This window comes from Lampetra planeri, chromosome 11 (genome assembly GCF_965212315.1).
Source record: "Lampetra planeri chromosome 11, kcLamPlan1.2.h2, whole genome shotgun sequence".
NCBI lineage: Eukaryota > Metazoa > Chordata > Hyperoartia > Petromyzontiformes > Petromyzontidae > Lampetra > Lampetra planeri.
In genome coordinates this window covers 9,916,191-9,988,279 of record NC_136117.1, presented here as the reverse complement: position 1 = coordinate 9,988,279, position 72,089 = coordinate 9,916,191, and the positions used below count along the sequence as shown (strand labels likewise).

The 72,089-nt window shown below is 43.6% G+C and overlaps 1 protein-coding gene across 1 annotated transcript; it reads right to left on the bottom strand.

Annotated features, from left to right (window-relative positions):
- Positions 1 to 28,208: 28,208 nt before the first annotated feature.
- LOC144721290 (voltage-dependent calcium channel subunit alpha-2/delta-2-like) lies at positions 28,209 to 35,142 on the bottom strand. Its single transcript, XM_078598791.1, has 3 exons — positions 34,816 to 35,142; positions 30,994 to 31,075; positions 28,209 to 28,445 (listed from the first exon to the last, which is right to left on the bottom strand). Exons 1-3 carry the CDS (start codon positions 34,911 to 34,913, stop codon positions 28,269 to 28,271), a joined length of 357 nt encoding a protein of 118 aa, XP_078454917.1. The 5' UTR covers positions 34,914 to 35,142; the 3' UTR covers positions 28,209 to 28,268.
- Positions 35,143 to 72,089: the final 36,947 nt, after the last annotated feature.

The following is a 72,089-nucleotide window of genomic DNA, read 5'->3' as shown; positions in this document are numbered from 1 at the left end:
TTCGCTTAACTTGTGCGGTCAGCACTCTTTTGCTGAAACTGCATCGTGTGTGACATTTTTTGGAATTCTTGAGACAATGTTTTCTTTCTTTGCTGCTTCCACCCATCGATGGGATGTGTTAATTGACCATACTGGAGTGTCAGTGAAAAGGCTATCAACAACACGCTGGAGTGCTCATGATGCTGCAGTTAAGCCAATGAAAGAAAAGTTCGATAAGTTTGTGGCAGCGATTGAAGCTCTTTGTGATCCACGTGAAAGTTTGTACACAAGAGCAGCAGCACAAGGTCTTTTGCCTGCTGTCTGTGATTTCACTTTTCTGTGCTACCTGTACTTCTGGTGTGATGTACTTAAGGAAGTTAATCTTACACAGCAGTACCTGCAGACTAAGCGCTTAACTCTCGACAAGGTGATGACAAAGCTCGAGGCGCTAAGACTTTTTCTGCACGAGGAGCGCAGTCACCGAGTGGAGCATGCAGTTGAAGAGGCGCTTTTAAAATCAGACGAATATGGAATTGCAATAGAGAGAAGAGGCAGGTTCAAGAAGAGGATGGCAGGGGAGCAGGCAAGCGATGCTGGACTCACTCTGCAAGAAAAAATTAAGAGGGCGATGCTTGAGTGCATTGATCGCTTTCATTCTGAACTCCAGATCAGATCAAGAGCCATCAAGGAAGTAGCAGCCATGGTTGAGGCTGTTCAAGCGAAGAGTCTCATATCTGCCACTGAAGAAGAGTAAAAGGTGTCCATTCCAAAATTGACCACTTTCTATGATGAGGTATCCTAGAGTGAGCTTTTAATAGAAATACCAAGGCTGAGAAGGCACCTGAAAGCAGCAGAGATTGATCTGGAAGAAGCCAGAGATTGGGCAACATTAGACGTTTTGACATTCATAGCTGACTGGAACTTCGTAGAATCTCTCCCAACCTTTAACTAACCCTACAATTATTTCTGACGATCGGTGTGTCTGTGGCTTCATGTGAGAGGAGCTTTTCAAAGCTGAAATTTATAAAGAACTATTTGCGATCTACCATGGGACAGTCAAAGTTTTGTGATCTTGCGATATTATCAATTTAAAGTGAGTTGGCGAAAGGCATTTCGATGAAGTGATTCAGAAGTTTGCAGCTTTGAAGGCCAGCAATGGAAAGTTCTGATTTAGTCGAGGTGTTCACTAAGTGCTGAAATGCTTGTGTATTTGTTCCTGTTGATTTTTTTGGTATTATTTCATTTACGGGTATATTTCCACATGCATTTGTCTACAACTTCTACATTATTTTTGATTATGCAAACCTAATCCATTAATGTATCTCACGTAACGATAAAGTTTAATGTTAAAATTAACAAATTTGATGTAGTTTTTTAAGTTTTTACTTCGAATTCTATTGTTTTCTTACCGAATTTTCACTTTAATCACATGAAACTATGTAAATAGATTTAGGCTGTGCGTATGATATTATAATTTACAGGTATCATTTGAATTTTGATAGTTGTTTATGTCACTGCTATTTCCATTACATTCAGTAATATACGGCAATTACGATGATAAGGATTCTGTATGGTTTGGCACGGGAGGAGGTCCATGGGGGGTGACACCACGAGTTACCGCACTGGGTGACACCAACCCTAGTAACGCCACTGTGGTGCGGTACATTGTTGAAGTCTCGGTTGATGGGTGGGTGGTTGTCATTGACAAGAAAACGTGTCAACTCTCTTGTGGTTTGCATGTCTCTGCAGCGATTTGGTGGCGAAATGTTTACCAGAACAAGGAGCCAGGGAATTGGTGTCAGTTTCAGTGTGCCAGTTATGATGCCCATCACGTTCGTCGATTTGTGCATCTAGCAGATTTGTGTATGAGCTCCTGGACGACGCTGGATCAGTGATAGGGTGGGAGCTCGCAGGACATCAGCTGATGCGCCCCAAGTCTTTCCTACAGATCACGTGTGGCTTGAAGGTCAGATTTCTTTCCATAATAAACCCGAGACATCTTGGAGTGGGGGTCGTAGTGCATTGGGCTACAACAGGACACGTGGATTTGCTCCGTGATTGTCTAGGTGGAAAGTGCTTATGGTGGTGTTGGGGGATTTGGTCGAAGTCTCCAGCGACAGAAATATACCTCTGATAATATTAAAATCAGCTGAGCGTTGGTAATGTTCTCGAGGTCTGTGCTCTGTCCAGCAAGGACTGTGTCATCTGCATACATGCACCTGTGGGGCGATGTACATGGCAGGTCGCTTATATACACAATGTGTTAAATCGTGACGGTGCTAGTGCCATGCCTTGAGGGAGGCCGTTGTTTATAATTATCTTGTGGCTGTTTACCAGCGAGGTATATACCAGAAAGTACGGTTGCCGAGCGTTGTGTCGATTAAGTGTGCAGCAGATCAGCTTTTTGATGATTTTGGTTATGTAGGCAGTAGATGAGAAAAATCGTTGCTGTGCTCGTTTTATGTGGACAGTGGAGAGCAGCTTCTATGAGGGTGGTGACGGCACTAATCTAATGATGGAAACTACAGCCAGTTCTAAATCTGGATCGCATTTAGGGGTAGATCATGGGGGAAGAGTCTGGCAAGAATGTTCCGTACGTAACCAACCGTGCTAACGAGAGGAGCATGGCACGTTTCTTCAGCTTGGAGTTGGAGGAGAAGAGGGATATTGGCCTCTAGCTGGAGGGTGAGTCTTGGGGCTTTCCGGCTTTCAGAACGGCGATGACTTTGGCTTCCATTATTTTCGGGATAATGTCTGTTCTGTGTATGACAGTGAAGAGGTGTTCAAGCCATTGCTGTCCATATAGTCCCAGGGTTCTTTAGAAACTCAGGACACAAGGTCACCAATATCCTGAGTTGAGTCTGTGTGAAGCTGATGACGGTCGCTTGTGTTGCGATCGAAACGTCGTAGGTTAAAAGAAAATAGCAAAAAACACATGTTTTTTAACCTATCTACGTGACTTTACCGAAAGACACAACGAATGTGTGAAGCTCCGATAATCTTAATAAAATCTAAGCAATCCTGACTCAAAAAAATATAACTCAAATATATTATAATTATAATTGTTAATTTTATTCATATAATTTAAATTAGTCACAATTTTCCACAGCAAGTATCGATATTAGATTTGTCATTTGGAGCGAAAGTCACATCATCAGGCACAATTCCCTCTGTTAAGAAGTGGAGCTGGGCATGTGATCCTAAAAACCAAGTCGTCACTCGATTACATCAAATTGCGCGTCTGTGATACTTCCTACGTTAATAGTTGTTAAATACTATGGTTAGCTGTGGTGCATTGCGTCGGGAGGAAATATAGTTAAATGGGTTGTGTTAATGTGTGGATTGGTATGGGGCCTATTTGAGTGCGCATATGGTGGGGCCTTCTAAGATGGGTTGTGTAGCTTTGTGGGCAAATCTGATAATTTTTTATGCCTCAACAATGATGTGCAATAAAATTAATTATTTATGGTGAATTGGTCATTCAAAAGTCACAGGCGATGTATAATTGCTAACTTGTAATTAATGGCTCATATGCGACGCATAGTATGGAAATTCATGGCTAATTGGATTAAATATGATAATGCGTGTTGTTATGATTTTGCTTTATATGGAATTTGGCTTGTTAATGCTCGTAGAAGTAATGGTTATGGGAATAACTATGTTGATTGTTGAGTGATGCGAGACGGTGGCGCACGTAAGTCATTTTTGGTCAGCGGTATCAGTAGCGTGCACGCATAATTGGGGATGTCTCTAGGCGGTTTCATTAAAATCGTGCACGGCAGAGCAGCGGGCGGCGCTGGGCAGGGAGTGGCGCTGGGCATGCGGTCCTGAAATCGTGCCTCGGTTTAACCATGGTGCAGGCATCCGTTTGGTACGCAAACAACGGCATCGCCGAGGTTCAACGACGGCTCTTGGATCGATCACTTTCTCTCTCTCTCTGTGCGGCGCCGTGGCGAGTAACAGCAAGCTCCAAAGTTGTATTCACTGGCTCCGTGTCGTCTCGGGGTAAGATCGCAGCCATAAAGTTGAGATGAAACAGTCGCAATGGTATCAAATTTGAAAATACTTTCAAGTCATCCCATTTGGGTGAAGCCACGTAGCAACATCGCCCCCTACTGTGAAACTACTGCAGACTCGGACCGGCCGCATCGTGCGCATTCAGATGCGCTTCCGCGGCCATCTGGAACGTTCTTCCTTCCGATGTTAGGAAGTCACTAGAGCTCTGCACTTTTACATCCAATTTGAAAACTCATTTCTTTAGAGATGCTCTTTGTGTTTAGTTTGTTGTCCTTCCCCCACACCTTCGATTAGCACGGTTGGCTACGTACGGTGTGAAAGAAGTTCAACGCATACATGCACATTGCACACTACAATCGCCTGCAAAACAACGATTTTCAGGATAGCCATACGCGATACGAATGGTGCGAGTATATTAATGATTTTGTAGTGACATCGGGGATGTCACTGTATGGTGCCGGCCCGGTAGGGCCGTCGCGTGCGATGCATTGTCATCGCGTACACTCCGTGGTGGGTGTAGTACCAGCCCTAGCGGGGCTTGGTGAGCGCTGGGGTAGCGCAGGCACGACGCATGGCGTGCAGTGCGGTCTCCCACGAGCGGGAGTGGGTCAGCCCAGGGGCAAGGTTGCCCCAGGCCATGGCATTCTGGTTGACCCTGCAGACATGTGATCTGGAGTGTCCACAGAGAGGCCCCCAGGTGGGAGGACTAGGGGGTGATCACGTGTCCAGGGAGAGCTCTCGAGACGGAGCTAGAAGGCTCGAGAAGGTGAGCGGGGCCAGGGGCGGAGCGGCCCTGACCCGTGGGGGGATATAAGGCGGGTCCCTGAGAGGGACCGGGGTCGCTGCATTCTACAAGCCGGAAGCTCTACGTCTCAAGCTGGAAGCTCTACGTCCTACGAAGCAACCACGTGGTTGCGGACCCGAGTGAGGGCCCGACCCTTTGTAGCAGTAACTCCTCTCTATAGGGTAGTTAGCTGGGTGGTCACGACCCTAGGCTGTATCTGGTGAAGGGGCAGTTACCCCTTTGTGTTACGTGTTACAAATAAAAGTGTTGCCTCTAAAAGGAACAACGTCTGCGACTCAGTTGGACTCACTGCAATTTTATAACATGAATGGCAGCTTATTGTGCCGGTCAAGATGACCTCACTATTACTGCACGTATTTGTTACATCCCTGTGTGATAGCCACAGCGAAGTTCAGGCAATGACTCCAGCTGAAAGAGGCAATGCAACACCTAGAAGAAAAAGTGCGGACCAGATATAAATGGTCACACACATATATATATAAAGTGTCTTCAACCTTAAAACATAACAGGGATGTCACCATGCTTTTACAAGACCGAGTAGGCAGAGACTTGGCCAACATAGGCCCACTTGCTGCACAAATGGCAGCAGCAGGCATGATGGCTATACTCCGGGCCTGTTTGGTCACTGGATATTTCTCAAGGTCGCTGGGAGACTGAGTAGATAATAGGTGTATACCGGATCTGGTGTGTCGGTAGCAGGTGCAGAAATATGTTCTGGGTCGCCAACCCAGACAGATGCGAATGAAATCAAGGCCTGGTTTTATTGTAGTGATGAGTGCTAAAGACGGAACTGGTATGCATGTATCTTGCTGTCCTCCTGTGGTGTAGCCACCTGGAAGCTATGCGCTGAATACATGTGTAATGACAGTAGAGTCTACCGGCGGTGTGAGTGGACTAGTGGCCACGGGAGTTAATGACAGGGGAGTCAGCCTACAGTGGGAATGGACTAGTGGGCACTGGAGGTAATGACAGGGGAGTCAGCCTGCAGTACAAAGGAACTAGTGATCATTGGAGGTAATGACAGGGGAGTCAGCTTGCAGTACGAAGGGACTAGTGGCCACAGGAAGTAATGACAAGGGTGTCAGCTGCAGTACGAAGGGACTGATGGCTACGGAAATGATCGAGAATAGGAGCGTGGTCAGGTGATGGAAGAAGACGGTAAAGTCTGTCGGTGGAGTGAGCATCCAGAGCCAGCGAGAAGGTTCGGGAAGAGGGGTGTGGCCTCGGACCGTATATAAGGGAGACTCGGGGCTGTTGCAGTGGGGTTTCCACCTATTCGAGTGAACGTGTCTCATCAATAAATAAACCATTTCAAGACAAGCGTGTCAAGTCATTATACATGCAAGGATGGGGATGTCCTCTAGACATGTAAAGCGTGCTGGTATTCCTGCTATATTTTGCTGTTAAGACACTTTACTGTGTATATATTATTATTTATTTCCTGCATTTTTTTGTGGCCGTTGAATAGACCCATTCAGCAAGACTAAGTGCTCAAATTGTGATTTTTACTTATTGAAAATAAATATAATTAATGTGCTAAGAGAATTAAATTGTGCTCAAAAGGTTCTGTTCTAAAATTATGCATTGAGTCAAATGGTCAGAACATCAAATTATGAACTAAATGGGTGTCATAATGGCTTGGTGAGCATCCTTAGGATTACAGATCACAGCCAAACAGAAATACACATATAAACAAAGATAAACACAGTGTAGAAACATTTCTAACAATAATTACATGAATTTAGAAAAAAAACATTACCTTTCAAGATTATTTACTCGTTGTTTTTAAAATATGGCATGAAAATATTTGTAAAAAAAATACAGAAATAATTTTATTGCTAATTTTTATGAAATTATTATACAAGGTTTGCTTTCTTGAAAAAACTAAACATCTTTATGCCATTTTCTTTATATCCCTCCGCTATTCTTCCGGAGATGATGTGACCTAGGCATTTAAATAAACGATGTATCACACATTTAACACGTTATATACTTAACACGTTATATACTTAATGTATTGTCCATTCAAATGTTCAACAAACAACCTTGACCTGCTGTAGTGGAAAGCAAGGACGATGCGTACAGTTTTTAGCCGTACCTTTTTCCCCCCTTTGCCCCACATTGAGCTGTCAACGTGAGCTATGCAATCTTCAAGTGCACACTAATCCCTGCCGCCATATAGCCCCCTGGCAACTAAGCATAGATGGCTGTGCTGAAAAAATACAGCTTCACCATTGCATGCACAACTTGCAACAACAAGTATTCTGCCGTTGTCTGGTCAAATATCAACACACTAATAAACTAGCCTTTTGTCCGTCCAAGGACGGGTGTATTGCAGTAAATCTGAAACTTGCAAGCGAAAAGCAGACCACGACGTCATATTCATTGCATCTATTCGTGTGCAATTTGTAAGGGCGCTGTGACACAGACCTATTTCATGTCTCAACAACAGCGTTACAAGGATCACGTGACGTGAGGGTTCTGCCATTGTAGTGAGGGTTGTGAGTTGACGCCGAGGAGGGGGGAGGAGGCGCCTCGGCCCCCATGTGGAGTGACGTCACCTGCTCATGATTATTAATGGAGGGGGGGGGGGGTTCTACATGTGGAGTGACGTCAGCCGCTAATTATTATGAATAGGGGGGGGGGGGGTGTCCATTTGGAGGACGTCACCTTATGATTATTAATGAGGGGGGCTGTTGGATGTGGAGTTACATCACCTGCTCATGATTATCAATGAGGGGGGAGGGTGCTCCATGTGGAGTGACGTCACTTGCTCATGATTACTAATGAGGGGGGGGTCCATGTGGAGGACGTAACCTGTTCATGATTATGAATGAGAATGAGGGGGGCTGGTCGACGTGGAGTGACGTCACGCACGGGACACACAGACATTCTTGGCTCATGATAGTAGGTAATAATAATTGGGGGGGTCCATGTGGAGGACGTCACCTGTTCATGATTATTAATTAGGGGGGCTGGTCGACGTGGAGTGACGTCACGCGCGGGACACACAGACATTCTTGGCTCATGATAGTAGGTAATAATAATGGGGGGGGGTCCATTTGGAGGACGTCACCTGTTCATGATTATTAATTAGGGGGGCTGGTCGATGTGGAGTGACGTCACGAGCGTTAAGGACATTCTAGGGTGATTATAGTAGATGTAACAAGGCGTTTTCCAATACATAGACAACTCATACTTTCCCTCAGTTTAAATCACCACATTTCACACCGCATGGTACCAATATACACCAATTGCAACACTTGCCCAATCCGTTGTGCAGCTCACAAAGCAATCCCGACGGCGCATTTCAACTGCGTTCGTAATCTTTTGTCAGAATATTGTTGTGATCTTGGAGAAATCCTATGAGCTATGAAGCTCTTTATCACAGATGTCCAGCTGCTCACTTTTCCGCTTCATATTGACTTGTGACAATACGTCCACTCGTGCACGACTAAGCGGACACCAGACAATCTCATAAGGCGTGCCAGTTGGTGAGCACGAGGTTAAGGTCATCTCACATTAGCCCAACCGCTTGGCAACATTGTGCATTAGGTACGTGAGATATAGTAATGGGTATTAGGCACCCAATGGTGCGTTGTTTAATCGCTTAAAATAGATTATTCTTACAAGTGACATATGGTGTGTGGAAAATCGATTATTTCCATTAAATGCAATTTAATGGAGAAATAATATGCGAATGTTACAATGTATGGGATAAAAAAAATTCAACAATTAGTATTTTTTGTTGACAATTTTTTTTTTATGGAATTGCTATCCCGTAATTCATAAAAATACTGGGGGGGATTGTTAAACGCATTTTATCATATATTTTATATTTAGCATGCATATTGCATTTTTATTTACACATTTTAACAGTGTAAAGATGCTGTATGTTGTTTTATATATACCAATATCTTATTTCCACGCCGTAACGTACGCCAGGTTAACCGAGCACTCCCTCGACACACAATTACTGAACATTATCGTATTAATGCTAAAGATAAGTGTGAAGTTGTCGTCATTTTAAACTGGAGTGCAGTTATGTTACGTTCACAACTTATCCAATTAAGGTTAGTAATACTTTACACTGCTACTGGAGCAAGACGCGTCACCGCAGGGGGCAGGAGCACGCTGCTTTGCTGTAATGATTATGTCACTGGACTTGCAAATCCGGAAGTGGTCAATTAGATCTCCCCCCCCACCCCACAAGAATAACCGAACAGGAGCGGTGGTGGTTATTCAGACGCTGTCTTATCGACAGACCTGTTGTTCACCTGAGGACGGCTGCTTGCGTTGTGGCCGAAACGTCGTGAGAATTATTTTATTATGTTTTATTTTTATTATTTTATTACTTCCCTTCTACGTGACTTTACCGAAAGAACCAAGAATATGTCCTTTTTGTGTCTGTAATTTGTCGTGACATCATCCATTCTGGCGTCCACCCACTGCATCTTCACTTGTATACACTTTTTTTATCCTTCACTAATGCTCACTTTTGTAATCCTGTCCTTTTTTTCTGATTACCCTGAAGTCAAAAGTTGCCTTTCCATAGTCGGACCTCAATCGCAAATATAAATATATACAAAATGTGTTCCACGTAGCACACTCCGATCTTATTCAATGCATCCTTTGTTTAAATACGTGGACAGCTAGGCTAGTAGCTAATCATAAGCAAATACACATTTGCGATGAACAGAAAGTGAAAACTAATTTCTCAAATCAATTCGTGTGCAGTTGCGAGATGGGACTAAACGGTGAGTGATGGCGATGGGCTTAGAGAAGCCTTTATCCAGCAGTAGATTGATGACGCCTGATGATGATGATTAAATGCTCTGGAGAGGCTGGAGATGTGTCCATGTAGTGCTCGTGTGAAATGTCAGACAGGTTCGACAGAAAGGCATTATTTGTGTCACTGGAAGTGGCTTGAAATCGTCAATTTATTTGCCTCTCAGTGAAAACCTTAGCCGGAAAAAAAATATATTTATAGCATCTGGTGCTGTTCGGCTCGCATCAATCTCTTGTGTCTTAATTTTCCTTTCTTTCGTTAGATTTTTGTTCAGAGAGAATGACAGCGAGCGTAATTAAAATGTCATTTCATTTTATTTATATGGAGAAACACAACCTGCGAAGGCTGTTTGTAAGTGTGAAGCTGTCTAAAAGTGTTCTGTGATGTGCTCTTTTTTTATAATATGACAGAATTTCAATTGATTCACTCAGATGTATATTTAAAAAGGAAAAAAAAGAATAATTGGTAGAAATTTCACCATTGGGGAAAAATTGAAGCGTGAAATACAATAATATTAATAGAAAACCCCTTTGAAACTACTGGAGGCTACCATTAATCCATTCGTGACGATTGAAATTTGGTAACTTTAATATCTGGCTTTGCATCTGCAAATAGCTCAAGTTTAGTATTTATTTACAAACACTGCTGGTGTTGCTTTCATGTCTATGTTTAAAGGATAGCGAGTACATTGAGCGCTGCCTTCCTATAAATGTGATACTTGACTGTGGTTTGCTAAGCACACAGATGGTTTTGTTATGGAGTGTTAGTTGCCCATCTGTCAATGCCCAGAGAAACCAGACATTTGAGGTGAGAATTTTTTAAATCAAGTTCACAAGGTCTGGCAGACAAGGTGTATTCAAAGACAATTCTTCCTACAGGTTGCAATTAGTATCAAAGTGTAATTTCTGCTCACTTCCTTTCCTCTCCTCCAACGGCGACGACGAACGGAACACCGCAATAGCTCCACGACTAAAACGTCGGCGTGCAGCAAGATCCACATCTACTGTCGCATCCAGCCAAAATGTAATTCATCCTTACGTTCGGTCGTACTAAAAGCCCCTCCGCAATACATTCAATTACCCTTTCAGTGTTGCTCGTTTGTTTGACAAGGTGTCAAACAAATCAACTCGCTCTTGCATTTCTGGCCATGCATTGCCTTAATGCCACTGTAATTAGGAACGCAAACAGGGGACGCGCTGTGGCTATTTTTTTGCCCAGGCGCTAAGCACCCTGCCCACCCGCACCATCCATTCATTACACACGACATCCCATTCCCATCCCCGTGGCCTTATTATTAAACGCCACATGACACGGCAGAATGAAAGAGAAACCTGCGAACTCTGAAACAGACCTAGTCTATTGGACGGGAATAATGAAGGCGTCTGTAAACGGTATTAATCGATTATACACAATGTCAAGACCTTCACGTTTAACTACGGAGACTTGGTAGCGATGTGTTGTTGGTGTGAAACAACACTAAGGATTGATGATGTTCACGTTGTTTCTGATTTAAAGGGAAATGTTTAAATGTAATGTTTGACAATAAAAAACAGCAATTCATCCCGGTAACGGAAAGTGTGTTACTATAAACATGAAAATGCAGTTTTATTGCCGTACGGTGCGTCCGTTTAGAAAAGAGAGAATATGAAACATAGTGGTTTACAAAATGGGACCTTTTTGCGAGTATCAAAGTATGAAAAAATAAGAACAAGTCTGACCCTTTCCGGCAATAAAACAGGTGTTAAGATGTTCAAACATGAAATGGAAACCTTTTGCAAGGAATCAATTTAGTGCATTGTCTTTGTACTGTTCACCTGTAGGTGTTCTCTGGTCTGACACTCGTGGTGGGACTAGGCCCTACAGAAGACGGGCTGGTGCAGGCCAATCAGTTTCACGTACAATGCATATATAATTATCAGAGCATGTTTGTTTGCATGTTCACTATAAGTACCGTCTGTGGTTAATGCGAACTTGATTCCTTGCAAAAGGTTTGTGTTTGGTGTTTTAACATCTTAACACCTGTTTTTTTTTGCTAGAAAGGGTTACACCTATTCTGATATATTTTTTTATAGTGGTTTACCTTGTCAAAATCACAGTGTTGTCCTCAAGAGTACAACGCAATACGATCGTTTGACATTTTGGGATTATATAACAAATGTGCAATGCAATTTTATGTAACGTCACGGAAAGTTTTGGTAAATTTCACTTTAACACTCAGACGGAGGCCAGGCATATATTTTTATTCCTGTGAGCAGATGGAAGAGTCTCATCACTAGCTAAATTGGAAGCATTTTATTTCACCAAAAAGAGATGATTGGGCTGTATGAATGAGCCCTGGTAGCTCGGCAATGCACGATCAAGGGATTGTGAACCGGAGGGCATGCTGGGTTGCATCACTCCATTCGGGAGTGTACATCAAAGGCATTAACCCAGAATAGGAGGTGATGGACGGAATTTGAGGTGGGGCCTCGTAGCTGTGTTGGTGTGTACTCCGAACTCATTTGTCCACCTCCGCAATGAATAACACCGACAACCCTCAATACGTTTCAACCTTTGTCAATTAACTCCTGGATAAAGGCGTCCCTATGGCATGCCGGTTGATCAAACTTCGCCACACTGGTCAGTTGGTGAAGGGACGGAGGGGTGGTGAGGGCAGGGGCATAAGCAAATTAGAAATTCAGATATCACCACTCAGCCTTGACCGAGACTCAAGCTCAGATCACATGGTTTATGGCATTGTGATGTGCTAAGTAATGAGCCACACCTATTCTCCCTACCACTGCCATCAATATACATCAAATTGTAGCAGCACATCTAATTGATGTGTTTTTGAGTGATAATATACAGTAAGCCAGCGTGTTAAATTGACAAATGAGAGAGCTAAAACAGCACAATTGCGAAAACCTACATACGTTGTAACGAAGCAAGTCAGGCCAAGTAGCCTCTGTCATGCCCAATCGATCCATCTTGTTAAAAAGCAATACACATCAAATGTAATCCAATGAATGTGAATTCAAATTAGTAATCAATTACTACTTATTAAATGTTTAAACTAAAATAAAATCCAGATTGCAAGTCAATTGTATTACGCCTTCATTTTCTTGGAACCCTAGAGGGAATTCATTACTTTGGACCTTTATGCCTAAGGGCAAGATAGAGATTTTGTTTTCCATTGGGAGATAAAAAGTCTGAGCCCACTTGGCTTGGAGGAATACAGTGAATAAGGTGTATTGCCAAAGTGAACTGTGGTCTGCCTGCAGCAATTTTATGACCCTCTCAAGTCAAAACCGTTAACTTTCCATTTGCAGCCAGAGGGCTGTCGAAGAAGGAAATAAGAAAGGTGTTGAAAGAGGAGAGTAGATGCGATGGTAGAGTGGTCACGGGTGGTATACAGATAGGTCTTGTTATCAATTTCTCATGATGATAAATTAGTATTTGGCAATGTCGTTTTGTTATTGCTTGTCAACACATCTCACATCCTAAATATACATCATTGTGTTTTTATGTTACATTCAAACTAGGACTGTGCTTTTCATGAGATGCTGTAGCTTAGTTATACAAGAATACAGGATACTAATTCATTAGTGATGAACACGTCAATAATTGATTCAACCAACACTCATTGTTTCACTCAACACTGCATATTTTCCAATGTTTCTCACACAAGTCATCTGGCTCAAACAACAGACCATAATACAGCTTTTGCACTGTAAAATACCAAACTGCTATGACGCCCACATGGAAAATTGCTCACATTGTACTTTAAAAAAGCTTTCTTGCAATCTTGCCAAAAGGGCATGGTGGCTGTGAGTGAGTAGATATCAAAAGCAATAGTGTATGTATTTTCCCAGGGCTGAATGGCAAACAGGTAGAAGCCAACAGGGCAGTGTGGAGGAAACTGAACTGGCAGATAATAACCTTTGGCCCTTTTCCATTCGGACGACGTACGTGTACTTTATCGTTACATATCCAGGTCGGAAGACATGTCCAGGCTCCCACAAGGCCATGCAGGAGGGCATGTGGCACAGTTTGGCGCCAGCTATCATAGGGTGTGGTCGTGTCGCTACAGTTCTCTGCGGTGAGGACAGTGTCTTTGAAAACGCTATGCCTCTCCAAATAAAATGAACGCGAACTACTTGCGCATTCCGAGATTCAGCAGTGAAGGGATCCACCCTGTAACTTGCAGACATCTTGGTATGGAAAACGGTTAATCATACAAAATCTGCGGCAATTAATAGTGTTTAAATTATATCTTAGCTCCTTTTAAAATTGTGGAAGACTATTATTTTCTAAATTTAATTTGTTAAATAAAAAAACTACGTAAATTTATGTTTCATTGCATTGGACGAGCTGATTGTGTTTTAAATTATATGACACTGTATTTCAAATTAAAGTTTACTTTGGCTTTAATTGGTATACTTTGAACAGGTGAGAAAATAAATCATGAATTTTTCTTCTGATAAAAAGTTCACGAAGAAACATGGAGAGATGCAAGCTTGAGAATCACACTGACAGCAAGATCGACTTAAAGGAGTGTAAATAGACTTCTTCTTCTTAGGTTTTTTCGGTAAAGTCACGTAGAAAGTAAAATAAAATAAAAACAAAAATCACGACGTTTCGGAGGCAACACAAGTCTCCGTCATCAGGTGGGACCGTCACAGCCAGATTAGCTGTATCAAGTGAGGCAATGATTCAAGATGTAATCCCTTAAAAGCGAGTTGAGGGGGGAGGGAGAGGGAGGGGGGAGCTCATCAGACTATGGTAGCCAATGAAAGGAACGTATCGGGAGGGAGGGGGGGCGAGGCCAAAAGGGTGGGCGATGGACGTGGAAGCGCTTGTGCGCAAGCGGCCAATTACTGCACACGCCAACACAATGGAGCGATTGTGCGCAAGCGGCCAGCCACTGCACCCGCCAACACAATGGGCAGAGAGGAGGAGGGGAGGTCTAATACACATGATAGACAAAAGAACGAAAATGATGATGGGTACAAACTTAGGGGGAGCTCATCAGACTATGGTAGCCAATGAATGGAAGGTATCGGGAGGGAGGGGGGGGCGGGGGGGGGGCGAGGCCAAAAGGGTGGGCGACGGACGTGGAAGGGCTTGTGCGCAAGCGGCCAATTACTGCACACGCCAACACAATGGAGAGAGAGGGGGAGGGGGGTCTGATACACATGATAAACAAAAGAACGAAAATGCCCATGTTTATACCAGTGCTGGCTGAACAATGAAGAGAGTACTGTTAAAATAACTGGGGATGTTAACACTCGGTAAAGTACAGTAAAATAGTGCCTGTCAGATAAAATGGTCCAAAAAATTTGTGATTAAGAACTGATTCTTCTGCCGTGGCCGATCATTGCTACAACTCGGTGGGCTCTCGTGAAATTGTCTTTTCCGAGACCAAGGTTCTCTGCAAACCTCCCGGCTACCATCAAAGGTTTGTACACGAAGCCATACAAATATACAAACACAGACATAATTTCAACCGTGATGATGGGTACAAACTTAGTAATCATTGGAAAGATGTTATCAACCACGCAAAAAAGACTTAATCACAAATTTTTTGGACCATCTTATCTGACAGGCACTATTTTACTGTACTTTACCGAGTGTTAACATCCCCAGTTATTTTAACAGTACTCTCTTCATTGTTCAGCCAGCATTGGTATAAACATGGGCATTTTCGTTCTTTTGTCTATCATGTGTATCAGACCCCCCTCCCCCTCTCTCTCCATTGTGTTGGCGTGTGCAGTAATTGGCCGCTTGCGCACAAGCGCTTCCACGTCCGTCGCCCACCCTTTTGGCCTCGCCCCCCCCCCCGCCCCCCCCCCTCCCTCCCGATACGTTCCATTCATTGGCTACCATAGTCTGATGAGCTCCCCCTAAGTTTGTACCCATCATCATTTTCGTTCTTTTGTCTATCATGTGTATTAGACCTCCCCTCCTCCTCTCTGCCCATTGTGTTGGCGGGTGCAGTGGCTGGCCGCTTGCGCACAATCGCTCCATTGTGTTGGCGTGTGCAGTAATTGGCCGCTTGCACACAAGCGCTTCCACGTCCATCGCCCACCCTTTTGGCCTCGCCCCCCCCTCCCTCCCGATACGTTCCTTTCATTGGCTACCATAGTCTGATGAGCTCCCCCCTCCCTCTCCCTCCCCCCTCAACTCGCTTTTAAGGGATTACATCTTGAATCATTGCCTCACTTGATACAGCTAATCTGGCTGTGACGGTCCCACCTGATGACGGAGACTTGTGTTGCCTCCGAAACGTCGTGATTTTTGTTTTTATTTTATTTTACTTTCTACGTGACTTTACCGAAAAAACCTAAGAAGATGATTCCTTGCAGTCACGAAAGCTTCAAATCTAGAAGTAAATAGACTTGGGTATGACACCTGACTTGAAGGAATGATGGAGCCAACCACGCGAATCCCAAGGTGCGGGGGAAGGACAAGAAATGAAACACAAAAATAAATTCTAAAGAAATGTGTTTAAAATCTAGGTTTAAAAGTGCATACAGTAGCTCCAGTGGCTTCCTAATATTGAAAGGAAGAGCGTTCCAGACGGCCGCAGAAGCGCATCTGAAAGTGTGTAATGCGGTGACCGTCTTTATTCGATGGTTACCCAAAAGCTGCTGCGGGGATGACCGGAGTTTGTGTGACGGTTTATCCTCCTTGATGAGAAAATTATGATTTGAAGTTTTCGTGACTGCAGGGATCCATACTCTTTGGTTATTTCGGTAAAGTCACGTCGGTAGAAAATGAATTTTATTATTTTATACCTACGTGACTTTACCGAAAGAACCAAAGAGTTTGAGAAAATGATGGACAGGACTGGTGATGGAATGGCAGCCGAAGGAGAGAATATGTCCGAGATTAAGTGATAAAAGCAGCTAATGTGCAGAAGTGAGATGGATTGTGGCACCACAGGACCAAGAGAGATGGAGATTGCATGGGTAGACCTTCATCTAGAAGTGGATAAATAATGGTTGTTGGTGACAATTCTCTTCTGCTAGAGAGGTCTATTTTAGTGTTCTAAGCCAAGTACATGAGGATGATAATGAATTTTAAAATGCAATTGAGGGTACTTTTCAACAGTGGAAGTTGGATGATAATACCACCGCACAATAGACCATTCGTGTAATTAACCATGTCACAGGGTATTCAATTTCAACTTTGCGGGAAACAGTACGCTTTGTGAATTCCCTGCTGAAACTGCCAACAGCCGCAATAATGAAACAGTTACCTCCACACAAAGTGACCCGGCGGTGAGAGTTGCTGACCACAAGGGTACCCAGCCGGTAAAATGCAATACATTTAAATAATGCCACATGCGGCAAATTCAGGTCACAAAGGAATATGTGGATTGCCTTGTTATAACTTCTTTTTTTAAACAATAAGCATTTAAATAACGGGACATTCATACCTCCCTGATCTCCCTCCCCCCGCCCCCTACAATAAAATCGAGCACACATTTACTTTGTGAGGGATTTCTCTGGTGCAGTCCCTGCAAAGCAAGTAGCTTGTTGGACAAAATTAATTAAGGGCTGCTCAAAAAACAATTGTTAATTGTTTTTGTGTTTCAATAAGTATGCATATAAATGAGAGATTCACAAAAAAATGTGGGACTGAGGAGCCCTGGGGTATAGATTACACGACGCTTCTTGCCTCTGCAGACTTCCTGTCACTGTGTGGGACTCTGAATTATTTCACCTTTTGACGACCCCAAATGATGCTTGTGGACAAAACAGTGGTACATTAGTGGTTAGCATGGTGCGTTATGAAATTGTCAATTTGAGTTTGATTCAGGGGCACGGCTAACATTAGTGGCACATGATATCAAAACTGGTGATGGCCCATCCCTCCTTCACTAACCTGCACTGGCCAGAATGGTGAAGTATGTTCAGGAAACCTACATGTCTGAGATGTAGGTGGATGAACAACGGATGGATTTTAAAAAATATATATATCTAATTTCACATGTTGATCGTGGATTAATTTCTCACTGAATCATTTCTGGAGTGCTGGTAGACTGGGATTTGGCATGTGACTAACAGCCACAGCCATAGTGAGAAGATATTATCGATGTGGTGTGTTGGGTGCTGAAATATTTTCTAGAGTTCGGCCCTGGACAGCTGTAGCTGAAATTTAAGTCTTAATGTAAAAACTATGGTTTAAAATCTCAGGCATAAATGATATAATAGTTTTAAGATGAAGAAAAAGGCCCAGTTGGATAGAATACGTATCGAAAATCTTGACCGACTGATATGAATTAAAATGAAGTTCTGCAAGGGCTACACAGCTGAAATTTGTATTCTAGGCACATAATGATGCAATGTTTCAGTAATTAAAACGTAGTTACTCCCACAATGCGTGTAAGCATAAATTCTTTTCCATTAATATATGTTGTTGGTAGGAGCCGTGGGACAGTGGTTAGCGTCAGACACCGTGAACCTGGCGGCCTCAATGCGATTCATGGTCATGGGTAACCTCAGCGGCAAGTGATGCCTGAACTGGTCCTGGAATGCACCCCTTCACCCTACACAGGCTGACCAGCATGGTGAAGTATGGTCAAACAACTATGACCAACACGGAATGGGTGGCCTTCATCCAGCAGTGGATTGATAAAGGGCTATACTGTTCACTGTTACATTTCAGTACAGTATGATTCCAATATGTCTTAATTTTAGAACTAATAATAATTCCAATATGTGTTTATGTAATTTGTTTACATTGCCCATTTACCAACTAGAAGCGCTACATTCAGCACGATAATATCCAATCATTACTCTGAATTGTGGAAGTTCATTAATTCGCAAGGGAGGTCAGTCAATGATTATACCTTGGAAAATCTGAAAAACTATTTTTACAATTTGGGCCCTCCAAAAATGATGGCCTAGAGGTCTATTGGTTTTACTCATAGGCCAGGATCAACCTGAAGTTACAACCTGCTTTACGTCTTGTACAAAATACTTACAAATATATACGATCAGTTTAACACGTAGGCTTTCGCGACCAATATCATCCATAATATATATGGCCTCTATCGTAAGTGAGTCAAGCAAATCGCTTCCCGGGGAGGGTGACGCTAGAGCCGGTATAAAGCTGGCCGACCCTATTATCGGTGACTATTAACACATCTGCGCCTGACGATGATGAAGGATGAGACATTTACTTGTGTTTTCCCCCTTGGGAGCAAAGTTAACCTTCACTGAAATTGTCACCGCGGGCATAGGTGGCACGGAACAGTAAGTGGCATTTAAATAGTCGGACGAGTCGATGCATGCCGAGGAGGAAGTGTCATGGAATAGATGTAGAGGGGCACTGGACGAACCATTTATCTTTTTTTTACTTCTTTGATACTCGCTCCCTATTTATAGCATGGCGGTCTGGGTGACGGACCTTCCTTCTTCCCCTTTCTTCTGTGCCGTGCCCCATTGCCAGGCGCGATGGAAGCCAAGACCGTGGCCTCAGGGGTCATGCTTGACGGCGTGTGTCCGGCAGAGTCTGGGACAGCTGCCGGCTTGTCGTCGCACTATTGAGAAAGTCGTCATCGTCAGGACCAAAGGGAAGAAGAGGCCATTGCAATCGGGGCGTGCAGGCTGCCGTCAAGCTGAGAGAGCGGGCGCGCTTTGGCCGCAGTGTAGATGTATCGAAGCCAAGAATAACCGCCGTGGCGGAAATACGGATAAGGTTAGAAAAGGAAAGGAGAGTATGGATGTTGTAGCACAATAGTGAAGTGAAATAATACTGCGGCGGTGGCCAAGCAATCGAGAGGGCATTGGTTAGAACTCTTGGCGTGGCAGTTGAAATAGCAGACACGTTCTTAACCCCCCCCTCCCTACCTATTTATACTGCTCTCCACTCAGCAGTATAAGTGGCTTATACTGCAGCAAGTCGAGGAGGGTTGTTACTTCTACCTCTTTTAGAATGTGTGGCGAGAGAGTAGGCCAGAGGTCGCAATCGGGTACCCGATACCCGTACCCTACCCGATACCCGGCTACCCGTACCCGGCCGGGTACGGGTACCCGTTTGCGATCCTGGTGCGGCCGGGTACGGGTACGGCTAGGCCGTGAGTCACTGGTGAGTAACTGTTTGTCACTCATTTCCCAATGTCTTGTCTCTTCTCACAATGAAAATTCCTAGAATCAATCCACCCGCGCCTGCAACATGGCTTCATCCCAAAGGTCGCAATCAGGTACCCGATACCCTACCCATACCCGGCCGAGTACGGGTACGGGTAAGGAATCAAAACCCGTTTGCGACCTCTGGAGTAGGCCCACTACCCTCTCTAGAAGGGGTTCTCTATGGTTTCCCATCAGTGGCATTAACATTGCAGGGCTGTACCTTTGCCTTCTACAGAGCTGTAAAGGCGACAAGGAGCCCTGCTTCAGACAGTTGGCCATGCTTTCACATGAGGATAAACTGGAGAGATTCGAGATAGGCCGTGAATCGGAGGGAAAAAGCAGTGAAATTCTGGACAGATCGGCGGTCAGTGTCACACACACCCTACTGCCCTTTGCAGGGCACTCGCTGTTCAGGCAAGTAGCCATGTCTTGTGCAATGTAAGCACAATCCACCGAATCCCACCTCAAAACTCGGCTGGTTTGTAGCCATGTGCCTCCTTACCCAGCGGCCAGTTATCTGCAATTGCTGGCTGGTGTGTAGAATGTAAGTGCAGTGTTGGAGCAAAAGAAAAAAAGGGGGGGGGGGGGGTCTGACAGATACAAGTGTGATTGAGAATACCATTAGGAACGCTGGACAAAGCAAAGTGGATCGGATGATTGTCGGAAAATTAATGCGATAGTTTGGGTACGTGCTGCAGATGGAGCAATGCGATAGGAGGTTGTAGATTGGGCACCTCCAGAGGGGGAGGCAAGCAGAGGGGACGAAAGGACAATGAATGATGTTGAAGGCAGAGAGTGGAAGGCCCTGAAGAGATACCAGATTACGTGGGAAGAGGCGAGATAAGAAAGAAATTGAGACGTGGCAGGCTGCTTTCGTGACGGTTGACACCTACAGCTTAACTTCCATCAGTAAATAAAAACGCATCATAAATAAGTGCCTAAACATCTTTCAAATATATTAATTGAAAGGATATGTGCGTTTGATTGCACTTTTAAATATTATACTTGTTTTTGTGTATACATAAGACGGTCTAAAAAGAGAGACCTTTTAAAAATGTTAAAGTGTTTCATTCAAACCTTTTGGAAAAGGCATGTCCCTTTTGCCATTAAAACAGACCTCATGGGGTGAGCACTGTGGCACGCTTTGAGCCTTGACAGATAAAACCTGACAATAATGCTCTCCTTCACTCTCGCAAGTCACATAGCCTCGGCTTCGAATTCTACACAAATTCGCCAAGCGTTAATCACACTTGAGCTTTTCAGCCAAAGGCATGCCTTGCCCTCCTGTCACAACCAGTAAGCCAAACACAACTAGATAATTACTTTTCCCAGAATATTTCGCCAAAGGACACCTGAAGTGATGAATTTTTGAAGATTTCCACCCCCCCCCCTTCAAGCCTTAGAAGGCGTGTTTGCAGGATTAGCTTGTACGCTTTATATGGAAGTTTATTTTTTTATATTTCAGCAGTTGCGAAAATAATAATATTCATTATTAAACCTAAACATTTTCTCCTTCGCCATCCCACCATTTTCAAATGTATCGTGAAAATTGGATGAAGTCTTTTCTATGCGATGAATAAACATTTTTCAGTTTTTAGTGCATAATAACTGCCATACTACAGAGAAGGCATCTTCTTCACGATTTAAGACAAACTGGCATGGCGTGGATGCGATGATCTCGATAAATTATTACGTTATTTTAGTTTTCAAACGATAGCAAACGTTGAAAGCGAAAGCATACGCCAGTCATTATGCAGATAACCTTGATCTTTTGAGCAGAAAATCGATTATGAATAAATATAATATGTACATGGACAACGGATTTGTAAATTGGCTGTTGGATGAGGGCATCCCCACACTGTACAAGTAGTAAGGGTTATTTGATCATACCTCACCAAGCTGGTCACTGCAGGCTTGTGAAATTGTGGGCGATCGGAAGTGGAGTGTTTAGCGCTTACGGCCAATACTTCACGATTATCTGAACCGGTGCAGGACCTCCCCTTGGTCGACTCAGCCTCAAATGAGTAGATAGCGAGGTAAACATCGCCACGAGGGAGACAAAGGCGATCGGGTGTGGTGCTGGCCACCCACTCCCTCGTGTGGCGTGCCGGCTTTCAAGGGTGCTCGCAAACAGTACTTGCCCTAACAGTCTGTTAAGCCTATATGGGCGAATCTTTGTTTTTGATTAAAGGAGTGAGGGTACAACAACGGATCTAGCTGCACTGCCCACAATGACAACTGCACCTGTTCTAAGGGTGATGGTCATCCATCCAAGCACCGTCTGAGTTGAATCTTGCTTAGCTTCAGAGATCTGATGGGATTGGGTGCATTCTGGGTGATTTGGTCATATACAACGTGCATTAGAAGTAATCCGCTAATGTAGTGGACACGCATTAAAATTGTTTTTATTATATTTGTCCACGATATAATTTCTTTCACACATTGCTGAGTTACAAGCTTATCAGGAAAACACATTGACCAATAAAACATTATCCAGAATCCAGCAGCGTTTTCCATGCAAGTATAATTCATGTTGTACTTACAAGCTGTTAAAAAAACTGGAGGCAGTTTCTATATATTGAAAAACACGAGCTCTTAATATGTTTTACATTTGTGGCATATATCTATTAAATACATACACATGGTGGTCGTGTGTATCGCACTGTGCTTTGATGCAGTGTGTGAAGAATACACAGCCTGGTTGCATTCACATGATCATTAAAATTCAGTAACATTCCTAGAGACCCAGATATAGCCTAAGGCATCTTTTTCTTCATTATGTATTAATTTGCACACATTTAGCACAACCAAGACAGACTGCGCAAGAACAGCCCATAAACCACATTACCGGTCTCATTCAACGATGCGGGTTCAACCCCAACGAAGCTTGGAAAGCTGAAGGGCGTTCAAAAGAACTCACAAACACTTCACGAGAGACCCAACGCAGAAGATACCAGGGTTTGATATTCCACGAAGTTCATCGTCCACCCTAAACCGCATCTGCACAAACCATGACAGACGTAGATACTACCTGATGCACAAATGGAAAATTAAAAACTCTCCGGTGTGCGACTGTGGTCATCCAGAACAGACCGTACAGCATGTAACGACGCAATGACCGATCCGCAAATACGGTGGAGACATCGCAGCGACGCACTACGCTGCTCCTGACGCGGTTATCTGGCTTGACCACCTGCATGTGAAATTGTACTTGGTGTTGCTCTGCATCCACATCAGCAGCCGTACGGAAGAAGACGACGATGGGTCTCCCAAGTGCTGAACAAGATCGAATGAGAAGACGAGACTGTGATGATAGTAAACGCACAAATGGAGATGGAGCAACAGAGGGCTTATAGTGCTGATGGCAGCAGTGATGGGCAGGAGGAAGCAGGCTGCGACATGAAACTACTAAAATGTTAGTATTGGCCACTGACTTCCAGCTGGCCGGCTGTGTGGGGCCTACACACCACATTACACAAGCACGACTTGAGCAAGACGTTAAACCTCCCAAGCACAGAAATTGACAAATACAGTGACAGAGAATGGCCCCTAAAGTGCTGCAAACAGGGTTACCAATTCAATATCTGCGAATCCATAAATCAAGATAACTGGCCTTATGCTCACACTGGGCTGCATTTTAGGACATCACAGTTTAAGCAAATGTCGTGTTCAATAATGCTTTTTTTTATAATTGTCATTGTTGAATGTGTGAGCAGGTTATTTCAAATATTAGTTTTTTCCACAAATACATCAAAACAGCAACACAAATGTAATATCAATTACAGGCAAATGATGAATGTAAGTTTGTTCCTATCGATTGCAATTTTAGAATAACATAAAACACGATGTATTCATTGAAATGAGTGTTATTCATTTGTTCATTGAAATTTCTTAAACTAATATTGTACACTCTCTATTCATCATTTTGTAGCTATTCAGGTCAGCTTTTAGAATTTCCAGTACAATTGTGAAATATTTCACCGAAAGAATCTGCTACTCTACTCATTTACATGAAAACTAATCACACGTTTATTTTTAAAACATGCGATTTCGACAATGGCATGGTATATAGGCCCCTTATAAGACGTAATGGATGTTGAACTTTAAAATCAACTGCGGCGATTTGTTTTATTTCTCCCACAAACGGACAAGGAGGGAATTCTTGGCAGAGCGAGTATGGAAATAAGATAGGATTTGCTCCGGATGAAAATCCAGGATTACAGTTTTATCAGCAAGCTGCATAAGGTCCTTTCTGCTTAGAGGTAAGTGGAAAAATATGAAGCCAATTTACAGCATATGACATGCAGCCAGCTTGTAAATATGCAGAGATGAGCTGCTATTGTTGGCACAGGTTTTAGTCGAAAACCAGTTATGCTTACTATAGCATCATGTGGATGCCACGAATTAAGACACAAAATAATATAACTTGTGCTTATTGTATATATATCTAAGTTTACATGTATCACCGATCACCTTTAGTTTGCTTTCTTGTTCTTTCCTGGATATATGTTAACGTAAAATGTTCATTTTCTTTCGGGTCTCAATTCACGCTGGCTTCAGGAAGCTCAATGAGATCCTACAGCTGGGGTTGCACACACAGAACTGACTTTTCTTCAGACGGACCGGCAGGTAGGTGATGAAGGCATGCGATAGAGTGTGCACTTGGTATTCCTTTACCCAGTCTTTATTCCGAGGAAGCTGATTGCCAATGTCAGTATCTTCACTGTCCGGAACAGATTTGTGGGGTTTGAGGGACACCTTCCTTGTTCTGCCTAATGTGTGCATGTGTCTTCTGTTTATTATGTGGTAATTGGCTTTTGCTGAGCGTACAGTGAGGAACGGATGCATGGATGTTTAGCACTGAACAAATATGCTGCCGCAAACCTGACCATTCTTCAAATGCGTGTCAGTGGAAAATCAAACGTGTGCATTGTGGTATTTGACCAGATTCAAATGAGCGACAACAGAATTGTGGTTATTTCAGTAAAGGGGAATATTAGGCGTATAAAAAAATACGAAAGCAATAAATCCTCAAGAAAGATAAAGGTTTGGTGAGAAATGTCTTTCTCACACCAGTGCTGGCAGAAGCGCGCTAACTCGAGGGAGCTCTAGAGAGCCCCCTCTAGAGAGTATTTGGCCTCCTCTTCCACACTGGTGAGATATCTTGGAAGAGAATATAATATCAAAGCTGTGAATAACGTAAACAACTGCACCATTGCACGCTACATCGAGCGCTGTTCATTGCCGAATGTCAAAAATGAAAAGTAAAATGTAGGTATGAAAATGCCAACATCGTAACCGTTAACCGCATGGACACCGATACACAGTTGGAATTGCTTTATACAATTATGGCTAAACAGTCAAGGAGCAATGATTCACCACTCTCCCCCTAACCGCCAATCCCAACCCTGACAGATTAAAATCATGAGAATCAATTTTAATCAATGAATCGATTCATCATCATTTGCCTTTTAAACAGGCATTAGGATTAACTTATGACACCAACTTACAAAAAAAATACGGATGCATTTGTAGGAGTAACATTGGATGAAAACGTTGCCTACAAGTGTTACATACCCTTGAGCCACAGCACTCAAGGACATCACGCAGGAGACAAATGAACACACCTTAAAACCGCAACATCAATCAGCGCCACGGCTGCATCTTACATCCTTCGTGAAGCGACGACGCTCATTTCGAGTTAAACTAAAGTGCAGAAGTTGCCATGAGAAAGACAAAAAAATCCTGCCATATATTGTCTTGCTGAAAATAACTGCATTGGAACTCATATTCTCGGTTCTTTCGGTAAAGTCACGTAGAAGGGAAATAATAAAATAATAAAAATAAAACATAATAAAATGCATTGGAACTGTAAAGCGGATGAAAACAACAATTCACTGTCCATTACACCGTATGTAAAAATATGTATATATTTAAGGCAGACTAAAAAAATTGCAGACTAAAAACCACTTGTCACCGCCTAATTGTTTTGTTAATTGTTTTCCCCCAGTCCATTTTGCAAGACAGCAGGTCTGATTGGGAAAAAATATTCCCGACGTTAGGTCAGCTCACGTGGGAAGTTAATGGTCATAACCAAAAGCTGCTCGAAGTGGCATTGAAGCCAAGCTGACCCAGGCAGAAAGCCTCTAAAAAGGCTGCAGAAGCAATTAGTCGTGAACAGAATATTTTTTAAGGTTTCGCAATTTTTGTTGAGTGTCTGGGGAAAAAAAAAACTTGATGCATCCTTTTCCTGGAGCAGTTAATATTTGGTGATTGCTGGAGCAGTATCTCTAGTGTATTGAATACCTGTTGGTTGCTGTATTCACCAATGAAGAACAAATTACCCCCTCCCCCCGACCCCAGAATCCCATTAAAGTCACACATAGCTCTTATGGAATAATACATAGCAAACATGGCTTTACTAAATGCATTTCAATGAAAACACGTCATTGAACTGTACGCTAAATGCTGATATTTATAAGCTACGTGCCTACTTGAGCTCCCTGGAGCTTATGCATTAAATTTGAATCTCAGCAGTATCATCTATAGTAATTTCACACGTGTCTTTAACTGTGCACCACAGAGAAGACAATGGATTAAAACATAATTAATTTCATGTTTATGTGCTTATTATACCTGAGAATACTATTAAGGGTGTGCCAAGACAAGGACATGATTGCAGAGTAGACTTATTTGGCTTCTTGCAGCCAAATAGGGTACAATTATTTACCTTTTCAAATTAACCAATTCAAATAAGACATTGCTCCTCAGTGAATATTATAAAATATATATTTTAAAATAAATTACTGAAAGATGTTTACATAATAACATTTTCATAATATTGTGTTATTAAAATATTAAGATGTGAGATCTCAAAAGAGATCTATCTATGCCTTTCATCAAATTACTCAAAACATTTTCAAGTCTCAGAAGATAGGCAAGGGTTTTTTTGGCCTGGTTATTACTTGTGTAGTGACTCACTTCGGAGACACTAAGGGTTGGTGGCACTTTATTTAACGCACACTATACACCCTACGTTGGTACACACTCTTCTATATCTCGTTTATACACAACACTACGTGGGTTGCTAGCCTATAGACAACACGAGCCATCTAACACTGACGGCGCTGAACCGAGACAGCCAACCACCGTCTAGCAGCGCAATATCGAGTGAAGACGACAGCGACGATGGCGACGAGAAGACAGTGACGACAGTGACGATCTTCTTGGTTCTTTCGGTAAAGTCACGTAGAAGGGATATAATAAAATAATAAAAATAAAACATAATAAAATAATTCTCACGACGTTTCGGCCACAACGCAAGCAGCCGTCCTCAGGTGAAGAACAGGTCTGTCGATAAGACAGTCTGGGTACCCAAACCTGTTCTTAACCTGAGGACGGCTGCTTGCGTTGTGGCCGAAACGTCGTGAGAATTATTTAATTATGTTTTATTTTTATTATTGTATTATTTCCATTCTACGTGACTTTACCGAAAGAACAAAGAAGATGAATCCCTGCAGTCACGAAAGGTTTAAATCGAGACAGTGACGATCTTCAACAGCACGATTGGGATCTTACTCCAAACGACAGCCCTGAGGTCCCCTCCAGGGGCCCCTCTTATACTGTCACGTGGCCTGGCTCCGCCCCCGGCCACGCCCCCTTTCTAGAACCTACCAGCGGGTTCCTGGCATGCCCGGTCCGTGACCTTTCCCCCCTAGATCCCCCTCTGGTGTATCACGTGGCCTGCTGACGTCAGGGCTGCCGTAAGCCGCAGATCCCCTTCCCCGCCAGCAGCAAGCGCTATGCTACTACATCGCGAATTCTATGTCACTACACTTGTATGGGTGACCATCAAGGGCCTCACCAGGTGTTGGCAGGCGTGGAGCTGCGAAGTGACCACGAGATGAGAGTGTTGATTGTCGCCAGTCCATTTTGTACGGGTTTTTCTTGGTTCTCTGATTTTACTCCCAGATGTCATGAACAGTATTGGTCAAACATTCCAATCCGATATTCTCGTAAAGACAGAGTATTGATACTCAGTGGGTTTTTTTGTACAGAAATTGGCAAAATTAGTATTATTATCTCCACTATCATTTACACAGGGTACCGAAATCACAATAGTATATTGGAAACAATATATTTAACACAGTATATCGCAGTGTTTTGGTGTCAAGCAGTAGCACAGCGGTTAGCCCGTTGTTCTATGAACCTGGTGATCTAAATCTAATACCCAACCATGGATAAGGCGCTGGAAAGGGCACACGATATCAGAACCAATCCTGGACCATCCATTCACAAACATGCAATGAGCTGCGTGCTGCAGTACGGGCAACCAAACTCCCATAATCAACACGGGCGAATTGTGGAGACTTTAATCCAGCAGTGGATTGGCAAAGTATATTACATTACTATTTTATTTAGCGTATACAGTACAGGGCTTTCTTAATTCAACAGGAAAAAAACACATAACCCCATAAGTTGAATTTATCTTTAATTCGATTTCGGTAGAGCAAATAAAGCAGTTAATCGACGGAAACATGCATTGTAGTGAAGTGATCTAATTTTGTATGCAATCAGATGGGACCTTGCAGGAAAAATGAGGGCATGTCACACTCACCTCCAGAGCCTTCACTTTCTTGTCGAGGACTTTCTCAATCTCGCCGGTCACCGACTCCACCAGATGCTGTGCATCGTTCCTCCGCACCTCAAACAGATGCTTGTGCTCCGTGTACAGCTGCAAATGGCAGATAAAATTAGCCATCGACCAGCACTGCACAGCAATCCCGGTTCGGTGCCAAAAATTCAACACTGGAATCGCTTGCACTGCACTGTGACCAACTGGACAGAGGTAGCCCCACCAACAATAGCGGCTAATAATTTTTGTTTCGAGGCAGCAAAGGAAAACTGTAGGTGAAATATCTGTTGAGCAGAGCAGAAATGCAGCAGGGCAATGGAAGTAATTACGGTCTATGTGTTTCTTGCATCGTGTTATTTTAACCAGGCAACTAGATACGGCTGAAATGTTTGTTCTTTGAATTAACTGCCCATGTAAAAAAAATTTAAATAAATAATACCGTTTTGGAATAAAAAAAATTGTAACTCCTTGTGTTATTAAACAGTTGATTTGTGTATTTTTCTAAACACATTATTTCCGTCAGACGTGGCTTATTTCACAGAGGCAGTTTAGCAGGGCTATTGTTTTCATGTATAATGTCAAAATATTATTGCCAGACAATGATTAAAGTGTGCCTAATAAATACAAAACAAACTCAACATATGTAAAAATGATTATTGAAATACAGTGCAATGATAGTACTTTGGTGTCTAGCTTTGAACATTTCCAATGCCAAATTGTTTGTTAATAATGCTCATATAAATAATAATGGAGCATTACTGTGAGTAAAGTAAATATTAAAAACATTGTATTTGAAATTAAATGTATGTAGAAATTACATTTTGAAAGTGAAGGCGCTCATAATTTCAGTGCACATTGAATATGTATAGTACGATTTAAGATCATACATCTGAGATGAGAACCACTTACACATTTCCGACAGTTTTTTTAGGCGCATCTAAAACGTGAAAGGAAGGGTCTATTTTTTTGGATAATTTTTTCCGGTTACGTACAATTTCTTACAATTCAGTGTAGTTCGAAGGCATTCCGAAGTCCTTTTGTCAATGTCGCCTACACAAGTCTCCACTGATTACTCGCAGCCTTCACGCTGTACACCCCCTTATCATGACTGCACAAATGATTGCACACCAATCATGGCAATTGGTGAGAGGGAACTTTGAAAGAAAGTCAGAACATGTGTGGCAGCACAGACAAATTACAGATGATGCCACTAAAAGTATTTCTTTTTGGGCGCCATGAAGAGTTAATTAATTTCAAAAAAATGTGTGGGAGCAGTTAAGAATGGATGTCAAGCTTATTCATATTGACATGATGTATTTAAGTCCTCCTTTAGAAAGTAGGGCTTAGTTGGGGATGATGGCGATTGATAAGTTAGACAGTTACATTGTAGTGTGCATTATTGAAATTAATATGCTAGGCATGGATATCCTTCTCCCAAATCATCTTCAGCTAGCCTCTCCAGAGATCCGTGATATTTGCTTTCGTAATTCACGAACGCTTGTTTTAATTAGAGAAATGTCATTTTAAACATAATTTCACTCGTAAATAAGCATTTATGTAACGTAAAGAAACGAGTATGCACACGTATATCGTACAATATACTGCACAACACAGTGTTACAAGTACTGACATTTGTTTTGTTTTAGATAAATCAATGATATATTAGGCAATTAAAATGGACATACCATTTTTCTATAGTCTGTACAATTGCACAGTAGAGTTAAGATAACTTGTAATGATTCAACAGTGACCCGAATCCTCTGTCTCCCCACACATGCAAATGTTTAAAAAAAAAAACTCCCTCATCACAAAGAAGCCTAAACTTATAGAGATGAATCACCAAACCTCCACCGACAACGACGGAGCCTGTTCAAGTATCAAGACGCATGTGCACAGGCAAGCATGGCCCACAATACGTGAGTTGTCATCACGAGGAGGACAACTGCTGGAGTGTACCATTCGAAGTTGAACCCTGCAGAGGGGTCATCAGTGGAATTCAATTAGACTGGTATTAGATTCAATTAGACGGGTATTAGACTGGCATCAATTAGACTGGTATTAGACTGGCATCAATTAGACTGGTATTAGACTGGTATCATTTCGACTTGTATTAGACTGGTTTCAATTAGACTGGCATTAAACTGGTATTAGCATAGTCTCAATTATACTGGCATTAAACTGGTATACGATTGGTATCAAATGGTCATGAAAAATGCCCCCATCCCCTTCCCCCTCTCCCTCTCTACCCTCCTCCTTACTGCACACAAAGATCCCCATTCAAGCCTAAACAGACTGTTGGGACAAGTGCTGTTTGCGAGCACCTACGAAGACCTGCACGGTACACGAGGGGTGGCCAGCACCACGCCTGGCCGCCTATCTCTCCCTCGTGGCGATGTTTACACATCACACTAGATTTGAGGCTGAGTCGACCTAGAGTAGGTTCAAATAATCCTAACTCGTGTTGGCCGTGTGCTGGAATCGAACTCGGGTCGCCGAGTTCATAGCGCTGCGTCGCTAACCACTACGCCACCGCACACACGCATGGGGAGTGCACACACACACAGAGTACACACACACATGGGGAGTGCACACACACAGAGAGCACACACACACATAGCACACACACAGGGAGGACACACGCACGTACCTGCTTGAGTTGGTCGACCCCGCTGGCTTGACGCACGACGCGCTCCAGTTCCCGGTCCAGCCTCCCCGCCCATTGCTTAATTCTGCAGCATTCCGAAGCAACAACATCCACGTGCCGTTATTTATCACCGCAGGTCGCCTTAATCTGCATTAGCGTACAGCTCAGTCCCAAACTCCTTTCCCACTACCCCTCCGACCGGGCGCAAAGCTACCGTCAATCAACCAGCTCCTACCCTCAACCAACCCAACCCACCCCTAACCCCTAACCCGCCGTGCCAGGGCAACCTCATTCCCCTCTACCCCTCCGACAGGGCGCAAAGCTACCGTCAATCAACCAGCTCCTACCCTCAACCCACCCAACCCAACCCACCCAGGGCAGGAATAACCTCCACAGGAACAAAAAAAAACGTGGGTCTCCTGACCGCAAACAAAAAAATACTTGTCCAAGGCCATGTGGTTTTTTTTGGGGGGGGAGGAGGGGGGAAGAGGGGGGGGAAATAAATAATGCCCTAATGTAGACATTAAGATGAGTGTGACGATTTAAACGCGGTCGTAAACTATGCAGCACACTCAGCCGTGGCAGGGTGACGGAGCGCATTGTGAGACACGCCTGGGTCTCTGCACGTGCTGCAGTCTCCCTGTTACTGTCGCGAGCGAATTGAGTAGGTGGCAATTACTAAAAAAAGTGCTGTCCGCATTGTAATGGACAGAGCTCGTGCTGCAATATTAATATTGGATTTTATAAATAAAAAAACGTTCGCGCGCGCCGATGAATTATTTAGACAGAACAACACTGGCATTTGTTTATTTTCTTTCTTCTTGAAAAGGGACTGGGGAAGAAGTGTCAACGGGTCTGAGTGGTATTCAAATTAGTAACTCGACATACACAGCGGGAAGATCCCAGGTCTCCTTTGCGAAGGTGACACGGAATATCAATGACAAATCGTTGTATTAACACACGCAAAAAACACCTGGGAAGTGTCAAATGTCGTGATTTAATTTAGTTGTTTTCATTTATTTTATTTTTTACCTACGTGACTTTACCAAAAAAAAACAAGGAGTTAGTGTCAAATGGTCTAATAAGCAGTATTGCAGATAAATGAAAAACTGTCCATACAAAACTGCAATGCATCTCGCTCTCCCTGGCAAATCCACAAGGCATCTCAATGACGCGTGATGCTATTGAGCAGCAACGGGGAACGTGCCAACTGTTTTTATTACGAATACAAACAAAACTCTGCTCATACACAACTACAAATACCCTTCTCAAGCATCGCCCCCACCCTCCCCCGCCAAAGCCACAAACACAAACCCTACGCTACGTGTCATGTAATAAGGGGTAATCACAAACATAAATAAGAAGGGGCGGTAAAGTAATGTCACAGCACAGATTCGGGTGAGTGATGCAGTCGAACGGGTGGCAGTGGCGCGCTGCACTGGCGCGATGCGGGTGTGTGCGCTGACGTGGGGAGCGGTGGTGCAGCGGTTAGCGCTGCTGCGCTACGAACCCGGCGACCCGAGTTCGATTCCTGTTTACGGCCAACACCAGTGACGATTATCTGAACCGGTCCTGGGACCGCCACTAGGGAGACAAAGACGGCCGGGCGTGGTGTTGGCCACCAGCCCCCTCGTGCGCCGTGCCGGTCTTCATAGGTGCTCGCTAACAGCACTTACCCCAACAGTCTGTTAAGGCTGGACGGGGGGATTTTTGTATTTATGCTGATGTGAGCCCTTCCGTGCGCATTGCCGACATTCATAGGCGCTCGCTAACAGCACTTTGCCCCAACAGTCTGTTAAGGCTAGACGGGGGGGGGAGTCTTTATCTTTGCTGGGCACCCTGTCGCCGTACAGTAGATAGCAAACGGGTCAATGTCCCGGGGCTAATGAGAACATTACAATTTGAACCAACCCGAACGTCCTTGTCAATCCCGCATCATCGCATCATCATCATCGTACTCGTCGTCGTGTCTGCTGTGGTAAGCGTCAGGCCGCATGGGCAGAGTCGGGCGCGCAATTTCGGTGGCTATCTCAAGGCAATGCTAAATTGGGTGCGCGCTTTGTATTATTGTCTATCACGTTCGTTTTGCGCCGTGAACAACTATCGCGTTGGTGGCCCGTTTACATACAGGTGACCGCGGTGTTCACACTTTACAAACCACCGAGCACCTATTCTTTGGGTCTTTCGGTAAAGTCACGTAGATAGGTTGAAAGAAAATATGTTTTTTGTAATTTTCTTTTAACCCATCTACGTGACTTTACCGAAAGACCCAAAGAATATTAATTCATGCAGTCACGACAGCGTTAAGTCACCGAGCACGTCTCGCGTAAATAAAAGGAGCCTTGTTTGGAGACGAAATTAAGCTGACTCACTTCGAGCCTGCGTCATATTTGTTTGCGTTGGTGGTGGGTCCAAGCGCGTACACACACACAGGGTTCAAGCGCGTAAACACACACACAGGTTCCAAGCGCACACACACACAGGGTCCAAGCGCACACACACTTGCTGACGTACTCCGTCTTATTCGCGCGACGCTCATTGCCGTGGCTTGCAGGGAGCCAGTTCGCACGACGTCCTATGCTTATCACAAGACTCCCCATTGTTGTAGAGAGAGAGAGAGAGAGCGAGCGTGTCCATACTCCGGCAAAGGCGCTTCGGAGTTATGGCGTGGCGCTAGCTGCGACGCGGCGCTGCTGCGCGCAATACGAGGAGAAAGAAACCCTTCGGGAGTGAGTGACATTTTGCCGACGTATTTCTTGCTATCCCCAAGTAAACATTTGTGTTGACTCATGTTCGTTGTAATTTCCGTTTTACATCGCAAACCCCACCCCCTCCCCGCAACAATTCTTGGCGACCCGCTTTGTGTTCCGATCTCGCCAAGTGTCTGTCTACTCATTGCAATGATAACTTTTAACAATTCCGTAAACAATGTTATCGAATGCATCTTGGATTAGATTGAGGGCCAAGGTCGTTTTTTTAGCGAAACAAAACACTCACAGTATCGATAAACGTACCGAGAAATTCGAAACGATTTAACTTAAACCCATCCACGAAATAACACGCGCATCTATTTGAGGCAACCCGTTCACGAATTAAGGCACACATCTACACAACATGCAGACGGCGGGCAATATGTGACGTGTCATTCTCTTTTTTGAATGAGTAGCACATTTTAAAAACTCGCTCTTTACCATTGCATCGGTTACGACCGATACGTAGCAGCGGCGCGTGGTTAAATAAAAAATACGAAGTCTCTATCGAACTCGCAAAAACGGCGTGCATAAGCAATGCGCCAGCGGTCAAGTTTCCTTTCCGCACCCTCAGCTCGCACGCACACTGTTGCGCAGAAGCGCAGCATACCACAAATGCAGGGCACGTCATGTGAGCACAAACACATTACATCAACGGGCCACATGTTATCGGCCATGCACTCACAGTGAAATGCAACAGCGTTGATATTTGTTCATGTCAAACGCACACAAGGAGGTATTTGGAGCAGTCTGAAATGCGCCGCTAGGCATTAAGACGACCAGGTACGGGCATGCGGAGAATGTAACAGACAAGCGCTGGGACGTCCATGAAGAAGATTCGGTCCTCTTGGGGAAACAGAGTGCGCGGATGATAGCGCGGGTCAAGTTATAGTTTAGACAAGAGATGGATTGAGCGGTCACTAAACGATGGATTAAATGTACGCATCGATGCGATGGATGGATGAATGAGGGCGACGGACCCGGCCAGCGCGCGCGCGCGCGAGACCCGCACGCTGGGAGTTTCTTCCCCGAGTCGAAAGAGCAAGAGTACTGGGGTGGGGGGGGTGTTACTCACGTCCACGGATGCGGGAAGACGTCGGCGCGTACCAGGCTCATCATGGCCAGCGCAAGTGAGACGAAGGCGCTGCCTCTCGGACACACCGCCGTCGCCATATTGACACCTCTTCGTGCGGGACGCGGGACACATGCACACACACACACACGCGCGTGTACACACACACGCACGCGCGCGCGGTAGAGAGAGAGAGAGCGTGCGAGCAGAGAGAGGGTGGGAGAGAACAGACGAGAGCGAGAGAGAGAGAGGGGGGAGGGTGGCGAGCGAGCGAGCGAGCGGAGAGCGCGCGTTGAGAGAGAGGGTGCTGCTTGCGCGCGGGACGCTCCGCGAGCCAATTAAAGCGCCGCCGCTGCTGCCGCTGCTGCTGGCCCCGGCAGGGTCGCGCGCGCGCGCGCCCGCACGCCCGGGCACGGACGCCAATGCGCGCCGCTCATTGGTTAAGACGCTCGTTTTGTGTCGGGAGGGAACCCACGCGCGCGCGCGCGCGACCGAGCGAGCGAGCGAGCCACGGGACAGAGCGATCGATGGGACCCGACCGACTTAATAATCTATGTGCCCGACCGATGTGCGTGCGATAGACGGAGAGTGAACCGAATTTTAACACGAGGTTGGGTAGAATAATAATAATAATACGAAGAATGCAACATATACAGAGTGATTCAGAGATAGCGTTATGGGAGAACGTGAGATAGAAGGCAAGAAAAGGACGAGAGTGGGAGAGTGGGATAGGACGAACAACGTCGGGTAGGTAGGAAGAGAGGACGGCAGATGGGGGAGGAGAGAGAACTGAGTGATTGAATGGAAAATGATGAGATTGTGTGGACGCGTGTATTCAGACGTAAACGTCCGCAATTACATCAGACGTCCGCAGAGCTTTTTTGTCAAATACCACGCTGTACACCTGTAGCCCAAATCATATTTATACTGCAGCCAGTTGTATCGCCCCATAAAAATGTAATTGTTGCACGTTTCCCACAATGCACTTTAAACAGTACCTTCCGACATATTTATTCGTCGGGCAAGCCTCATTTATGCCGTGCGAATTTCAGCATTAAACATGGGTTCGCTAACTCGTATGTGCGCCAAGCCTTTTAAAACTTTACATTTTATAAAGAGGACAGTATCTGCCACATTCCCTAGCATTTAACATATACCACGCCTTTAAGCCTGGGTCGACTGCTGCGGGCGGCAAGTGCTGTTCGCGAGCACCTGGGGACAACCAATATCGCTCAAGCGCAGTGTCATGCGTCTCGCCAGTACTGGCATTGACACACAGCCATATCGGGGACTATTTTTTTAGTCTGAATAGAGCAACTAGCCGACCAAGCTCAGGTTTCGAACTGAGATTTCAGTGCACATACGTGCATTTCTGCATTCTTTTTTTTTTATATGAAATACAAATGAAAATCAAAATTTGTCTGAAATATTTGTATTTTAACCTTTGTCGGCAAAGGTTATTAACAGCGAGGCAGATATGCATTTACATGCAAATTCTTGAGACCGTTTGAGAGAGACTGCTATTTTTAATCAGACTTCGCAAACTAGACACACATCTCTTGCAATTTTTTTCTGGGCAAGTCCCGTGTCCTGCAGCCCTTGCCCCAAAAGTACCCGTGTAATTTGAACAATGCATGTACATACACACACGTTTGACTCATCCATGTACAGATATGAAATGGGACGGTTTTGTGGTACATTGTGTCCACATATTTCATTTATACAAAAAAAAAATATATACCCAAGCAGGAAAACGATTGCAAATCTTATTTCTACGGTAATTATCTGATCTACACTCGACGAAACAAAAACTCTGCTTCGAAACTAAAGAAACCAAAGTATTTTTTTTTTATAACACGAGCTTATACGATAGGAAATTATTACTATATATGTGTGAGTGGATATATTAAAAAAAAGAACAAAGTATTACAATTAAAACTCCTGAAACCAAAACGCCTCTGGTATGTATTGACTTTTTGTGACTGACAGCAGCGAAGCGTTATACGAAGCCATTTACGATAATTACGAGGATGCCTCTTTATTGCCGCGATGACTTATCAACGCTCACAGTACATTGTATATTAGATATGACCCAATTTCCACAAGTCAATAATACATTTTGTAAAAATAGTAAGAATAATCAGCATCCCTTCGATAATACATCGTCTTACGTAGAATTCAATGTTGAATCCAAGTGGCCTCTCACCTGCCTAAATAAAGGGCAACTGGAGAGAAAAATAGCGAAGCCTTTGCCCTCGCGACAAGCCACGCTCTGAATGTCGCCGTTGAGCGCTGTCCAAGGTACCCGGGTGACGTCAACACCGCACACGTTCGCTGATGCGTGGTTGACCCGTGGAGCTCACAGCACATAGAGCGTGGGGTGGGGTGGGTGTGAGATTGGAATATGAGGGGGCAGTGGGACACTAAAAACACGTCTGATAATACAACGACGTGTGTTTATATACGTAAAGATTATGATACTTAAGTCACAGCGTTCCTATTGGCTGCAGGGCAGACCCTTAATTATTTCCGTTGTCATTCCACAAGCGTTGGTATACATTACACACGCATTTGGCAAGATCCATTCTGTTTAAAGGACAACTGCTGTTGATTTCCCAACAAGAAGTGCTCACCTTACGCTATAGAGATGAAGGGCCATTGAACTCTGGTTGAGGCTTGAACTCAAGATCTCACGATTTGGGAGCCTGTTGTTTTGCCAACAGAGCTGCAGTCCTTGCATTCTCCCAGTCAATTAGTTGCAAGGGACTGCCAGTTCCGGTGCGATGACTACATCTGAGTGTCAGCACGTGGATGCAATTAGCCTGAGTGAATAAAACAATGATGCCCAGGTGGGCACAAGCCAGACATAAATAAACTGTTATAAATGTATGCAAAGGCACGATATTCAATCCCAAACAACAGAGCGCAGAGAACAATTTACATATCTATCGATAGCGAGAAGCACTTTAATCGAGCTGATATCAATCAATTAAATCCGGCTTGGAAACATAATTGAGGAGTAGGTGATATGTTCAATAATAAAGCCTTATAACACATTTAAGACGAAGTTGTAAGCTTCAGACAATATAATAATACGTTCCTGCTACAGGTGAGTAAGCTAATGAGTAGTTATAATTAATAATGCATAAAATGTAAATAATTGGCCCACATAAATTTGAATGAAATAATATACGCAATGGCTAATATCCACGTTAAATCTGTTTTCTTCTTCTATTAATGAAGCCGGGTTAGGTGACACACGGTTTTTACGTCTTCCTGGATCTTGTCCTGATGATGCTTGACATAATTTCAAATGAAGCATCGTATCTAATTGCTAAATTTGGCTAGAAGAATTGTTCCTCAGGTTACGAGTGAGATTGAATCGTAATAATAGTGTGTTAAACGCTTGTACACGTGCCAATTTACTTTTTTGGCTGTGTAGGGTGGTTGAGGGTCTTAATGACACAAATTTGGTCATATAATTACGTGGCCTAATCCATATCAAATCAATAATTAATTATATTTATATAATGTAATCATTATACAGTTCTGACTCGGCCAATTTAATTAATGCAGATACATTGAAAATAATCATGTTTACTATATCTTGACCAACAGATCGATTCAGCTTTCAGCCTGGCAAATAGAATATAATTACGTGTACCGAACATTGAGCACAGTATTCAGTACACGCACGTGCGTACAATGTAAGCACGATACAACACAATTCGGAGCGTATAGGGCCAACCAAATAGCCAGACTAAACAGGTGGCCTATTCCGGGAGCCGCACAGAGTAAGATCGTGACTTTCACAAAGTCAAGTACGTGTGCCACGCGGACGCTGCACTGTTATCACGCGGCTGCAAATGATCCATATGCAAGGATTCTTCAGCCCAGCAGGGCGATTAGGCCGACCACTTGTGGATGGAAGGCGTTCTTCTCTAATATTTTTTTTCCTGGCAACTGAACATTATTTAAGAATGTGTCACATTTGTAAGCACGTGCGCTCTGAACCAAAATCTGGAACTGTATTTACTGCCTTTGCATGGTGCACAATAAAGGTGCGTTGCTGCCTCTCCGCGGTTGATACTCTCAAGACGGAACACTTTTCAAGCATCCCAACCTTACATTTATGGTGCAAGCAACCGTGTTCCCGGTGTAATGAGCTCTTTTGTGTCTCATATAATGTGGCAACAGCTGTAATCAGCAATGTGCGGGTTGTCTATAACATGATGGCAGCTATTACATGGCAAATCAATGTTTGCAATGAAAGGCTGAAAGTAGACAGGAATAGCATCTTACTTGCTCATTTATGTTAATGAAATTGCCAGTATAGGAGGCAATTTATAATAATGTGCTTTTAAGCAATTACCTGCAATTAACAGCTAAAATATTTATGATGATGAGCGCGTTAAGCAGTGCATTAGTCATCATGGACTCAAATTAAATTATAACCGTTGTTTTTTTACGGGGAAAAAAGTCCCGTCTCCATCACCCACCACACCACACAGAGGGCGTGAGTTACCTGCAAAAATGTACGACTGCATTCTTGCAAATTAAAACCACAAGTGCAATTCATTGCAAACACTATTGAATGTGATGTGTTGAAAATGAAAGTAAGAGGGCTGTCGGCAAACGCAAAAGGGTAAGTAATGAACATTTGAAATTGGCTCGTTTTGTAATGAAAACGCTGGTATATATCCTAATTACCTCCAGAATTAAAAATGTGATTGCTGTATGAGGGAGAGAAAAAAAACGGGAACTTGCAAACATGTACTTATATTACAGGGGACAGAAAGGCCTGTGATATTTTGTGATTCAATTCAGCCATAAGGGATATCACAGGATGCAGTGGGCTGACAAGGGGCATGGAGGTTACAACAGTGTGGAGCTGAGAGAGATGGGAAAGGAGTGGAAAGATCACAGGTCATGGAAGATGTGACTGCGAGAATATTTGGGCAAGGGAGAAGCAGGATTTTTGAAAGGACATGAAACATTCACACGTTCTTAAACAGGTCATTCATGTCGTGGAAAATGTTCTCCACCATTAACTTTAACTGTCGTCCATATTTCTGTATACATAGTATACGAACATCTGGATTGCCAACTTCAGCTCTTAAAACGATTGCATTATTATGATGATATCATTACTTATTTATCCAGTAGAGCCATCGTGAGTTGAATACACTCTTCAAGAGTCTCCTGTTATATTTAGACGTTTGGCCAATACCAGTTCCAATGTATATTGTTTTTAGCTATGAGAAGAAACTGGAGAATGTGGAGGAAACCGATGCAGAACAGGGCGAGAACATACAAACTCCACAACAAAGAGGGTTTACCCGAGTCGGGAATCCAACCCAGGCCCTCCTTGCCGAATGGCACTAGTGTTACCACAATACTACCTTGCCGCATTGTAAGCACGCTATAGTTCATATTTCAAGCTGTACACTTAAATTTTAGCCCACAGGTAAAAAAATAAAAACCCAATATTGATTATTTTGCACTCAAATATAGTATGCACAGCTTACAGCGCATGTGCAGGACCTAAATGTTTAAAATATTGATTCCCCCAAAGCAAAACATATACAGATATTTATGCATTGAAGGAACCTTCTGACTTGCTACTTCAAGTCATAGCCATTGGGACTAACAGTCCAGTTATCAGCGAATTGTTGCTGAAATTGTATAAAAGGGGCTTATGTTATCTAGCCAGTGCAGGATGCAATGATGTGCCAGAATTCAACATAACAGCCTTGTTGTCACGTTAGGTTAGACTAGACCACACAGCAGCCATAATGATTACAGTCACATTACAGGCATCTGTCTAGTGGGAAACAGCCATCACTACTCATAAGCCTGTACCAGCCTGGACTTCTGTGATGTGCTGCATAGCTTGTCACGGTGGCATTGTACTAATGCAACCATGATATTACACACTGATAGCTGATGTATGAGTGTAGGTGCACCTTTGTATGAAACAACACCAACAATGTAAAGGTGGTACGTAAGTTTGACATTTGAAAATTGTTAGTAGCATGTTTTTAGATTGTTGAGGGTAACGGGCATAATGGAAGTATTTGGGCAGTTTAAGGAGGGGTACACTCACAGATACTGGACTTCAATGGTGATTAATCACGACCCTTGTTCCTTAATATATATACCTATTAATAGGAAGCAATAAAATAACAAAAACATTATGATGATGGTATGCATGCCACATATTTACATATCTCATGTGGGTTTGGCATCATTAAAGAACATCCAAATTATTTTGTTTTATGGTTGGCCTTATCTAAAGATTGTTAATAGCTTAGGTTTGGCCATGGCTCCTACAGAGTAAATTTATATGGGAACGTGCCCGCGGAACACATTTGTAAGCACGTTAGGAGAGCGTAAACACGCTGTCCAAACCCAGAGGCTGTCTCATTGAATTTGCGCCGCGCGTTGAAGCCGGGACGAAGATTTCCCTCTGCGCGCCACGCCACCAACGTTGACCGCTATTCCGCAAGCATGACGGGTGATGATGAAACACATTTTCCTGATCCAAGCAACATGAAGGACATGGTGTTCGCGCTGTTTCTCCAGCGCACGCAACACTGCCGCAGAGGGTGGCTCTCTAATTACCCCATTACACCAGAGAACACACACACACATCCTTCCACTTCAAATGTTGCTGATGTGGGAAATGAACAACAGGAGCCTGGTACCAACAACAACAGCAGCAGCAGCAGCAACAGCAGCAGCAGTAGCTGCAGTCACGTTGTGCTGCTGCGGTGCGTGCTTCTTTGCCATTGTTTGGTGATTGTGCAGCAGTGGAGTCGATTTAACACGTAGACTTTCGCGTTCAACATTATCCGACCAGGTGACAGCCAGATGTCACCTGATGATGCTAGTGGTAATTGCTGATGAAACGTCGTACTCGAATTGTAAATGTTGTGGGTTTACTCTCCAACACACCGGTGTTGCTATACTCGTAGCGAATTGGCACGTTCTGTTTACGTGACAAACCTTATTAATTTGGCTGTGTCGGGTGGTGGCGGGTTTAACGACACATTTATATATTTACGCGATCTAACACCCACCCCCCCCTCTATTGTGGAGTGGCGTAGCTGATTGGCTAGGGGGTGTTGGGTAGTCTCTAAAGTAGCAAGCAAGGTGATCTCCCAACTCTCCCCTCCCACCACGTGCAGCAAACATGATTCAAAACCTAAATGTTTGAATGATGACCAACGGCAATAAAATGTGTTTAATGACGATGGATGATGAGCATGATGAATGAGGATGATAATTGATTCGGGTTAGTGAATGACAAATGATGTTGATGAGTGATGATTAACAGTGGTAAATGATAGGGAATAAGTGAATTATAAATAATGATGGCGAGAGCGGAGGATTGTGAATGAAAAATTATGCTATTGCTTGGGTTGTTAACAGCGCAAAGAGGTTGCCAGGCTGGGAATGAGCTCCACATATCTGCCTAGTAAGTGCTCTTAGTTTATAAATTTTTGTTATTTTAATATCCGTAAATGTTTCCAATGAAAGACACCCAAAGCGAATTGCATTCATACCCACACACACACAATTTTCGCCATCCACTCACAATCCGAACACCCACGGGCCCTCTAAAAACCGTTCATTCCATTCAAGGGGAACTTAAGCCTCTCCTAATTTCTAGTGTCCAAATGGCACTACTCTTAACAATGAAACATTTTGAGGTCTTTATTCCCAGATGTGTTTAATTGTGCAATTCCGACATGAACACGAATCACCATTAATTCTGTAGGGAATAAACAATAACATCTTTCATCTGTCCAACACATTTAATCGAGGGATTTCAAAAGTGTTTCTGTAGCCTTTTATTCTTTCTCAAGTACAAATACATAGCGGGCGTTTAATGGATAAAATTATGCACTTATGCCACAAATAGCAACTGCTGTTGGAAATTGCTTGTGTAAGCGCTGGATGAGGACGTCGACTGCATGGTGTGGGAAATAACTGGAACATGCAGCATTTGCCCAAATTATGAATATTCACATTTTCACACTGCAAATCGCTCACGTGTTCATGCTATACATCAGAAAGCAAAGTATTTTGGCAACTACTGTAAACGTGGTGTGAGAGTATCACCGACATTTCATGGCATCCGTCCTCTCATTCATACATCCATTACCCAATCTATCCATCCAGTCCCCATTCATTGTCCAATTTACCCTCCCCATCCACCCTCTACCCATCCATCCATTCCTCCCCCATCCACTCTCCATCCATGCATCCAGCCCCCTAATACATTCATTCCACCAACCATCTATCCTTCCATAAATCCAACAATCAATTTCCTCATCTGTTCTCCATCTGAGATCTATTCAACGTTGATGCTATTATGTTCGTGCCAAGGTGTCTATTGTTGAATATTACACTCATAGAAAATAACATGAATGGTTCTGCGAGGGTGGATAGAATACCGTGAATACCTTCAGCTTTGGAATGTGAAGCTCTTCATACAAATTGCAGTGACCCTGACAATTTTCAGCTAAGAACTAAAATGCGCTATAATACTGATTTTAAACAACACACCTTTTGATTTAACAGGAAACGTAAATGTCTGCAAGGAACACAGGCGCATCTCGCTTCGTGAGCGAGATACGTTCCGCGGAAATTTGCTGGTTAAGCGAAAATTCGTGAAACGAATGTGGCTTTCCCATTGACTCCCGTGTTAAAAGCTGAATTCAGACCCTGACATTTTCCCACTCTTGTACAACTTTTTTTACGTGAGAAGTAAAATCTATAAATTTTAAATAAATGAGTAAAACATCAAATCTTAATCTTACCACACACAAAGTGCTTGCCACAAATGAACCATAATACCTTGCTGATCTCATCAAGCTGCATAAACCAAATCAGAGGTGGGACAAAGTCATTGTTATGCAAGTCCAAGTCGAGTCGCAAGTCATCAAATTCATGACTCGAGTCTGACTCGAGTCCAAGTCACATGACTCGAGTCCACACCTCATAGGTGGGACAAAGTCATTGTTATGCAAGTCCAAGTCGAGTCGCAAGTCATCAAATTCATGACTCGAGTCTGACTCGAGTCCAAGTCACATGACTCGAGTCCACACCTCTGTAAACCATCACGTGAACTCCGGTCATCTTCGCATCGGATTTTGGCTGGCGATCAAACAAAGATGGCCACTGCATCGTGCTCTTTGAAATGCGCTTCTGCGGCCGTCTGGAACGCTCTTTCTTCCGATGTAAGGAAGCCACTGGAGCTATGCACTTTTAAATCTAGATTGAAAATTAATTTCTTTAGAACTGCTTTTTGTGTTTAGTTTGTTATCTTTCCCCCGCGCCTCCGATTAGCACGGTTCGCTACGTATGTTGCAAAATAAGTTCAACAAACAGTACATCACATACGAACCATAGCGCTTGCAGGTCCTCAGAGTCTGCAATTAATTAGTGCCACCACCCACCCACCCACTACAGTGCCACCACAAGGGCTCCCTCCTCCAGAGGGCAAATCACACGCGAGCACGCAGCACGGCACAGTTGGAAAACAAACAGCTGCTGGCCGCGGTGCGCCCCCCTGCCGCCATGGAACTTATTCGACTGATCGGTCCCTGCTCGTTACGCGAACATTTGCTCGTTCTGCGAACAAATTGGTCTCAGTTCAAATTGCTCGTGATAGCGAATTCTCGTAAAAAGAATGCCCATTAGGCGGCCTGTAGTCCTCATTTTACGCTATTGAAAGTATTTTCTCCCACATTTTGGTATATTTACATATGAATACACATCAACTTGCGTGAAATCACAAGCATCACATCTATTGGCATCTTAATTACTGTCCAGTGATCATTTTGATAGAGGGCTGTCTTAGATAATCAGGAATATTTTTGGGGGGGGGACATGGAAACAAATCATTGAAAAATATATTTTGAATACAAAAGAGAGTATTACCTTTGAAATTCTGTAAATTAGAGTTTAATATTGGTACACAAATTGCAATTCTTGGAAATGTGGGTCATAGGTTCTTTAATATATAATTAACTGCAACATTATCTTGAATAATTGCTTCAAAATGCTGCTGATCGGCAATGGGATTTGAACCATCAAAATCATTACACTCTGCCACCTCAATGTTAAGTGCACTAACCACTGGGTTGTCCAGCTGGGCAGTCTGTCTCATTCTAGCATGAGTCTATCTCTGGACAGGAAAGAGCTTAAGAGGCAGTACTTATCCAGTGGTTACCTGGCATTTGATCCCGACCCTGACGCCTATATATTTGGAGTTTGCACGTCTCCCAATGGTTAAGTGGATTTATCTCCGGGTTGTCCGGATTTTCCCCTCCACATTTAAAAGCGTGCGTTTAGAGCAGTGGTTTCTAACCTGGGGTGCACGCACCCCCTGGGGTGAGAGATGCCCTTTCTTGAGGTGTGAGACATGCAAAAAATGTTTTAGAAGGTAAATAATCGAAACACAAATTAAGCACAGCCACGTAAGTACAACGTCTTTGTTTCATGAAACCTATGTATTGATTAACATGAAACATTTTTTATGATTGAGAACCAAAGGGGTGCAAAACTGCGGTAAAGGTTAAGAACCACTGGTTTAGAGCATTTGGGGAGGTGGGGGGTGCCACGTGTTGTATGCGAGCTCACATTGTAAGCACGGGTGCGGCAACAACCGATTATAGTGGCACAGTTCACGCCTGGAAACACACACCATTTGCGGTTTAATTTTCTGCGATCACAAGGAAATGAATTAAACGCCGCTTGCATTGAAATTTCTCGGAGCTGTCAGTTGCACTTGGATATTTCCAAAACAAGCTTCACCCACTGGAATTCATAAGAGTAGCGGCCCCAAAAGAGTCCTTTCTCATACAAAATAGAATGGAAATCCCTGCAAAATGTGTGGAAATTAAACGTGCAAAATTTCTCAGACTGATCCTGGGAATTACTGACACGAGCTGTAAATATTAATGAATTTAAATAGTCCAAGAGACTTTCCCTTAACAATTGTGTTGTTGCCAAATTCCAAGGGCTTCATTATTTGATCATTATGCCGGTCGATCGCACTTCGGGGCTCGACCTGAGTGGGTGGGAATGCCTACGGGTGGAGGATTCCTCCCTGTTGAGATTGCGGCGCCGGGATTCCTGGACGCCGAGCTAAGTTAAGCGCTCCTTTTTACGGCTCGTCCATGGACTCCTCTTGCGATGGGACATCGAGCTTCGAAAATTTGGTTTTGTGGTGCCCCCGAGCCTACGAGGCAGACTTGTGCACGCGGTGCACGATAATTTGATGCATTTGGAAGTAAAGAAAACGTCGTTGACTTTGAAGAGAGATTTTTATTGGCCGGGTATGGACAGTGATGTGCACTTGTTCGTTAAAACTTGCCCTGAATGTGCACGTCGGAAGGTGCCCGCGCAACCGTTCGAGGTGCCGCTGCAGTCCATAAAAGGTTCTCGGGTCAGCGAATTGGTGGCATTGGACATTTTGGGTCCATTTCCCGTTACCCAGAGAGAGGCTCGAGAGGCCTCCATGAGTAATTCGGCACGGCGTCAGGCGGCCAACGAGCGCTTGCGGGGTATGTGACCTCCGCGCAAACCGTGGCGTGAAGGTGCCAAGGCGTGGCTCCATTGCCCCATGGTGCCGGTGGGCACGTCACCAAAACTACATCGCCCGTGGCAAGGGCCGGTAGAGGTCGTTGATGTTCGTCGACCCCAGTATGTGCGTATTCGATTCGGGCGATGCCGGTGGTGTGTGCACCCGTCACGGCTGAAGAAGTTTGAGACGCCGAATTAGGATGCGCCATCTCCCATCTCGAAACGGCCTGTGTCAGATGCGTTTGATGAGCCTGTCACGCCGCCCCGAGCAGACGCGCCTCAGGAGTCTGGTTCCCTTTCGACCACAGGATCGCGCCGACTAAGGCAAGGCGAGCTGACCGGCCGGCCATCGGAGTCCGAGTCGGAGGACCAGCCGCAACCGGGTTGCTCGTTTTGGCGTGACCGAGACCCACAAGAGGCTCACGGTTCATTGGGAAAGAAACATGGCTCTCTGGCGAGCGCTGAGCCGTCTCTTCCTCCGGCTGTGTGGGACCCGGTTCGTGGTGACGGACCGGCGGCGGGAACCCGCTCACGGAAGACTGTTGTTCATTGAGGAATGCGAGAGCGTTAAAAAAGACAGACTGCATTGCATACACCTGTATATACACGCGTATGTATTGTTGTTGTTGTTGCTGTTGTGTTATTGGTGTTATAACCTTTGTTACAGATTCGCGCTACGAAGTTGTGTTTAAGATTAGCCGGGACAGCTAGTTTTTTCATCACGTAGGGGGGGGGGGGTGATGTAGTGGAGTAACGCGTGCGAGGTTTTGCAAAAAGTGTGCATGCACGTGTGAGCCGTGGACAGTGAAGTCACGTCAGGGCAAACAGATGCGGTGAGAGAGTAATCCAGAGAGAGACGACCAATTAAGATGCATAGCGGTGATTGGCTGGCTGCAAATGCAGACACGGTGTAGGCGCCTCGGAGTCTGCATATTGAGGAGATAGCAGCGGAAGCCACGTGGAGAGGCGACGGGAAGATGCCAGCTTAATTAGGGCGTTTAATGAGGAGCAGGATAAATACGGCAACGTGTGAGGCAGAGAGTTGAGTTGGTTGGAGTGAAGCGAAGAGTGAACACAAGAGAAGCTAGCAGAGTATATAGTGAGAAGCTAGCAGAGTATATAGCGAGAGGCTAGCAGAGTGTATGGTGGGAAGCTACCAGAGTGTCGAGATTGGCTAGCAGAGTGAGAGAGAGAGCAGAGCGAGCGGAGCGATCGGAGTGTGGCAGACAGGCTAGCAGCGGAGAGGCTAGGAGAGCGAGAGCAGGCTAGCGAGCGAGCGAAGCGTGGCAGGCGAGCAGAGCAAGCGGGAGAGTTGCGACGGAGTTCCGTGGTGTTGAACGCGAGGAGTTATGTTTGAATAAAGTGTCACAGGAGAGAAAAAAAGTAGTCCGCGAGAAATAACACCACTACACATCTATTATTTAAACCCAATCCCTCTATCTTATTGGTTCTTGCGTTGTGGCCGAAATGTCGTGAGAATTGTATTTTATTATGTTTTATTTTATTATTTTATTATTTCCTTTCTACGTGACTTTACCGAAAGAACCAAGAAGATGAATCCCTGCAGTCACGAAAGCTTTAAATCGAAACAATCCCTCTATTTATAACGTAATCCAGAACTGATATTTCTATCAAATGGGTTTCATCTGTAAATTGTAGTACGTCTGCTCGGAGTGGGTCCCTGCCACGGGGTACCATGGACTGGTTCAGACATCAGTCGCCACTGCTGTTCGTCATGCGTGGGAATCGAACTCGGGTACCGTTTCTCATCACAGTGTGCTGATCACCGTACCACTACCTCACCACTTATGAGCAAAAATACTTTAAAAATACACTAATCATTTAAAATGGCTGGCTTTCCAAGTTATTATAAAGGCAGAGTACTATGAGCGTGTCCGCTTAGTCGTAAACCATAACGTGTAAACAGATAAATATATTATTTACTAGCCTTTTGCCCGTCCAAGGACGGGTGTATTTCAGTAAATCTGAAACTTGCAAACGAAAAGCAGACCGCGACGTGATTCATTGCATCAATTCGTGTGCAATTTGTAAGGCCGCGGTGACACAGACTTATTTCATTTAAAGGTTATAATCCCTTGTTCATCATGACGTCCTTTGTACTTTGATGTCTCAACAGCGTTACGGAGATCACGTGACGTGAGGGTTCTGCCTTTGCAGTGAGGGTTTGAGTTGACGCCGAGGAGGGGGCTGGAGGCGCCTCGGCCTCCCATGTGGAGTGACGTCAGCCGCTAATTATTATTAATGGGGGGGGGGGGTGTCCATTTGGAGGACGTCACCTGTTCATGATTATGAATGAGGGGGGCTGTTCGATGTGGAGTGACGTCACCTGCTCATGATTATTAATCAGGGGAGCTGGCCGACGTGGAGTGACGTCACGCACAGGACACACAGACATTCTTGGCTCATTATAGCAGTACATGTTTTATTGCAATATTTTATAAACACAGCGAGGAATGTTTCTTATAAATTATGGTCGTTCGTTTTAAGCGCCAATTGTAAATAATGAATTGGTTCATCATGCATTTTGGCATTGAATCAAATCCCTATGTGGGAATCATGTACGCTATTAATTTATTTCAGTATACTTTAAAGCTGTTGGAAGTCTGCAACAGTGATGAGCGCAATGAATCAGCGCCATTCTCAATCACAATGACACACGGATACACACATTTCATTGCATCAGCCCGCTACGCACACGTGTACATAAACACACTCCACTCGGCCGTTATCGGATACGTATCCACCCATGGGTTTCAATTAAATGGATGATTCAGCATGCCATACACTTGTCAATCTCCCGTTCTTGAGTGATTCTGTGGACAGACTCCTAACCACATCCACGCACTCTGGGGTGATGCCTGTGTCCTACATGCATTTGATTTCGGTGTGAGTCATAACATTTACACATACATATAAGGTTGAAAATTGCCAGTGTAAACACCGCCACATTTTACAGTTGTCTTTTCTATTTGCCAGCCCTACTGGTTTCGAGAGTCGGCTGTCTATGCCTATACTCGTGTACCGTATGCCGATTTTCAAGGCAAACATTAACCCCCCTTCCCCCAAAACGTTATGAAGTGAGATGATTAGCTTTGCAGTTCAGTATGTCGTAAAAAACAATTGGCAGCTTCCACTTTAATCGGTAGGGTGTGTGTGCTTGTCCGAACATATACGTTGTTATGGATACATTGCTCATATATGTAACTAGCAAGTGTCCGTCCGTCATGCTCTGTAGTTTGCAAACGATATGTCGTACGATTAAAAAAAAACACATCGAAACAAAAACCTTTCTCTTGGCGAGGACACTCCAAGAAAGTTGTTACCTTTCCAAACGAATAACATTTCCCCCCCCCTCACCCAAATTACGAAAAATCACGTCTAATAGCAACCAATGTGAGCCAATATCTTTCAGAGGGGTGATTCGCATTTTTGTATTGCTAGATTTGTCCTGAAAGTTCGGCTCCCCATCGACTTGCATTTCAATCCATTTGACATGACGCCGCTGTTCCTTAAACATCGCATTGGGCTTTGATGCGGTGACGTCACCCTATAGGGCCGAATGCCGCCGTGATGATGTCAGCGCACTTAACACCGAATCATCATGTAGCGCATGTGCAGGGCAAGGGTGCTGTGTAGTGACATCCCGTACAAATGCATGGGCCAGTGCGAGCACGTGTACACGTGAGTATGCAGAGGTGAGGCAACATGCGTTGAGAATCTTCCCGTTATGAGTATGCAAAGGTATATTATTATTATTATTCCTGAAAGTGACTCCTTGTGTACATTATGTCCCGTTTACTTGCCGGTCTTGTGAAAACATTCAAATGTATTGCTTGTGAAAAGCATCTCCGAATGTATTTCTACCGAAGCCCTGTATCATTCCCTTCCGCATGGTTGTTTATTGTCGGGCCGAGCTTTGGACTGATGCTGGACAACCAAAAGGAGCCACACATTTCATGCCCACTGAATAGAACCCCTGACAGTATCCCTATCTGCTAAACCCGTATTAAGGGCCTGTATGAAATCCATTTGTTATTGTCAGTCTCACTAACATCCCATAATAATGTCAATTATTTACCCGGGAGAGCCTCTCCGGGACTCTCTGTGTCCAGAGCGTCCCACATTGGGATGTTTGTCCAATTCCATTTAGAAATCTTTGACGTGGGGGAGTAAACTGGAGCACATTGAGAAAACTCGCACATACGAGAGGTGACAATTAAAACTGTTATCTCTTGGCCACCTCATAGTCGCGTGCCTCCAACACATGCCAAGCCCTATTGGTCACTTATTCAAATACTGCCGATACTTAGCACTACTTAATTTACACAATTTCATGATATCAGGTTCGTTAATGATCATTTGGTTGCAAAGCATGATTTAGTCATACACAATGATTCTAGATTTGAAGCTTTCGTGACTGCAAGGATTCATATTCTTAGGTTTTTTCGGTAAAGTCAACCGTCACAGCAATCATGCTGTGACGGTTCCACCTGAAGACGGAAGCTTGTGTTGCCTCCGAAGCGTCGTGATTTTTATTTTATTTTTATTTTACTTTTATTAATTTTAATTTTTTACCTACGTGACTTTACCGAAAAAACGTAAGAATATGGATACACAATGATGTTAAGCCATTAATGTCAATTGGTTTTTAATAACATTCGTTGTTTTTTAAACAACAAAAGGAACGGATACGTTATATGAGAAAAACAACGGCAAAGACACGCTTGTATACCTGCGTTGAATGGCCCACAAATGGCATTGATATTAAAATATAACTAACATTTCACTTTGCTCATTGGGTGCATTAGGCTAATAATGTCGAAGCCAGAAGAAAATCCCCTGTCTTGAAGGACTGACCCTTGATACCAGGGCCCTGAAGGAAACATAATTTTCAGGAGACTTTAGCCAGCTAGTCTCTCATGTGATTAATATTTGAAGTCACATTTCATATATATATACAGTAGTACAAACCTCTTTACTGAACCCTGCCCCAGCCTTCATTGGAGGTCAAGGTTTCAACTCCCACTAGGGTTTTCCCAGTGGTCTCACGTCAAATGTGGTTCACAGTGATAAAGTTAATTGCAAGTATTGGCTGCCGCTATTTCATTTGGCTCTGTTGGGCACACCTGGTGCCGGGACTTTATGAAGTCCAAGCAGGATATATATATATTTTTTTATAGAGATTTGGAATAATTGTATTTCCACGTATCATTTCATTTTAGAAATCCAGGTAGTTTTTTCAGAGTTTAAATGTAATCTTCTCAGGTTTCCACCCTTATATACTTGAAATGTTGTACATTTCTAAAATATATAAAACATACTTACAACGGTTCTCTGTTTGGTTTGAATTGGTGTCAGATCATATTTTTGTTGAAAAATTGGAATTATATCGAATCAATGTATTGACCATGCAGTGATTTGAATATGACCCGATAAAAAATGGGTCATATCAGCAGATTGCCTTCGCAGATCATTAACTATGTTAAATGTAGCCTCTGATGGCGATGTCATTGTAGTAGGTCCCTTCACTGAATAACAATGTTCTTGGGTTTTATTTCCAACCAGGGATTGTATTATAACGTCTTGTTTTGAGATGTACTCATAAAAACCTCTCTTGTACATGGTGATGTGGGGGTGCAATTATCTTATCCTATTATCTATATTGATCTATCGTAATAATTGTAATAATCTAGCTATCCGTGCATAAACACGTAAGTAAACGATGCATTTTATTATCCACCTATATGGAAAAACAAAGATAATAGGATGAATTTAGCATTCTGGAGTAAACGTGAAAATTCTCATCTTATCTTAATTTAATGTATATCGGACCTTAACCAAGGCGCTGCACAAATATAATTGGCAATGGTACGGCAAAAACTGTGATGGGATGAGATGAGTTGATCGGAAGGATGGTAGTATATAAATATGATGATGCGTGAAATAAATCATGACGAAAGTAACAATGAGTGTTCTTGGTTCTTTTGGTAAAGTCACGTAGAAGGGAAATAATAAAATAATAAAAATAAACATTATAAAATACAATTCTCACGACGTTTCGGCCACAATGCAAGCAGCCGTCCTGAGAATTGTATTTTATAATGTTTTATTTTTATTATTTTATTATTTCCCTTCTACGTGACTTTACCGAAAGAACCAAGAAGATGAATCCCTGCAGTCACGAAAGCTTTAAATAGAAATTTAACATTGAGTGGTTCATGATGGTAGACAGTGGGGCTCATTGTTTGACGTGTAGGGGGCAGTTTGTCCCAGTGTAGTGTGACCAGAAGCGAGAAAGAAGGCAATTGTGATTGGGCACGTTGAGTAAAGGGAACAAAGATAGAGACAGCTGGGACTGTGAACAGAGAGGACGAGAAGGAGCGTAGAACGCAGAACGAAATGAGGGAAGCTAAATAAGTTGGGGCTAGTGGGAGGAATTTTAAAAGGCACCGAAAGTAGATGAGCAGCCAGTGTAGCTGGATGAGGAAAGGCGATGTGTGGGAGTGGAAGGGGAGATTAAAGATGATCCGGGCAGCGGCATTTAGGATTTTCTGGAGTAGTTTAAATGCTTAGGAGGGAAAGGCCGAGCGTGAGAGAGTTGCAACAATCGAGTCGAGCGCAAATGAGGGAGTGAATTAGAGGAAGAAATTATGGGGGAGGGTTGAACGATGAGAGGAGGGATTCCAGCGAAGAGATCTGGAGAGAGAAGAGGAGGGAACCAAGGGCAGCATTCTGGGGGAACACCGACAGTGACCGGAATATTGGAGAGAGGTCACGTGGTTGGATGAGAGAGGAAACGGTAGAAAATGAGAGTGGTGGAACGATCGACTGTATCGAAGGCCGCAGTCAAGTCGAGTAGAATGAGAATAGAAGAGAGGCCGGCGTGAGCAGAATTTGACAAATGGTTCTGTACCACGAGTAGGGCCGTTTCTGTTAGAATGGAAGGGAAGGAACTCGGATTGGAATTGTGGGTAGAGTGAGAGTGCGAGAGAGCATGTGCTGAGTGAGGCAGGAGTGGTCCAGGCCTTGAAGGGGTTTAGAAAATATAGGGAGAAGGGAAACAGGAGGATAGTTTCGATTTAAAGCTTTAGTGACTGCAGGGATTCATCTTCTTGGTTCTTTCGGTAAAGTCACGTAGAAGGGGAAAAAAGATAATAAAACAATTCTCACTATTATTTTATTATGTTTGATTTTTATTATTTTATTATTTCCCTTCTACGTGACTTTACCGAAAGAACCAAGAAGAGGAGGATAGTTCTCAGGGCGAGAAGTATCGAGAGACGTCAGGGAGAGAAACGATGATTGGCAGCTTTGAAGTCGGCAGGCAATGCACCAGGGGAGAGGGAAGAATTGAAGAGAGAAACGAGGAAGGGGAGAATCCAAGGAAGGAGATGGGGTGTGAGGGAGGAAGGGATATGGTCCGGTGGGCCCGGAATAGGGCGGGCTTTAGAAACGATGGAGGAGACTTCAGAAGTAGATGTTGGAGTAACGGACGAGAAATTCGAGTCAAGGATTTCACAAATACAGTAATCCCTCGCCACTTCGCGGTTCAAGTTTCGCGGCCTCAGTGCATCGCGGATTTTTCGAACTGATTTAAAGGCCTCATTATACCTGTGCAGTAACACCATCATCATTCATCATCACATTCATCGAACTGCACAGGTCGGTCATCGTCATCGTCGTCATTGTCATCGTCATTGTCATCGTCATTGTCATCGTCGTCGTCGTCATTACTGGAGTCAAATCTCAAGATACTACTGTCATTGGTGAGTGTAGAACACCATAATACGTATCGTATGAGAGAGAGAGAGTGAATGTAGAATATTAAGGTTTTAGAATTAAATAGATTTAAGTAAAATATATATATAAAGTATAAATATACATATTTTAAACATTCTGGTACCCACACACACATATACGGAAATTCCTAGGGGGCCAATCCTACTTCGCGGATTTTCACCTATCGCGAGGGGTTCCGGTCCCCATTAACCGCGATAAACGAGGGATCACTGTACTCCCAAGGTGACGCCTCAGACTTTAATTTAACTCGTAGGCTTGTACAACCCTTTGCTAATACATTGCTGGATGACGGACAATCCACACCCCGGGCGTCGAGGGGGTCCGTTGACACACTTTACTGCACTGGACAGTGTGGGTTTGCGGAGGTGAGGAACGTATATGTGGAAACGTGGAAGTACAATACCGTACAACAATGGGATATTCTGGACTGCTCTTTGTCGGACACCATGCAGCTCTGCATGCTCTTGCACCTTTTATGCATGGTTGCTGCCAATTCAGGTATTATCCAAGTTCAAGCTTTCTTAGCTTCTGAGATACGAACAGACTGGGCGTGTTCAAGGTGCTTTGTTCGTAAGCATAACGTTAATAAAACCGTAAACATCTTCATCATGGGACCTCCTTTGCCAGTACCAAAATATGATAATAGGTTTTTCCCCTTTTTTCTGGCAACAAAACAGGTGTTAGGATGTTAAAACGCCTTTTGACGTCCTCTGGTCTAACACCGTTTGAGACGAGGCTCAAAAGAAAGCTGTTTATGGTGTGGACCAATCAGTTTCAAGGACAATGCATATTATCAGAATGTGGTTAATGCAGACATGATTCCTTGTAAAAGGTTTCAGTTTGGTGTTTTAACATCTTAACACCTGTTTTTTGCCAGAAAAAGGGGTAAAACATATTAGCATATCTTAAAAATCTTAACTGGACTTGCAAGTTAAATACAACAAACAGTGGATGCTCTATTTTTGTTCCAAACAGCACAATGCAATAGCTTTGGGGTTTCAAAATATGTTTGAACTTTCTTAGCATTGGTGGTTACTTTGCCATTAAAAAGCCAATGATTTGATATTTTTTTTCCCACAACATAATTTCAGACCTGTTAGCAGAATGTTGATAGTCGGGCAAAAAAATATAATCTTCATGTAATAGAGAGTCCAGACAGGTCGAAGGCATGAAGCAAAATTCCAGTTTGTTGACAACCTGCTCGTTGGGAAGGGGTCAGATGCGGTCAGGGAATATTAACCCAGGTAGGCGATGAACATGAACAAAAATACAGCAATGCCGAATGAACGCGCATTCATAAAAAGTTGCAAGCAAATGCTCGAAACGGTCTCGCAAATGGCTCTGACTTGCTGGGCGAGGTTAACGTCTCGCGCTGATTCGATGTCAGAGTTTTTGTTGCATCAATTCATTTCAGACACTGGGAATAGACGTGCGGAAGCACGCGAAATTCGCGCGCTTTTCTATCTCCCCATTCGCTGAACGCCGCTTCGCGCCCCTCACCTCATTAATTCAACAAGCCGCTCGCTCGGTGGCGTTACAGATGTCTGGACTGTGGGGATGATTTTGCATGTAGAAATTGCAGAGAAGAAAACCTAATTACAAGTGCTCGTGTTCTGGAAAGTAGGCACATTTCATATCGGATGAAAACATGACACGGCCATCAGAAATGGCTGTGTAAAAACATTTTTAGGCAATTTGAGAGAAAAAGTGCATTTACAAGATCAAGTAATGCAGGCTGTAAAATAGTACAGTATCCCAGAAATAAAATGTAAATTGGTTCACATGGCGAATTGATATGGAGCATTTTGTATGCAATATACAGTTATTTACATTTAGTACATCTTTTTTTTCCACTCTTCAAAATATTGAAACATATTCTTACAATTTATCTTCGAGCTGTATGGAAGAACACATACTCAGCAGTTTAATAATGTCCCAGGGAATACCGCTGACAAACACTGCGGATTGGACAAATACCTGTGCATTCATCCAGCGTTGTGAGCGTAAAAACTATTCTGGCAAATGTGTATTTATTTATTTATATCTGAACGTTTGTCCACAAGGCAGCAGCGGCAAATCTTTGGCTGTACGTTGTCGTTATGTGCGTATGTAATCCCGTGACTTGATGACTTGGAGCTAGGGTTGGTGGGTCATGCAGAAATGCATTAACCATGTAGGTGACACCTATCTGCAGGGCTACACGGTGCCTATAAGAGGCAACGAAGCAAGTAAGCCTCTGCCATGTGTGTGGAATTTGAGAATTCAGCTGGCATATGTGTGGATTTTTCTGCAGCCAGTATGATTTCCTCTGTCATGCAAATATAGTTTAAGAAGTGCCTAAATAATTGGATGCTGTCATAGTATAGTAGTTAGCACACGGGACTTGGAATCCATAGGTCTCCTGTTCGATCTCCTGGCGTGGCAGTTGAAATAAGGGGCAAGTTTCTTAATCCCTTCCCTCTCTCCACACAGAAGCATAAATGGCTGCAACTACAGGCGATTTGCAGGTCACGTGTGATGGGGGTAATGTGTATGCACTCCCAGCCATTGCAATACGTCTCACCCACGTGGAAGAGTAGGCCAAATATCCCCTATAGAGAGACTCTCAAGAGCTTCCTCTAGTGGAGGTGCCTTGGCTAACAGTGACATGCGAAAGCAATTCGAGGGCTTTTTACCTTTTTTACACAGGTAATGATGAACACATTCCCCTCGGAGGGAGCTGGTAGGAACGTTGGGTTGCTCGGTCAATGGCCAGGGTCACCGGCGGCGTGGTGTATTCCGCAAATATGCCCGACTGTGAGGGCGGGCACAAGCCGGCGTGAGTAGGTTCAACGTTGAGTTTATAAGGGCACCACGGGGTGACCAGCCCCTCCCCACCCAGCCCCACCCCTCCCACCCCCCACCCAGCCCCTCCCCACCCAGCCCCTCCCCACTCTCTCCTCCCCACTCAGCCCCACCCTCCTCACCCAGCCCCTCCCCACCCTCCCCTCCCCACCCAGCCCCTCCCTCCCCACCCAGCCCCTCCTTGCACGACGGACACAATAATCCCCTGTGGGCTGGTGTAACCAGGAGGATCCTACCAGTATTAATACGATTTAACAAAGTTATTTTGGACAGCGCCGGGCATGTTTATTGACACCATCATAATAGTACGGTACCCCCTCTCATCTACCCCCCTTATGGATCAAGTGACATTGGGGATTCACATATCAGCATATACAGCAGAGGCTCTTCACAGCTTACACCTGGAATGGTGCTGTCCTTATCGATAACGAACCCGCTGACCAATTTACCCGTGGATGCAACTTGAATCGGAAATAGTTGAACCCTACACCTTGGCTACTCGATCAGTCTAAAGTACTTTTCAGTTCTATGAATGAGCGTTTAGCGTGTGGGAGGAATCCGAAGTACCCGGAGAAAATACACAAAATATGAGGCGGTAATGAACAAATCTCCGCACTGATGGATTCAGAAAATCCATCGCTGTACTTACTCTCTTATAGCCACTTTACAGTTAAATGAGCAGATATGGCTGAAATTATTTTGAACAAAATTTATCTTCACAATGCGCAGCTTGATTCTTTTAAATTCAAGCATTCTTTACGTGTACGCATTGCGTTAAATTGTTGATGAATAACCAACGTTATATACTTGCATCACAAAAGGAATGTAACCAGAGTGAGGACTGTAAATACCTTGACACAATCGAGTGCAGTCCTCAGCAACAGAACAAAAAAACTGACATTTGTGAAACAAAATCTGACATTGTACCGGTGTATCACATGTGCTTAATATTGCTTCACGTATGTAGATTTAACTTCTTTCGCACCATACATAGCCAAGCATGCTAATTGGATAATGTATATATGCATATAGGTGTACACAAAAATATAATCTGTAATTAAACAATTGCAATGGCATAATCATGTGAAAAGAACCCACACACAACGCCTAAGTGCTTTTCAGCTGCACATTGCAGAAGCATCCTAAACAATCCCACCCGAGATGTTGACCAACACCTGGGCCCTTCTCAAACCTCGACACAGCGTGTGTCGCCAAACGCTATAGCGGACACGTGAAGGATGAAGAGGAATGAGACTCGTACGAAAACATCTTCACACTTTCACGCACGTGCGTGTGCGTGTGTTTAGAGTTTGTGTGCAGTGGTAGCGTAGCGATTTGGCGCGCTGCGCTATGAACCGGGCGACCCGAGTTCGATTCCCGCTCATGGCCAACACCAGTGACATCTATTTTTAACCGGTCCTGGGCCTCCCTTGATCGATTCAGCCTCAAATTGAGTATCTGCTGTGATGTGTAAACATGCTCGCGAGGGAGACAAAGGCGGCCGGGCGTGGTGTTGGCCACCAACCCCCTCGTGTGCCGTACGGGTCTTCATAGGCGCTACTCGCAAACGGCACTTGCCCCAACAGTCTGTCAGGACTATACGGAGCATCTTTTTCTTTGTGTTTTGAGTTTTTCACAACCGTGTCTCAATCGTCCATCAAATTATTTTACCGGAAGAACCAAGAAGATGAATCCCTGCAGTCACGAAAGCTTTAAATCGAAAATTACAACTCTTTAATAAATGGATGACACCTTTAAGGACAACCCCGTGTACACACATATATACACACACACACCCACACAAATACATGTTTTTTCGCCGTCACATTGCAGGATCGCGATGGCTCCAAGGGTTTCAGTCTCGGTGGAGCGTGGCTGATGTGGCGATTGATGCTCTCAGCTCATGCGTGCAGAAACACTCCTTGCACAACCCACCCGCAATGCTGGCAAGGGGAGCGCCTCCATCTCCTGCGCAGCGAACCGCACGCCACCACCGCCGCCGCCGCCGTGTCAGGGAAACGGAACCATCGCACCCCGCTCAACCTTTGCCCATCCCACACCAAGGTGCTCTTTTTGGCCGGGTTAGCAAAACAATTCTAGATTTGAAGCTTTCGTGACTGCAAGGATTCATACTCTTAGTTCTTTCGGTAAAGTCACGTAGGTAAAAAATGAAATTAAAATGTTCTTTCACCAAACGCGACGCGCGCCTTGTCCTTATTTACCCATCCCAGTGTGTCGTAGGCATGCATCCGTGACCGGCCACTGGTAAAGGGAAAAAAACAAAGGATTGGCCGGTTTCGTCACAATTATAACTGCCTCTCTACAGAGACGTGTGGATGAAATACAGCCAGCACGCGTGCATATCGCCAAGGGTGCAACGGTTATCGCAACCGCACGACAAAGTCGGCAACCTAAATTTGACTCCCTTCCTTGGCTTTCGCACGTGGCGAGTGACACGTCAACCGGCGTCAGTTATCTTCCTTCACCAACTCCACCCTTACCCTTGTGGTGAAGTATAGTCAAGAAACCCCCCTCCCCGCCGCCCCATGGCAGACACAGTAAGGGAGGCCTCAATCCAACAGTGGATTGTCAAAGGGCTGTAAACTGTTGCTATTATTATCGTCACGTACTGTTAAGGCTGTCCACTAACAAAGATTCGTGGCTGTCTGAGGACACTGCATTTTGCAAATGATGAAGCCGCTGCCTAGTTTGGTGCAAGTGCACATGCTAAATAAAATAAATTACCATAACCATGAATGTAACTGGAGGAATGTGCTCACAAGTACTTGTTTAGTGGAACTGGGGTGGGTTGTCAGAAACGCCGAGGAGACCCCCAATCTCATCAATCGTACGGGGTGAGCGCGGTGAAGTATGGTCAACAAACCCTCACAATCAAACGCGGAGTGGGGAGGCCTTCAACCAGCAGGGGATTGACACAGGGCTGAATATACATGCTGACACACAGCAATGTACTCTAAGAGTCCACTCTATTCAAAGGGTTTCTTTCCAGCGTTATTGCGTCTAAGTGGTGGATCCCCTGGGGTGAATGTGGGCAGAGTGGAAGAGCAAAAGGGTAGGAGGAACGTCGACAAAGCACCCTGGCGATGAGAGATGGTTACTCCACACACCATGTGTCAAACTCATATTCATCAGAAATGCCCTCTTGAAGCGGCATGGGTTGCCTGACATTTATTGTGCACTGCAACGTGATTCTCCCAGTAACCACGATACATTGAGACACACGCTACCCAGGAGTGAGTTAAACTATGAGAAGGTTCCAACACAAGGCGAGAAAGTTTCAGAGGCTGATCGATATCAATTGTGCAGAAGGATGGTCACAATTCAGAGGACTTCTAATAAGGTCTCGTTCAGTGGCACAGAGAAATAGAACTTTGTCCCATCACATTTCTTACCTGTCTGACCTTTGACCATGATAGAGCCTTGAAAAAAAGTAAGGGTAAAAAAAAACTTGGAATGCAACCAAGTGTATTCCAAGTGTATATTTGGAAGCTTTGCTTCCTTTCGGTGTGAAGTCTTTTATAATTATTATGAATTCATATAAATTATCTCCTTCACCTTCCTTTTGTGCATGCTAAATTATGCATTTGAAGTAAATGTTATTTTTACCAAAGTACGCATTTTATCGCAATACAATAAGGAAGATCCTCGTTACATTTTTCTATAAATTCACAAATTATGATATAGAGTAATCCAAATTTCAGTAAAGGGGGGAGCGGTGATGCAGTTATTAGCATACTGTGCTCTTAAGCCGGTACCGTGAGTTCAATTCCCAGCCATGGATACGGGTCTTACGTTGACTTGTTTGGGCCCCCCCTTGCATCAACCTGCATTGTGCTGCAAGGTAATGTATGATCAGACAACGTCCTAAACCGAAACGGCGTGGATAGCCCTTCGTTGGGCAATGGATTGATGGCAGACTGTAAATTATTGTTAAAATGCTACTGTACCGATACATATATAGTGTTATCGCAATTTTACATATACAAATTTAAAAAATAACTTCCTTACTGAACAAAATCGAATAATTGTGGATGGGATTCAACTGAAAAACATTCAAGAATATGCCTACGTCAGCCAACTAAAGGTGCAGCCCTGCAAAGTCTTGCTCATGCCACTGATGGTGAAAAGGCGTCTACTACAGGGACCTCTATAGAACACTTTAGAGAGTATTTGGCCTACTCTTCCACGGTAGCCAAACATCACACCTTACTCCACCACTCACGACCTGCCGGTCGACTGACTGTGGTGGAACCAATTTTAAACTTCTGGGGTGGACAGAGGTGAGGGGGGGGGGGGGTTAAGAAAACTGCACCATTGCTTCAAATGCCATGCTTGGAGATGGAACCGGTGATCTCTGATTGCAAGTCCAGGGCACTAACCATTGCATTACAAGCCGGCACCTGGAAAATCATTACAGCAGCGGAATAAGTAAAGCAAACAAGGGCAGGTTGGCATGCTTTTGTAATTGTTTTGTTCATAATAAAAATGAATATATCAGTGTGCTTGAATAATATTCCGAGCTATAGCATATCAATCAGTCACATGATCACTGACAAATAACATTGAACCAATAAAGCATAGCGAAATGCATGCCTGGACATACACTTCAAGGTAAGAAGACGCGCATGTGGACAGTGGGACAATGCAAATTAAAAGCATCGCATTGACTCATGAGAAAGGTGATTGGGTATGGGCAGGCCACATCGCTTAGAGAGACTGCGGCCACTGGACGAGACTGGCCATGGAATGGCCACAAAAGCAAAGAATGTGCCTGATAGGAAGACCACTCTGGAGATGAAACAATGAGGCCATGTGCAGGAGTGAGATGGACTGTGGCATCACGTGACTGTAGAGGATGGTAATAGCGTAAGAAGGCTGTCATTCAAGAGTGGACAGACCAGGCATTTTTGGCCGACTCTTTCACACAGGCCAGCCATCTTGGAAGAGGTGGGAGTAGCCACATTTAACCCCACTGACTGCATGCGGCCTTCCAATCAAATACTGCTGGGTGGACAGAGGTTGGGGGAGATTCAAGAAACTTGCACCTGCGATTAGCGCGGTTGGCTACGTACGGTGTGAAAGAAGTTCAACATGCATAAATGACGATGATGATAAATATATGCAGCCACATTTTAGTTCTATTGCAATACACGAATATGAGATCATAATGCTGAAGAGAGGTGAAAGTATCTTCTTAAAATGTCTACAATTATCATAAACTTAGTTTTGAAAGCGTTATCTGACCCATTCATTTCTTTCAACCTATATTATCTCATAATTTTAGATCATATCCCCTTTATCTATTGTCATGTTCCTCCATTGCCACCCATGCTTTTCATTTAAACTGCCCTCCCCCTGTTCTACAAATTGTGGACATCCTAAAAAATGTAATTACGGATATTTATTTTAAAAGACTGAGCCCCATAATGTAATACTTTTTAGTGAGCACATGCAAGGAAACGTAATAGATTTTGCTTTAACTCATCTCTTTTTCCATTCTGGTGGCAATATGGAAATAGCTCTAATCTTGTTGAACACATACAGTGCCACACAGCATTGGATGAGAATGGAATTTCTTCAAAATAATTGGTTTCATATATAAGAAGGCCAATACTGGCCCTAGGGTTTTACATTGAAATTATACAGAATTATATATATATATAAATGCATTAACATTACCACAAAGGAATATCTATGTTGAGATGTTTAATGCAAAGTACGAGCATCCCAACATGTGTTCCCCCCCCCCCCCCCTTTGTTAATTGATAGGACAACATGTGCAACGATGAACGTATTATTTTATGAGTCCCAGAATATGCATAATTAGCATTCTTTGCTGTGGAATTATCGGCCATGAATGTAAGAAAATTTGCATCTGTTTACCAGCACGTTAACAATAGTAATAGTGGCCTAAAGGTTTGTAGAAAGTCAAAGGAAATTGCACTCAATTTATTTGACCTATTTTAAATGATCTTATTTACCATTGAATCATAATATAGAAAACTGTTCACCACATGTTTGCCAAGCAATAGTAAGAATATTTAAACTGTATTTACCCAAAAAAGTTGCCGTGTTTTTTGCGCATATTGCTAGTATTGCATTATTAAAACTCTTGACTGGTGTGTTTATTCGGTATGAGCCTGATTAATTTCACAACCATAACACGGGAAAATTTAGCCTTTACCTGGAAGAAGAGACAGCGAAAGTGCCTTGGCGGAAAACATCACCTGCTGTTTGAGTGCCTGTGAAAGGGTTAACGTAGAAACGCGGCCCAATTAAAATTAAAACATAACAACGCATTAGGATGGAAAAGGAAAGAGACATTGACACAGTGGAGGAAATATTTGCATTCGTTAAGCAAATGATAAAACCACATCTTCAATTATGATCAGAGAGAAAGAAACAAGCCATAAATAGGGAAGAAGACACAAATGTTGCGGTAATGAGGGAGACTTGCTTCACGGTCAACCATACCGTCTATTGCGGGGCTTGATTTTTTAATTATGTAAAATGCCACTTGACAAGCGCCTTTCCCTTCACACCATAGGCGTAGCACACTGTGGGATTAGAGGTGTGGGTGGATGGAGGGTGAAGCGAAGAGGTTAGCCCAGCTTCGGCAGAGGTCATCCTGTGCCGTGAGGTGGTATCCAGATTTCACCACACCTTTGCCGAGCTACAGCAAGGACGATATTTAAACTGTACTTATTGTATACTTTCACTTAAAAAAATGATGCGCACTTAAAAAAAATACCACATTTGCACGTGAGAATGCAATAGCAAAGTCATATACGCTACCCCCATTATCTCATCATGTTGTAAAGTATGCGAAATATTTCTAGATTTGAAGCTTTCGTGACTGCAAGGAATCATCTTCTTAGGTTTTTTCGGTAAAGTCACGTAGAAAGTAAAATAAAATAAAAACAAAAATCACGACGTTTCGGAGGCAACACAAGTCTCCGTCATCAGCTAATCTGGCTGTGACGGTCCCACCTGATGACGGAGACTTGTGTTGCCTCCGAAACGTCGTGATTTTTGTTTTTATTTTATTTTACTTTCTACGTGACTTTACCGAAAAAACCTAAGAAGATATGCGAAATAGTGCCCGTGAATATCATGATAATGTGCCCTAAGCTGGCTTATTGGGGTGCCTTGTTGTAAATACCCCCTGGTTCTGCCACTGATAAAACAGCATTACCTATCTGGGAAAATTGGTAAGCAATATCTACCTTTGCCTAATGTATAGTTCATAACTGCTATACACGCACTACAAGCAATTGCCTCACAGGCCAATGGCAAAATGGCCATTTATTAAGCAACATTTATATATTTATATAGTTTAGACTTATCTGCAAGCCTCAGACAGTGTGAAATTAAATCAGCTTATATGCATATCTGCATTTTTAAGCCAGTGGGAAAATTGTAGCAGAGTGCTAAAGAATCGAGTTGCTATCATGCCGACAAATTCCGGTTCGTACACTACTCAACGGGAATTTAAAAGCGGGTTTGTATTACATATGAAGGCCCACTCGCGATGAACAGCGCCTTTTTAAATATATATTTTTTGTGAAAAGAAATTGCAATCATTACACCGATCAGTGGTTCCCAAAGAAGTGCTTGAAATTATATAGAGACAGACAGGGCACAGACAATCACGTAATCATTGCACTCCATGCATGCATAAGTGCAGATGGATGTTGACATGCAAGTCAAGGTTTTTCCTTTCGCCAGCAGTACAATGCATTCATAAATATGTAAAATTAGAAGCCCGAGGTCATATAACCTTTTACCTCCAGTATCCTGAACACAGGGATAATAATGCTAATAAATATACTGTATACAAACATGGCGTGATGCAACACAATCCTGTGTACACGACAATTGTGCAGCTCTGAAACTGCTTGCTCACACCACTGCCGGGGAATGAGCCAACACCACTATTGGAAGCTCTTGGGAGCCCTCTCTATAGAGTATGTGGCCTACTCTTACACACTGACCAGACGTCTGGGTAAAGATGGGAGTACTCGCATTTAACCCGATCACGCGTGTCACCTGCCGACCGACTAACTGTGGTGGACCAATTTATACTGCTGGATCGACAGTTCGGGGTTGTGGGGGTGAGGGGGGAATTTAAGAAATTTGCCCAATTGTTTTAAATGCCATTGTGGTAGATCTTACCGCCACATGCTGAATTACAGGTCCAATGTGCCAACAATTACAGCACAGCAGCATGTACAATCACGCGTACCAATTTATATATATATAATCATCATTAGATGCGTGTTCCCATGAGACGCCACCAGCTGACCCTATCACGAGCAATTTCGCCACGCTATTGAACTTCTTTCGCACCGTACGTAGCCAACCGTGCTAATCGGAGGTGTGAAAACCGTTTTTTGTGTGTGTGTGTGTCAGTCTCAACGACACGCATCAACGCCAAACGTCCTGCCCCCGCACCTCGGGTTCTGGTGCGAATAAAAGTTCAACATGCACACATGCACCCGTGTGGTCTGTGCCGAGGACGGCTTCAGCACCATGGTAGTGCCACCGGCGTGGGTGGTGATGGCACGGAAGGGCTCCACTGTGATCGGACGAGGTGTCCGCCTGGGCAAATTGTCCGAAGAGACAAAGTCTCCTGACCCTGATCATTTCAGTCACCGCCAGACCGCAGCGATGGTGATTTGCTCGCTGGAATGGATGCGAGTGTTCATGTTGCGGACACCGCTGGTGGAATGTGTTCATTCTAGATTTGAAGCTTTCGTGACTGCAAAGATTCATACTCCTTAGTTCTTTCGGTAAAGTCACGTAGGTAAAAAAATGAAATTAATAAAAATAAAAATATTTTTATTAATTTTACCTACGTGACTTTACCGAAAGAACTAAGAGTAGGAATGTGTTCAGTTTTCTTGCGCAGAGACGCTTTCATTGACCGCGTCTATGAGCCATACAGCGGCAGCACAGGGAGGATGTACGCATTGTAGAGGCGGATCCGCATTTTGCCGATGAATCTGTCGAGCTGTGTCATGCTTCCAATAAGTTGGAGGTTGCACATGAGATAGGTGAATGCTCCTACCGCTTGAACATTGACGCCTGCTGTTTTGCACTTCGTTCAGGTTATGTGTCTGCTCTTCAGTAGTCTGTATTTTGGATTTAGCCCAGTTTATTTACAGGCCAAATGAGAGAGCTTCATATTGCATCATCTCCAGTGCAATAAGCAGCACTTCAATTATCTCAGCTGGCAGAGCAGCATCGTCTGTGTAGTCCAGATGAGTGAGCACTTCTTTGTCAAGGGTTGCTTCTAGCTAACTTTGGTGAACTCTGCGCTGCAGGATTCAGTCAACCGGAGCAAGGAACAGGTTCGGAGCAATGGTGCAGCCTTGCCTCATGTCGATCTTGATGCTAAATCAGTCAACAGAGGTCGCAACCGGGTACCCGATACCCGTACCCTACCCGATACCCGGCTACGCGTACCCGGCCGGGTACGGGTACCCGTTTGCGAACCTGGTGTGGCCAGGTAAGGGTACGGGTAGACCGTGAGTCACTGGTGAGTAACTGTTTGTCACTCATTTCCCAACGTCTTGTCTCTTCTCACAATTCAAGTTCCTAGAATCAACCCACCCGCACCTGCAACATGGCTTTATCCCAGAGGTCGCAATCAGGTACCCGATACCCGTACCCTACCCGTACCCGGCCGGGTACGGGTAGGGTACGAGTACGGCCGGGTACGGGTACGGGTACCCATTTGCGACCCTGGTGCGGCCGGGTACGGGTAACGAATCAAAACCTGTTTGCGACCTCTGCCAGTGAAGCGAACTCTCAATCCACGCAAACACAACTGATTGTGTTGTCGGTGTCGAGTTCCTTATCAGATTCACAATCTTTTTGCGTGAGTTCAATGCTTATATGAATCACCCAAAGAGCGTCGCATTCAACAACATTTGAAGCAGCCTTGAGATCGACACGGGATGCCCAAACGGGACGCCGAAACTCTCACCTCGCTTGCACGAGAGAGCTCGATCTGGCGAAGCGGTCGATGGTTGAACTTCCAGGTGTGAAAATGCTCGATTCCCTGCGGTGTTTTTCTAAAAGTTTATCTTTGACTCTGCTCGGCAGTGTTGAAGCAAATAACGTGCCAGGGCAGGAGATTAATGTGATGCCGTGATGGTTCTTACACTCATAGCCCAATTTACTTGCCCTTGTAGAAGGGCAACATTATGCCCTTCTTCCAATTTGCTGGTCCTAAGCCTGTGCTCCCCCCGACGCCCCCCATGTGCTGAGAGATGATAGGTAACCATTTTATTGCAGCTGGGCCGTCGGACATCACAATTTGTGCCACAATATTGCAAATTCTGGGTGCTCTGCCATTATTATTTTCTTTATCGAAGGGCAGCCCTCACTTAATCCTCAGATGCCTCAGAGCAGGAGGTGTTGGGGTCTTCCATTCCTGTTGCCACGGCTTGCAAGAGCTCTCCAGAGGGGGATGTTGAAGAGCTATTTAGCAGCTGCGAGTAGAATTCTTTCCAGAATATTAGTTGCTGCTTCGTATCACTGACCAGGTGGCCACGAAGCATCCGTAATTGCGCAGATGTTACAGTTGAATCACCGGAGCAGCCTGAAGTTTTTATTTTATCAGGTAAGACCCACTGAGCTGCATAGATATTTTTCAGAAGCCACCTGGCCACAAATTATAGCTTAACGAAGTGGCGTATCACGTGGAAATGTATTGCAGCAAAGTACTCTAAATGCATGTTTCCAAATGTAGAGGGAAAATCCGGAGGACCCAGAGAAAAATCCATGCGACCATGGGGAGAGAGACACGCAAACTCAAAATATACAGGCATCAGGGTTGGGATCGAACCCCAGACCTCCTGTATACCAGGCGAGGGAGTTAACATCTCGCCACCAAAATGCAATGGCTGACAGCAAAATAGTTTTTCAGAAGGTTCCACTCTTTCAAACGAAGATTTTCCTCTGGCACGAGAGAACATTTTGCAAATGAAAAGTTGTATTGTTCGCTTCAAGCATTCAGTGTGCAGCATCGCAAATTTTGGGTAATTTTCATGCTGTGGGAGCTTAAAATAAAGTCCTCTTTTGCATTAAAATAATCCGGCGATAAAATAACACAGAACCTTCAGTCAGAACATGTTTTATGCATTCTTTGCAGAATTTGTATAATTCGTATAACCTGTGTTCATGCATACACAGTGGACACATTTGAATGTATATATATAAAAAACACGTTTTGGTATAATTTTTCTTCTAAGTGTTACTAGCAATATGCACATCCTTTGGACATGACCATCCGTCTGTCTCAGCCATCCAGCAAGCCAGCAAAACTTAAAACAAAATATTCTAATCGTGCTATCAGCATAATGTCACGAGCTGAAGTGTTCTTGTAGAATTTTGACGTTGCTCCGTTTAGCAGAAACATTTGCATAAAACAGTGCGCCCTCGATATTCGCGGGCACGTATTTTAAATATTCGCAATTGTAGCACGCGACTATCTGACAAGAAGTTGTGAGGCATGGGAGTGGTGTGGATCGTGAGAGCGCCACGTTTCTCACGAGCCACTGCCCATTCTTAGTCTGCCTTTGTCTGCCTTTGTCTGTCACACGGTTTATACTCGAGTGTTTTCCTTCACAACTCTTTGGAATTAAAATTCAACTCAACTAAAACGCAACTCTTTGGAATTAAAATACAACTAAACTAAGCAATTTTTTTTTATCAGGTAAGGCCCGCTTGGCTATATAGCTATTGTTCAGAAGCAGCCTGGCTACAAATGATAGCTCAACAAAGTGGATTACCACGTGGAAATGTATAGCAGCCAAATACTCTAAAATGCATGTTTCTAAATGTGGAGGACCTGGAGAAAAATCCACGAGACGATGGGGAGAGGGACATGGAAACTCCAAATTTACAGGCGTCAGGGTCGGGATTGCACCCACGGCCTCCTGCATACCAGGCAAGGTAGTTAACATCTCGCCACCGCGGTACACCTATTATGTCCCGAATAATATAAATTAGTTTATTCATTGATATTTGTACTTGTAAATGTTTATATTCATCACTATTAAAAGGTAAATTAAATAATACAATAACACTATACACCATATGTATTGCTTGATATATAGAGTTTATATGTTTAAACGTGATAAATATTTATGCCCTCTAACGCTATTTTCCTCATGAGCTTTAAGTATTAATATTCGCTGATTTAATATTCGCGCCGTTCTCCAGGAACGTATCTCTCCCGCGAACATTCAGGCTGCACTGTAATTTGCATTCATTCTTAATCGATTCCTACTTGGCCAATTCGATGTGTGTCCCGTGAGTGTTAGAATCAATTCGAATCGATTGAAATCAATGATTGGCTTCATCTTACATGCCTAATCTAATGTGGATGTTGACGGGAGGGTGAGGGGATGGGGGTGGGGGGAGTCTCAGATTCGAGAGGGCCTCAAACAGGGCTGGGAGGGTCCTTATTGGGTGTTTTCATTATGTCCCAAGTGGCCTCAGAGTGGGCCTCATTTGACTCTTTGCCCCCGAGCCTCCAAAAATATTTTGGCGGCCATGCGTACCTCTCTTGTTGCTCTCCACTAAAGAAGCTTCACTGTCCTGTGGCAGATTATTATGATTATTTATTGCTGTAATTCAGTACATGCATCTGTTAAATGCAGTGTTAATGAGGTGGGCTGGGTGGTGCTAAGGTCAGAGTGCTTAGCTTGCACCTCTGAGATTTAGGGTTCGATTATGGGCAGCTGCCCCTGATGAAATTGGATTCTCAAGTGTAGTTGACTCGATTGTCTCATCTTCGTCACCAACAGCTGCATAAGGAAAACCATCGCATTCAATTAGGGTTTTCAATAAATTTGGTGAAATCCTAGCTCTAGGAATAAAAAAAACATAACTTTCCTGCCATGCAAAATATAGAGTCTCATAGCAGAGTATATATATTTATAAAAAAAGTGCAACCATAACTATATAAAGGATATGTTGGCAGCTTGAAGATTTTGTTTAGAAAAGTCCTGTGAAGAATATCTTACACTGACACATTGGGGTCACTATTTTAATTTGTAATTGAGTTTTTCGTCTCATGTCTCATTGTTCATGTTGTCAACAGCATAACTATAAATTGTGGGGCAAAAACGCGCAAAATATATCGTAAGTTTAAAAAATAAATGTTTCTCCTTTATTTTGCAAGCTAACACGCAGCTGCACCTGTACAGATTCAGGGACCACATCAACTTCATACAATTAAGTATGAAATATTATGAATGCCCTCTCTTTTTAATCTGAAAAGCATTCATAGTTTTTAATACATCAAATAAACACATTTAGTTGATTTAAATATTCATGTTTTGTTGTTGTATTGATGCCTCACTAATTATGTTTTTGATTGGATGGATCACGCATGAACGTGCCAACATCGTGTCTACGCGCAAAAAATGTGGTTTATTCAAATACCATTTTCTGATCGGAGATTTTACCAGGACAACTTTTAACTCCTAACGAGATGTGCTCGGTCCCTGAGCCTCCATTGTGCTGAATACAACCCCTTATAGTTCTCTTTAATTACCTCTATATTTGGCCTAATTACTTGATTCACAAAACATTTTTCTATTTCACAGTTGGGATGCCTTAATTGGAAGACACTTCAGTAACAAATGGAATGGAATCTTGCCGGTCGTTTTTATTTCAGCTACTGGGAACACTGTCGGCCAGCCCAATCGCTCCTCCCATCAGCTGTCCTATTTATCGTGCCCAGAAATTAGGATTCATTTGGTTGCATGTAAATAAAATTGCGCTAAATGCATTGACCGTTTGTGTGAAAGAAGCGACACAACCACAAACGGCATTACTTTTCTATGTATCACTAAAATCAGTAAAATATTGTATCGTACAGACAAAAAACTCTATCAATGGCAATGTTACCCATGACTGCCATTGTGCATTGCAGCTGTAGGGTTGGTGAAAACTCCCATTATCCATGGTGCTATCCCTCCAATTACCTAAGGTTTGTTTCCACGGATGAGTAGAGTTAATTTGCTAATATCGTCATGGCTAATAGGATCCATGGTATCGGTCAGCCAGAGTTCTCCAGTACTCCTTTTAAAATGTTTAAAAAAATGTGTTAGAGTATAGACAGTACACATTTAGTATACAATGTCATCATCGAGCAATGTAACCCCTTTTTGAAAATTCTAACATTTCCATGCTGATACTGCTGCCCATAGTGATGTGTTGCTACAATTAATTGTCATGTGCAATATATGTGTAAAAAATATACATATATATGCACATTTCGTGGGAGTGAACGAAAAACAAAAAAACTATACCCTGTAGTTAAATGTGATCACTACCCAGCATTTGCAGAGGCTTCTGTGGAGTGCACAGGTGAAAGCATTGATTGTAGATCCAAGGGCATGTGCCACCTTCAATCGAAAAATCTCCCATCTGCCACTACGTGGCTGCATGGCTATACTCACAGAGGCAGATGGTCATGGCTATTTGTCTTCCAACGGAGGATGGTCAACACACATTCACAGAAGTTTAACAATGCACATTAGTGCGAAAAGTAATTTAAATTGACATTGACAGCTTCTTGCATATTTATAATATTTCTTTAAAATGCCCTTGGTTATAACTTATGATGGTTCCTGGAAGCATGCATTGCTCATTGTACAATAATTATTCATTTAAACAGTGACTTGGCTAGCCACTCACAATGTAGCCTGAAATAATTTGGTATATTTTAGATAATATTAAAGATAAAATGTATTCAATAAGAGCACTTGTTTTTTGTTGGATGAAGAAAAACATATAACGTGAGATGGTGTGAAATTGTTTACAAATTTACACAACTATTACATGTCGCTTTGTGTATATACAAATTCATTCATGTCAAATGCGTAAATGTGCATTCACATCATGCAGCAGTCGCAACTATATTGGCTTATTCGATCAAAGCGCTATGATTTGAACACCAGTTTCAGGGG

Coding starts and splice junctions, on each gene's coding strand:
- LOC144721290 (XM_078598791.1), bottom strand. CDS start 34,913: ATGGCGACGGCGGTGTGTCCGAGAGGCAGCGCCTTCGTCTCACTTGCG. Junction 31,076..34,815: donor GTCTTCCCGCATCCGTGGAC/GTGAGTAACACC, acceptor GGAATGCTGCAG/AATTAAGCAATGGGCGGGGA. Junction 28,446..30,993: donor GGGTCGACCAACTCAAGCAG/GTACGTGCGTGT, acceptor TGCCATTTGCAG/CTGTACACGGAGCACAAGCA.